At 42.4% G+C, this 72,089-nt stretch overlaps 1 long non-coding RNA gene across 1 annotated transcript; it reads right to left on the reverse strand.

Moving 5' to 3' along the window:
- Nucleotides 1-5,205: 5,205 nt before the first annotated feature.
- LOC123285936 (uncharacterized) lies at nucleotides 5,206-41,436 on the reverse strand. The gene is made up of 12 exons (XR_011503350.1): nucleotides 41,269-41,436; nucleotides 28,938-29,020; nucleotides 28,098-28,262; nucleotides 26,432-26,533; nucleotides 25,501-25,640; nucleotides 22,673-24,759; nucleotides 21,935-22,090; nucleotides 20,893-21,039; nucleotides 9,019-9,050; nucleotides 7,334-7,375; nucleotides 7,153-7,218; nucleotides 5,206-5,417 (listed from the first exon to the last, which is right to left on the reverse strand). It is a non-coding gene; the product is annotated as an uncharacterized lncRNA (long non-coding RNA).
- Nucleotides 41,437-72,089: the final 30,653 nt, after the last annotated feature.

The following is a 72,089-nucleotide window of genomic DNA, read 5'->3' on the forward strand; positions in this document are numbered from 1 at the left end:
TAGAACCATTGGGTAGGTGGTCTGCTCAGCTGCTGCCCCATGACTGCATTTCAAGTGAAGATGAAGCAGGCTTGTGGATTGAGTGAGTTTTAAGACCCTTAACAAACTCCAAATCACAAAATGTACTTTTAATTATTTTATGGCCAACAATTATGTTGTTCATTTGAAGAAACAATGCAGTGTTACACTACATAAAAAATTAGCCACAAATGAATTCCTTTGCTAGATAGTTTAGTAGCTAATCAGCTTCTGTGCCTGTCTCGTGGATTCACAGTCTGGTGAGCAAGATGGACATATCCGAAAAATAGCCCAAATGAATGTATAAATGATACCCTGAGAGGAGGGATGCAAAGGGAAAGAGCAGGGTTCCGTGAGAGCACATGGCCCAGGAAGTTGACGGGGGCGGGAGGGTCAGAAGAAGCTTCAGTTGAGACCGGAGGGTGAGAGGGCGTGTGGCCAAGGCGGGGGTCAGGAAGGGGACAGGGAACAGCAGGGGTGAAGTCTCTCCAGTGAGAGAGAACACAGTGCAATGAAGGACGCAGAGGAAGGCTCTGGGCCCCCAGGAGCAGGGGTGAGGGCAGGTGGAGGGAGGCAGGAGGAGAGCACCCCAAGCCTTGTAGGGCTGCCAGTGTTCCTGGAAGGCTTCACCCCTGAGTTTCAGTGGGAAAGATACATTACAAATAAAATTAATCTTGTAGAATTCAGATAAGGCTCCATTCCACTTTCACCATATTTCTTAGTTTATTTTTTAACACGAATAATGAAAGACTGAGCACTACGTTAGGTACTTTAATATATCATCTTGTTTTCTTCTCACAGCAACCAGTGAGGCAGGTATTTTTCCAATTTGGGTGTTGAAGGAACAGACTCCGTAACCCGCCTGAGGTTTACAAGTAACATGTGGCAAGGGGGCAATTCACACCTTGGGGGGCCTCACTCCACAGCCTTTTTGTTGATCTGTCTGCCCACGTTTGTTCCCTGCCCCTGAATACTGAAGTCGCCTCTGGAAGTATTTGGTCATTGTTCCAAGGAAACATTCAAGAGGATCCCTTCAGGTCACTGACGGGCTGTTAATGCTGCAGTTTTAATCTTAGGGTTTTCAGTAAGTGTAATTGAGGCGCTTAAAATATACCCCTGATTCTGGAGTTTTCTAGCTAAGCAGAGAAGAAAGGAGGCAACTTTCAATGTTTAGCATCTTCTATCACTGAAGAATTGGCTAGAGATATACGTACATCAAATCACCACGATGTACACTTTAAATACCTTACCGTTTTATTTGTCAATTATACCTCAATAAAGCTAAAAGAAGAAGAAGAAGAAGAATTGGCCAGAGAAAATAGATTGGAACAAAAATAGATTTGTAACAAAACACTGCAATTAGCAATAGTGCTAAACGTAGATTTGGGAAATCCAGCCGCAGCCAGCCCCGAGCCTCTCTACGGCTCAGATGACTTGGTCATCTTCATTCTTTGCAGACCACAGCCAATTGCAAGGCCTGTATGATAAAAGAAAACTAGACAACAATCTAAAATATGTTTTTTTGAAATAATAATTTTTGAAATGAAATATGTTTATTTCATTTAAAGATGCTTTTCTTTTAATAGTTCACCTTTTCCAGAGGTCTCTGGATTATTATAGTTATTATATACAGTCAAGGGTCAGTTTCTTTCCAGGGCAAAATGATCTGCTTCTACTTCTGAACTTTCTCTAAGATGAAAGAGCCATCCTTAGTCATGCCTGCAAATGAACTAAGCAAGCAGTGTGTTTGTGGTGTTGATGCCGAAGCAAAGTGGGTGAAAGTGGGGTGGGGATTTGTTAAAGTGTATTGACTGCTGTGACAGATAAAATCTGAAATCTCATTGTTTTGACCCAGTAGAAGTTAATTTCTTGCTCTCGACATCTCAACAGTGGCAGGGAGGGGGCTATGGTCCGTGCATCCTTCAGAGATGCAGGCCGACAGAGGCTCTGCCCTCTTCAACCTGCACTCCCCAAGGCTGTCCTGGGCGTAACCCCCAACTAACAGGTGGGGAAAGAGAAAGTGGAGGATCGTGTGGGAGGTGTCTATGGGCCAGGCCTGCAGCCACATTCCCATGACCGATTAGTCACACAGCCGCACCTCACTGCAAGGGAGGACGGGAGACGTGGTCTAGCTGTGTGCCATGGAGGAAGGCAAATCGTTTGGGAAACAAGCAGTGAGTCTCAGTCACAGGAAGGATTTAGGAGAATTTTTTGTTTTCTAAAATTTATATTTCATTCTGATAATTCAGGATATGAAGAAATATAATCCACACCTTGACATTAAAGCCAGTTTTACATCCTTACGAAGTCCTCTCTGCTCATCCAGCCCGCATCTCTGACGACCATTATGCAATTCTCCTTTCACAAGAAGCTTAACACATCCTCTTGGATGCAGACAGAAGCAAACATGATGATCTCCATTATTCTGCTTCCAGTTTCCTCCACTATAAAACGAGCATTGTATTTAATTTAACATTTATCGAGCATTTTTTATGTACCCTGATTCAGAGCTAAAGCAGCCACCGTATTGTAAGAAAGACAATGACAACAGTATTATGATAGAAGCAAACAAAACTGCATAATATAGTGTACATACCCACAGTAGGACTCAGCACGCATTATGACATCCAGTAATTCTTGGTAATTTCCCCACTTCCATCTCTCGGATCCTCGGCTCATTCACCAGCCCATCACTCTTCCAAAGGCACATATAGCTGTGCAGGAGGGTCCGTTGTTACCTTTAGAAAGACCTCTCAGGCTCCTATTCCTCCCCTGGAAGCAGGGCCAGCTGACCCCCTGCGGGGGCCCCAGCCTCTCCGCAGTTCTAGCCCAAGCTGGCTCCGGCGTGAGGCTCCCTCCCGGGTCTCTCCGGCTCTGGCTCTGCTAGCATGGGTCCTCTGGTCCCCGGTCAACAGGCCCCTGTCTCACACCTGCTTCTTCCTGCTCAGTTCCTGTCTGCATTATCAGCACTAGGACTCCCATAAGTTAGCTGTGGCCCCCTTGGGGACCCCAGGGTAATAGAGAGAAGACATAGACTAGTCTGGATCGTAGAATCCTAGGAAAATGCAGTGACCTCATCACGCCCACTGTCATTAGAGAAGGAATGAATTGCAATATCTAGAAGAAAGGTCAGCAAACCTTTTCTATAAAGGGCCACTTAGTCAACATTTTAGGCTTTGCACATCACTTAGTCTCTGTCTGGTAGTACCTGTTTTTTTGTTTTTCTCCAATAATTTAAAAACATAAAAGCCATTCTTAGCTCACAGGCCACACAAAACCAGGTGCGAGGCTGAATGTGGCCTGCAGGCCGTGGCTTGCTGACCCCAGGTCTCGAGCGGCATTGTCCAGTTTGGTGGTCTTCAGCCATGTGTGACTATTTAAACTTAAGATCAAGTGGTTTTAAATTGTGTAACATCCTACTAGTCATAATAGTCCAACGGTCATATTTCAAGGGCTCAAAACCCACACATAGCTGTTGGCTACCATGTTGGACAACAAACACAGACTTTCACCACAAGTTATTGTTTTTTAATGATCTGGGCTTTTAGTGGAAATTAGCCAATCAGCCCTTGAAACCTCCCTTCTAGGTCAGAGCCTGAACTTCATGCCACACACACTCTTCCCAACTTCTAGCATCCATCTGTAAGGCCAACACCACGATGCCCTGGGTTCCCCCAGCAAATAGAGGAAAAGTGAGGAACCCCAGCTCTGACTATCTACCTGCAGCCAATCACAAAAGAGAATGGAAACGGAAGACAGGACATTAGAGAAGACACTATCCCTACCAAAAGCAGCACCGAGAGGGCAAAGAGGGGAGGGAGGGCGGTTCCAGGGCAACTGGAGCCAGCTCCTGCCAGCTCCTGAGAGCCAGTTGTCAAATTTTCGGGAATTCTGTGAGCCTTTTGTTAAACACAGCCGTTGTTTAAAATAAATAATATAAACTGACAATGAAGTAAATTACATTAAAAACAAAGGTAATAAATGCATAACTCCACTCTTCCTAATTATTTTACTACATTTTACTATCATCTATGCACTTGAGGTTATTTATGCCTATTGCACGTTTGACGGAAATACCCCATGAAATTTGTGGCCGCACAGCTCTTCCCGAGCCCACGTCCCATGGCGTCGTGTTGCTAGTTTGAAACTGGCCTTGGTGGGAGTATTCATACCACAGACAAAGGCAAATACTGCAATCAGCGTTGTTTGGGTTTTTTTTCCTATCCCAGAGAGTCAGTTATTAAACATTTACCAGGACACCATGCTCCTGTGCAAGCTGAAAAAAAAGGAAGGAGAAGAACTGAGGGATGTTAGAGTTGTAAGGCACCATCAAGGAAGGACCGGGGAGAGGAATTCAGACCAAGGGGGTATGAAATTTCCACTAACTACAGACCTCTGCTCCTGAAGCTGAGTGCCAGTTAGAATTCCCCCAATTCTGAAGGAGCATCACCACAATGGAACTTCCTCTACACCTTGACACAGCCTGCCACAGTGCTTTTCAACCAGGACACCCGTCACCAGGCCTCCTTACTGCCAAACACCTGTCTTTCGGGGCCTCTGTCAATTGCTTGCCATTTTGCGTAGCCCTGGCTCCTCACCTCATCACCGCTCAGACCTCACAGATTATGGACCCCGTTCAGTCACAGCTGATGATGTTTGCTTCCCTCCAGTCTTTTCCCCTCTGGATCAATCTCATTCTCTCAGATTTTCTTTCTGATCATAAATTCTTGCTGTTCCTAGACTAAGAGACACCTCATCGTGCTGTACCCACTGGCCCAAGGCTGACCTGACAGCCCGGTCATCTGACCCTAACCTTCCTGGTCTGGACAGTCCTGTTGAGGCCTTTTTCAAATCTCTTTCCATCACATGGGTGCGGCTACCAAACCATAAACATGGCATCCGTGGAAGGTCAAGGAAGGCTGGCCTCAATAGAAGACTCATAACGACATCTTAGCGCAAGATTAACTTTTATGGCTACATTTAAGTTTGCAAAAAGTATTTTTATAAAAATAGAATGATGTTTTCAAGGGGCTTAGAAGAAATTAACTGTTGTAAGTTTAAAAAAAAACTAGTCTAAGTATAGTTATAAACAGCAGAAACAAATGTGTGTACTGTATGAGAGGTAATTCGCAGATGATTAAATTAAAGTGACGCATAATACAGAAGCCAACAGGCACAAACTCACTTAACTCTTGACACAAATTATTAAACATCATCCTTTTATTGTGACCTGGTCTGTACACTGTCATGGGTTGAGGGAGATTAGTCACGTTGCTGGAGGAACAGACGTTCTGTTCTGAGGGAAACCACGAGAGCAGAGCCCATCACTCATAGGTAACTATAATGATTGCAATGAGAAGTCCCGGGACTTCAGAAAGGAAGCCGTGTAACATAAGAAGCTGTAAACGAGATAATCCAAGCGTTAGCCAAGAGTGTTGAGAAAAGGGAAGGAAATTTGAGAGTACACCATGAAAAATTCAAGTACAGCAAATAATTCAAAAACAATTGCAGTAGCAGTTTTTGCTGATTAGAAGTAATATTGGACTAAAGTTTTATTATTTTTTCTCACTGGTGATGGAAAGAATTGACTTTTATCCCCCTTGTTATTTTCCTTACTTATAAATTATTTATAAAATAATAAATTAGCTAAATAAAAAGATATTTGAATGCCCTCTTTCAAATTCTTTGTATAGAACTAGGTCTTGGGACCTTTTTAAGGGGCCCTTTTTGTTTCTAAACACTTAATGCTGCCTCCTGTGTGACAGTGGCAATAATTTACTGTACATTATAGCTTGCATTAGCCGAGAAGCTAAAGAAATATTTAGCCTCAACCTTGACATAGTGGAAGTACAGCCATAAAAAGATAGAGAGGCAGTGCAGCAGCCTCAGGTATTTAGGTCTGAAACAGCGTTGGCTTCACATGTCTGTACCCACAGGTGCCACTGCTATCTTTAAAGATGGGTTTTAGCCATAACGTTGGAAGAGACCATTATCTGTAACTGGCTACAATTTTATTCATTGATGAGATTATTAAGTGAAAAGTCAACATTATTTTTATTCTTGTTGGGGTCCCTTTACTTTAACTAACTTGGAATGGCTTCCAATGAACAGATATTTGACGTTTTAGAACCTTTTTGTCCTTACTTTAAAATAATCCTTTGCATATACGCTATCTGTGCCTCTGTAAGAATGTGCTTATTCAAACAAAGTAACCTCATGGACAAGGCCTCCATCTGCCCTCAATCTGGTATATTCAGTAACACCCTTTTCCCTTCTTCCCTGGATGCTTATACAAATGCACGTGCATCCCTCCAAGCAGTATATATCCCCATGAATACGTGACACTAAGAAAACCATCAAGATATAAGTCACTGGCCTATAAAGATGGCATATAAGAAAATGCAGTGCCCATTGGAAATTAAAATTTATGTGAATCTAGCTACACTCTAACGGGAACTTTTTTTCTAACTTTTTTTCGTAGTCAATAATACTAATCAATTTTCAAAGATCGGCAATCAACTTAGTGTTATTTCTTGTTTATAACATTCTCTGTTTCAAATGGGATCTAGAACGCATACAAAGATGTGTATAAGGCAATAGTGCTATTAGAACAAAAGTAAAGCATGTTAACAAATAAGAAAAGGGGAAACAAGAGTAACAGAATGTAATACATGTGTCATAATTATTTTAGTACACCAGAGGTTAATAACCTGGAATGGACTTGCGATAGACTTAAGGAAGAAAGGGTAAGAGATGGGATGAGTGATGAGCCACCGAACGTTTGTAAAATGCGGTGGTTATGCTTGGTGCACATTTTTCTGCCCCTTTCCCCTTCATAAATCTTCTCTACAATGACAGATCCTTGAGGCTATATACATAGTCCTGAGGTATCTACGGAATGTCTATACTGCGTCCTGGGACCATGTCAGAATGCCTCAGTAAAGATATAACAACAGGATTTCACTTTCCATTCTGTTTCTGTTTTCTTTTGTACATTCTTTTCTCCTCTGGATGTTTTCCTTACTTAATCATTACTATGTGAACTAGATAATAGAAGGGGGAAAAAACCACTACCGTCACAGCACGTACACTACACCAGATGGGAAACAAAAATATGTTTGGTATAAATCTTACAGTGAGAACTGCAGAGACTCTGAAGAGATGGGTGCTCTCCGGGAGACACTGTCATTTCACATCATTCTAAAGAAATGAGAGTTTCTTTAAAATTAGGAAAGACATGTAGATCCCTACTCTCCTTAAAGTTCAAAAGCTTAATTAAAATAAATATATAAAGTATACATATACACATAGATACCTTTATTTTCCTTTCTCTTCTCTCCTTTCCCCATCAGGATTTCTGAAGTATAGAAATAAAGTACTAGTTCAAAAGAGGAATTCTTAATAGCAGCATATTCACTGCCTTTCTTAATGTCACCTCTGGTTTTTCCATTTCTTGAATTTTAATGGTGTCTCTGCTACAAAACAAGATATTTTTCAAAAGAGCAGAGAATAATGCCTTTCTTTCCAAGAATTGCCAGTGCCTTGGCCATTTTTCCTTCCTATCATCTTAGCAATGCATGAGAAGTCTTCCTACCCACAGGAATTTTCCTACCTGCTACCTGAAATAAGGTAATTAAGGGACGGGCTCTCCTAGGAGCACGTTGAAAAATTTTTTAACTCCCTGAAAATTGATTTCACACTCAGTTACCAAATTTAGTCCCTCTTCCATTTTGCCCCTTCGAGGCAGCTATCTTGAGTTCATCTCAGTGAGGTCCCCGAAATCCTGGGCCACTCTTAAAATGACATCTGGGGGAGTTGGTCAGTGTCCCACTTTCAGAAACTTTTACAGGAGAAAAATCTGTATTATCTTTACCAAGGAGAGATTTAAATGTAGGTGAAAGAGATGATTTTTCAATGAAATAATGGGGAAGGAAGGCCAGAAATATAAAATGTCTTTGCTGCATTGCCTGGATGTAAATACCTTGAACGTCCAGTTTAAGTTTCGTTTGTCTGTTTTTAATGTTGTGAGTGGCCGGATGCATGAACATCCTTTAGCATTGATGGAAGCAGAATGAAGAAACTCATGACGCTATCTTCGCAATTTTCTGGTGTTGGCTGAATAGATTCTCTAAGCTCAAACTAGAAAACCCAATTTGTTTGCCCCTTGTGCCTGAGAAAAGCTGTCCACAGACCTACCAGTGCCTCCAGCTCTGCCTGTGTCTGCAAACTGGTGTCATTGTCTTATCTCAATCTGCTTACTTTAAAAAAAAACAACTCAAAATCCTCTCTAAACTTTCCTGTTTGCTTTGCGCTGTTCACAGTTCGACGTAACATCACACAAGGGCAGCCACTCCTTACCTCTAACTACGGAGCTTCTTCAACATGTACTCTTAGATAAAAAACAATTTTAAGCAGGGAATTGGAAAGTGAAAAAAAACCCACACTGTCAAACTATTTCTGTAGACCTGAAATATTTTTAAAAACTGCAAATATGCAAATAACCATATACAGCAGTTTCCATCAAATTAAATAGCTGTGTGTCAAAGGTCAGTCAATACACCAAACTGTAACCATTTCCAAGAGGACAATTTTCACTCAAAAACTGCTCAAACCTTCTTGCTACAGGTTTTATTAAGACACCTATAATATGTTTCATTTTGTAGAAACTGCTATGCATTGTATCTTTTAATAAATTCTTTTTGTCCCTGCTTGTCCTTTTCTTCCTCCCCTTTCCATCCCCTTCCTCCCTCTTTCCCTGCATGCCTTCCACCTTCTCTCCCTTTTACAGCTCTTTGACTGTTCCAATGCATTTGCGGGATTCCATCCCATGCTTCTTCAGAGAGGGAAGAAGTCCAGGTTTTGTACAGTGCGCAGGCACGATGTTTTAAGAAAAAGAGCCCAATCATTGGTGATGACCTAAAAATGTACTTTCTCTCCTCGGACTTGGGAATTTTCACTATAAGAACAGCTATTATATAGTGCATTTTTCCAGCAAAGTACCTGAAAGGAGGCCAATGCATTCTAACCGTCACCTGTATAAATGAGAAAAATTTTGAGCTGAAAACTGGTGATAGGATAAAAATATTTCCAACGTATTTACAATATACTTAACCCTATATGGGTCCTTTGTCCCAAGGGGAAGCAGATTTTCTAAACGGCCTAGCTTATTTTCGGAACACACAGACAGCACTTCAGTAACTTAGCAAGACTCCCGTGGTGCCATCTTGGCCTCAGCTGTAGCTCCCGTCTGGAAGGGGAAAAAATGGCTCTCTTCATCTCTGGCAACATGACCCACAGAGGGTTGGAAAAGAATTTCACACTAACCTTTTCTTTTACTTACATATATGATGCAGGTGTAGATCCCTCAATGAAAAGAAAAGGGAAATATGGTCTGGATAAACATTTACATTTTAATTTTCTCTTAATTTCTTGAGGCCCGTTATGTGTTTATCAAAGCGTATAACAGCTCTAAGTTAACAATGCAACAACGCGTCGTTAAATGTACACCAGATGTTCCTTTTCTGGCACCTATTACTGAGAGCCCGCAACTTGCCTGTCAAGGAGAGGAAAAAAATGTGTATTCTCCTTTAATAACCAACACTAACCCATCAAACCTAGAAGCAATAACAGAAAGGCTCTGCCACATTGCTTTGATAAAATACTGCCTGGAAACTCATTAGTGTAACGGGCTGCAGATGGACCAGCATCCCCACTCCTCAGCCACATTCTGGAGGAGCTGAGTAATAAAGACGCTCGACGGAAGGTTAAACCCAAGGATTGAGCTGCTGATGCAGTTCCAAATGATGGGCACGTCAGCTGCCCTTGCGAATCACAAATACAGAGGATTTGCGAGTTAAAGGAAATTGACGGCAAAGAGTATCAGCAAGCCCATTCAGAAAACCGGTAATTTTTTTGGAGATCATAAACTAAAATGATACAAAGAATGTTGGAGCAGATGGCTACAGGGGCATAAACATTCTAAAATGTTTGAGTTTTTTTAAAGGAGCTTTTTATGGAAGATGTGCGTTGGATCTTGGAATGGATTAAAAGTAGGCAAGTTATAACTAGTTCTTCATTTTTCTCTTGTCTGATTAATTTACCTCCCAGAGAGAAGTTACTTAAATGGACTTTCACAGAGCCACTGCAGCAAATCCCGTGAAAAGATGACGCGTTTCTCCTGTGGCTGATAGATTTATGGATAGTTCTCCAGATCAAATCTCAGCCTGGAAAACTGGTGATGGGGGCAGGTGAAGAACAGAAGTGAGTGGGAATGAACGTACGAGGAAAACTGGTGCTGTTCCTCAATTGAACCAAATTAATTGATTCAAATCTGCTTTCCTGTTTTTTTAGATCTTTTTTGAAGATTGGCACCTGAGCTAACATCTGTTGCCAATCTTCTTTTTTTTTTTCCTTCTTCTTCTCCCCATAGCCCCCCAGTACATAGTTGTAATTCTAGTCGTGAGTGCCTCGTGAGTGCCTCGGGTTGTGCTGTGTGGGACGCCACCTCAGCATGGCCGGATGAGTGGTCCCATGTCCACACCCAGGATCCGAACCCACGGAACCCCGGGCACCAAAGCGGAGTGCAAACTTAACCACTTGGCCGTGGGGCCGGCCCCTCTGCTTCCCTGTTTTGTAGGCAATATTATGAATTTTAGATTGCGAATGTCTTCGACGTAAAGTGGAATCAAAACTCTTTAAATGTTGGAATGTTCCATGCAGTTGCCTTCTGTGAGGGGAAATGTTCTCTTTTACCCAAACTGATAAACTCACGGTTTATTCAGGGAAAAGAAATCAGAAATAATAAAGTTAAAAGGAGCTGTAAAATTGCTTTGAAATATGCAGAGCACACATTTTCAAGGCCAAACCTTTGCCCAGCCACAATTTATGGATGAAGTTCAGAGCGTGAAAGTGGCCTCCGAGAAGCTCGGGCCCTGGGGCGGGGTATTTGGGGTTTCATCTCTCTTCTCCTTTAATTCTCCTTTCCTCCTATTTTACCTTGTAAGTGAAAACAAAGTGCATTGAAGGTCTGTTAATGTAGTATTAGCGTATTGAAGCTCTGACTTCACCGATGAAATGCAGAAATCCTCTGTTGGGCAATTTCCAAAGGTCATTTATTCAGCCTTTCAAAGTGCTGTTTAGATGGCTCAGGTGACACTGGGCCTTCTGTTGAAAGGAATCTGGGAACGGAGCTGATAGCAGGATCTGTGACACCCACAGGTCCATTCAGCATGAGGCGGGATAGGATGCTTAATGATCCATTATATCCTCCCACAAAGGAATTTCTGGACCTGCCATTTGAGAGCTATGCCACTGAGCTATGATTCCTGTAATTGGAAAATGAAGTTCTGCCTCCCACTGCGTGATCTGTTGAGTCTTTCAGTACTGAGACGAAAATAAAGAAATTAGCATAAATAGCACAGATTACAGACATGGTTGTTTCTGAAACAAAATTAATAAAAGCAACTGACCCAGATGTTTTGGGACATTTCCAAATTCTGTTGGTTTGAATATATTTAAAGGATTATTATTCTGAGCACTAGGAACTAGGGTACTAAAAGAATGGTTTTGAATAAAAATGTGTTCGAAGCTTTATATATACATAATACATACAAAAAATATATAACACATATATAATGACATATATAATACATACAGAAAAAGCATGAATCACAAGTTAACAACTGGACACAACCGTGCACCACCAATTAGCCCTATAAACAGAACAGTATTGGGACTCAAGAAGCCCTACAGGGTCCCCTCCCAGTCATTGTGCCACCTTTCTCCTTGAAGATAATGATTAGTCTCACCTCTGTCACAATAGACTAGTTTTGTTTCTAAGCTTTATATCACTACCATCACACATTATATTTTGTATATTTATTTATATACATATCTGAAACCTTTCACTAGCTTTAAATAGCTTTATATAACTACCATCATGCATTATATTTTGTGTGTGTCTATATACATATATATGAACTCTGTCACTCCACGTTATGTTCATGAGATTCCTCCATGCAATAATTTTTCATTTTCACTGCTCTGTAGCTTCCATTGAATGAATATACTACAATTTATTTATTCTAATGGTTAAGGATATTTGTGCTGCTATCAGTTAGGTTATTATGAACAATGCTTCAAGGGCATTCTTACACATATTGGACAGATACCTGTCCAATTGGAAGATATTCAGCTTTGGTAGATAATGCCAGTTTTCCAGCATGGGTTGTACCATTTTCAGTTCCACCCTAAGTATGTGAATTCCTGCTTCTCAAATCATTGTGTGGTCAGTTTGCTTAAGTTTCAGCTATTGTGGTAGGTGTGTAGTGTATCTCATTGATTTATTTTCCCTGATGATTGATAGCTGAACGCTGTTTCACATATTTACTGGCAATTTGAATATCCTCTCTCTTATGTAGTCCCTATTTAACTTTCTTGTCAATTTTTTAAATTGCATTGTTTTTTTCTTACTGATGTGTGAGAGAATTCATTACGTATTCTATATATGTGTCCTTTGTTATCTTTATCACAAATACCTTCTTCCATTATGTAGATTGTCTTTCACTCTTTAAATGTGTCTTTGATGAAAAGAAGTTCTTAATTTTTTTTTTTTTGAAGAAAGTTAGCCCTGAGGTAACATCTGCTGCCAGTCCTCCTCTTTTTGTTGAGGAAGACTGGCCCTGAGCTAACATCCATGCCCATCTTCCTCTACTGTATATGTGGGACGCCTGCCACAGCATGGCTTGATGAGCTGTGTGTATGTCCGCACCCGGGATCGGAACCTGGGAACCCCAGGCCGCCCAAGCAGAACGTGTGCACTTAACCGCTGGACCACCGGGTCAGCCCCAGTTTCTTAATTTTAATTTAGTCAATGTTTCTTTCATATATCATTAGTGTCTTTTGTGTCCTTTTTAAGAAATCTTTGCCTCCCCAGCATCATAAAGATATTCCCCTGTGTTATGTCTAGAAGCTCTATCATTTTATTTTCACATTTAAACCTGTAATCCATCTGGAATTGATATTTGTGAATGATCAAGAGGCATTTTTTCCCCATATGGATATTCAATTTGCCCAATACTAGGTGTCAAAAAGATTGCCTTTTACAGACAGCTGGGCAGTGCCTCCTTTGTCACAGATGTGTAGATATATGTGTGTGTAGATGCTGTCGGGAAGAAAGACACTTTCCCTCCTCCCTTTCGAAGTTCTTCTGACTGGTCTAGGAATTAAATTGACATGAGACAGATTTAATTATGCACTCATGGAACCCCAAAGATATAAGGTTCCCAGACATTCAGGAAATTGAGGCTTACACGCAGTCCTGAGCTGAGGAGAAGGTGTGCAGGGGTCTGAGACTTCAAAGGGGAGGAAGACAATTTACAGGAAGATGGGAAAAGCAAATGTTTGGTAAACCAATGTTTGCGACGCCATGCAGAGACGAAAGGACGCAGAGAGGACTTTGACCAAACAGGCCTTCCTAAGTTTCCCCCACCTGGCTTATATGCTCTGCAGATGTCTCTGATGACAGCTCTTCTTCCTGGAAGGGGCCCTTAGTCTAAATTCTTGAAGGCAATTAAAGGGAAGGTAAAAAGCAAAACTTCCTGAGTCTTTTTGTTTCTTAAATATAATTTGAATAATCCTTAAAATAATCTTCATGCCAAAGAGACACATTTTGGGGTGGCAAATGTTGCTGCCCTGTAATCTGTTGGCACATTGGAGTTACTTTAGATCTATGTGTCAGTTTGGGAACGATTAGCATCTTTATAATATTGAAACATCCAATCAGTGAACTGAGGGAGTCCCTCCATTTCTGTAGGTCTTTTTTATTTTTCTCAAAAATATTTTTTGATTTTTTTGTGTAGAGGCCGTACACATTTTTATAAGATTTACTCATAGGTATTTTATGTTTGTGATGCAATTGTAAAAGATATTTTTGTTTGTTTCATCCTATGTTTGTTGCTTATATAGAAACATACAAGGCAACCTTGATAAAATAACTTTCTAATTCTAGTGGTTAATGAGTCCTTTGTGTTTTCTACATATACCACCATATTGTCCATGAATAACAATTTTCTTCCTTCCTTTCCATACCTTGTCCATTTCGTTTATTTTTCCTGCCTAATTCTACCTCCAGTAAAAGTTTGAGTAGAAGCGATAACGGTGGGCATACTTGTCTCGATCCGGCCCTGGGGGAGGGGAAGGGGACGAGATTTACAGTATTTTACTACTAAATATGATATTTTCTGTATGTTTTTGTAGGTGCCCTTTATTAAAGAAGTCGTTTGTATTTAGTTTGCTAAAAAAAATTTTAGCTTGAATGTATAGCAAATTTAACAAATGCTCTTCTGTCTATTGAGATAATCCTACGATTTTCTCAATTATTCTGTCAAAGGGATCAATTATGTTGATTGATTGAGTGTTAAACTAATCTTGTATTCTTTGAATAAACCCATGTTTGCCACAATGTATCATGATCCCTTTTATATATTCTATGTTATTTCCTAATATTTTGTTTGGGATTTTTCACAATTATGTTCATAAGTGAGACTGACCAGAATTGTTTTTTTGTAACATTCTTGTAAGGTGTTAATGTTAAAGTTATGCTGGGCTCAAAAAAACCAAACCAAAAAAACAAAACTAGGAAGTGTTCCCTCTTTCTCCATGCTCTAAAAGAGTTTGTGAAAAATTGGTTTTGTTTCTCCCTTAAATGTTTGAAAGAATGTTAGAGAAGCCATCTTCTCCTGAAGTTTTCTAAAGGTTTTTATTTACATATTTTATCATTTAATGTCTTTAGTAGTTAGAGTATTAAACATATTTGTAATTTCTTCTTGGCTTAGTTTTAGTAAGTTTTTTTAAAGAATTTACTTATTTCTTTTAAATTTTCAAAATTATTGTCATGCAGTTGCTTATACCATCTGCTCATTCTGTTTTTGAGGACAACAGAATCTATATTAACAACCCACTATTCATGCTTATATTGATTCTCTCTCTCTCTGCCCCACCAGAGATCAAATGTTTTTCCAGCCCATTCTCTCCCCTATCTCTTCCTGGCATATCTCCAATGATATACGTTAAACCTTCCGATATTCACTCACAGGTGTCAGAAGCTGTTTATGTTTTTTCCATTTCTTTCTAGCTTCTTCATTTCGGGTTATTTCTATTGATCTCTCTTTCAGTTCACCTCCACTTTCATCAGTCATCTCCTTTCTGCTAATTACATCCATTTTTAAAATTTTCGATGTTGTATATTTTTCAAGTTCTAGAATTCCATTTGATTATTTCTAGTGTCAATTTCTCTGCTGAGATGTCCTATCTTTTCGTTCATCATGAGCCTATTTCCTTTTCATCCTTGAGCGCAGATACAATGGCTGCTGTAAAATTAGATGGTGCTGATTCCCACACCTGGGAAGTGAGTGTGCCCACTTTCAGTCTCCACTGACTGTTCTTCTCTTGAGAATAGGTCACATTCTCCTGCTTCTTCATGTGTTGAGGAATCTTGAATTACATGCTGGACATTGTCGTTGTTATGTTGTGAGACTCTGGATTCTGTGTAGCCCCTCAGAGGAGCACTGATATTTTCATTTCAGTAGGCCTTTAGACTGGTGGGAGTGAGACTGCACACTCTATCTCCTGGGTGGCAGCTCAAAGCTCTGTCCCATTCTTTTCTCCTTGGCTGGAGTCTGCCCCACGCGTGCCTGGCTCAGGGCTCAGCGAGAGATTTGGGCAAAGATTATACATAGAATTTGAAGCTCCCCCCTCAGGTCTTCTCCAGGATTCTCCACTCAATTTCTAGTGACTGTGGTTGTCCTTAACTCCATTCCCCAAATCTTTAGGCGAAAAGATTACGGGTTTTCTATTACAGTTATAGCTGCCCCATTGGTATAAACTGAATGTTTGTGTTCCCCACCACCACCAAATTCAAATGTTGAAAGTCTAACCCCTAGTGTGTCTGGAGTTAGACATGGGGCCTCTGTGGAAGTAATTAAGGTTAAATGAGGTAATAAGAGTAGGGTCCTGATTCAACAGGATTAGTGTCCTTATAAAAAGACACGCCAGAGAGCTCTTTCTTTCTCCACACACATACAAAGAAGAGGTCATGTGAGATGGCGGCCATCAGCAACCCAACCAGACACCAACCCCACTGGCGCGTTGCTCCCAGAATTCCAGTCTCCAGACCTGTGTGAAAACAAACTTCTGTTTCAGTCCCCCAGTCTGTGGTATTTTGTTACGGCAGGCCAAGCAAACTAGTACATCTGTGGAATCCTGATTTCACCTCTTCTCAGGGTAAAAGCCATAAAACTAGGCAAATTCCCTTCTCCCAGAAGTTGACTTCCTTCCAGAATCTATCTATCTGCTTTTGTTCACTCTCCAATGACCTCAGTTGTTGGTTTTCATATTTTATCCAAAGTTTATACATGTTATCTGAAGAAGAGTCAGGTCTGCTATGAGGATAATATCTTAATTATCCTTCTTTTTGTGTTTGTTTGGGAGGCCTAATTTACTAAGTTCTTTTTTCCAATCTGCTGAAATGGACTTAGATCACTGGTTTTTTGTACACTTCTTGTTTAACATGGATAATGTGGTTAGTGTGCTCTTCTCATCTTTTGTATTGCTTATTAAACTTTTCAACTGCTTGTTCTATTATTTACTGAATGAGGCTATTAAAATCTCACACTAAGCTTATGGAAACAACTATTTCTTCTTTTAGTTCTGATTTTTTGCTTTATATATTTTCAGTGTATGTTATTAGATTTAATTTTTCTGGATTTTAATTATTCTATATTTTGGAGAATTATCCTTTTTAATAGTATAAAACATACTTTTTTATCTCTACTAATACTTCTTTCTTTAAAGACTATATGTCTGATATTGTCTGATATTCTTATAAATAACCCAACTTCGTTTTGCTTAGTGTTTGCGTGAAATTTTTCCATTCCATTTCCATATAGAAAGGAAAATCTTTCAGTTTTCTTATATTTAAGTCCTTTTAAAATGAGCAGCATAAGGTTAGATTCTGTATTTGTCTTTCACCTGGCTATCTGCACCTCATAAGTGGAATACTGAGGTATTTTGTCTATTTACATTTAATATTTTTACTGACATTTTTTGGTTTAAATCTATCATCTTACTATCTGCTTTCTATTTGCCCATCCATTCCATATTTTGTTTTTACCTCCTTTCTTACCTTTTATTGGGTTAATTAATCACATATTTTAAAATATCTATTCCATTCTGCCGGCTGGTTATTTATAACATTCTGTTTAATATTTCTAATAGTTTGACTTGAGGTTTGCACTTGCATTCTTGGCCAGTTGGAGCTAATAAAAGGTCGTTCATAGACCACTGCCCAGACAGTGCAGGGACCTTAAAACAATTGAAATCCTCCTCCCACCTCGTACCTCATGTCCTGTTGTTATTATGACTTTAATTCCACATATATTTAAAAGCTCACAACACACTATTATTATTATTTTATAGTGCCAAAATTCATTCGATTTACTCACATATTTACCCTTTCTGTTGCTCTTTAGTCCTTCTGTACTTCCCTGCTTCCATCTGGGGTCATTTTCCTTCTGCCTAAAGAAATCCCATTAGTGTTTCTTTTAGTGTAGATCTACTGGTAACAGATTCATCTAGTTTTGTTCTTTGTTTGTTTTATTATATTTTTGCCCCAAAAAATCTTTGTAATGTCTTTATTTTTGCAGGATATTTTTGCTTCATATAGAATTCTAGATGGGCATTTTTTTCTTCTGGTTTTTGAAGCTATTCCAATCACCTGGCTTCTATTCTTTCTTTGAAAACTTTGCTGCCATTGTGATTGCTGCTCCTTTGAAGTAATATGACTCATTTCTCTAGAGTCTTAGGATTTGTTCTCAACTTCTGTTTCAGCAATAGTCTGTGATGTGCTTAGATATGATTTTCTTTGTATTTCCCCCCTTACTTTTAGTAGCATCTTGAATCTAATGCTTGATCTTTTGTCAGTAGGGGGAAATTCTTAACCATTGTCTCTTGAAATAATACTTCTTCCCTGTTGGCACACCAATTACATGTATCTTGAACCATTTTACCACATCCTATATGTCACTTATGCTCTTTTCTGTATTTTCCATTCTTTCATATCTCTACAGCTTATTTTAGATATTTTTGTCTGACCTATCTTTTAGTTCATGCATCCTTTCTCTATCTGTGTCTTATCTGCTGCTAAATCCATCTAGGAATTCCTAATTTTGTTTTTATCTTTCAGTATTAGAGTTTCTATTTGATCTTTTTAAAAGATAATTTCCAATTCTCTACTAAAATTTTCCATCATGCCATTTAATTTCTAACTCCTTTTCTAATATCCACAATATAAGATCCCCTGAATCTATTTTTCTGGTGCCTATTTTTCCTCTTTCTTTTTATTTTTCAATTCTTATTTTTTATATGCCTGCTTGTGTTTGATTAATTACTAGATGTTGTACATAATCGAGGTCAGTCAAGGCTCTGGTGATGACGTTGTCCTTCAGTGAGGATTTGCTTTTGTTCCGGCGGGTATTTGAAGAGGAGTCACTCACTTCTCAATCGAGAACTGAACTTGTTTAAAGCTGAGCTCCAGCCTTTGTGAGGCCTGGTGCATTTCTACTTTGCCCTCCATCATGAGGCACAGCCCTTCGGGAGTGCAACCAAACATCTGGAGTAGTGAGCCCTGCGCTCCGCTATTCGTCCTTCAGTCCCATGGGACTGCCAAGATTCTGCCTGCCTTCTCAGCCTCTCGGCTTCACATTAAAACTCCCAAAGGCTTTGCCCGATGGCAGCCTCCTCTCTCTAGGTTCTCCTTCTCTCTGGGGTCTTAGCCCCTCAAAGTTTTCTTTCCAAATCAGTTTTTCGATTTATTTTTTCTTCCAGCTTTTCTCCTTTATCTCAGGGGTAGGGCTCAACTAATGACAATTAGTCCACCACAGCCAGAAGTCTCCAATATATTGTGATGAAGAAATGTTTTTAAACCTTAAGATTTTATCCAGCCTAACAGAACCACAAACTAAAAATTGTACTTTGACATATGTTAAAGAACCAAAGGTTAATCTCTCTCTGAATTTTGACCCAATTTGTTTAAATATACCAGTAACAAAGTTAAAGCAATTACTTTCACTTTATTTTTCAATAACTTTAGCAAATGTTAGTTTCTTCATATTATGGGATGAGCACTCTTAGGAATCACAGGTCCACAGCGCATGAGACAGACAGGGTCCCCACTCTCATACAGCTTACGACGTCCTACACTTACAGAGCTGTAAATCCAATATGGTTTTAGCAGCTACGTAGCTGTTACAAAGACGAACATATAGTGGAATCCTTCCTTCCTTGCATTGTGTGAGTCAGCTTCAGCTTGGGATCAGCTACCAAAAGACTAACTATAAAACCACCCTCCCATCTTTGCAGAACAGGCATCACATGGAGGTGCCCGAGTAGGTGACATACGGGCCCAAAGCAAAGAGGCAGACCCCATACCAAGCGAAAAGCAGCTACTTGATGAAAAAAAAATAAAGACAAAAAACAGAGCAAGCGTTTGTTTGAGCCTACTGTAAGGGAGAAAAATCAACTGAATCCAATTCTGTACTTAGGCTGAACTATACAACTCAGTCATGGAGGCAGACAGTTAACTATTGCAAGAAAAACTACGCTACAAGGAAATGGCGCCCTGACCGACATGAGCGTATAGCAGGACTAGCATGTGGTCCACAACAAAAATTAAGCCAAATCTTAGTAGTCAAAGAAGAGTAACCTGGCCCAGACCAGTAAATTGTTAGAGATTGATATCACTCCCACCATATGTGATATTTCTGCTTATTCCAGATGATACTAAGTGTTGGGAGTTAACTTTATATTCTTTTATTCCATAAATTATTTAGTTATTCTCAATGAGATCTTTCTACTGTGTTCGTAAAGTCTCAAATTAAAGGACCACCAAGTTATCCAATACCTCAGGGGTTGTTAACACGAAGACCTGCGTAGGAGCTATCAGTGAGTTGAAATTTTATACCAAATTTTGTGTGGATGTGTGACTAAGCATTTTTCTGGGGAGAGGGTTTAAAGCCTTCTTCTGTTTCTTGAAAGAGTCCATAACTCCAAAAAAGTTTCAGGACCACTGCTGTCCCATGAGGATCTGGAGTCAGGTGCCCAGAGTGAATGAAAGAGGGAAAGTAACCCCGCAGAGTCCTGTCTCCACAAGGTTTCCTTTCACAGAGTATGCCGGGCTTCACGATGGAAAGCGACAATCAGCACCGCTCTCCGGCTCCTCCGAGCTATTGTTTCAACCCAGCCACCTCAAATAGTCTGCTGTTATAGCAGTTTTTGTAAACTTGGGGTCTTTTTCTGCCTTATGTCACTAGCTTTAGTTTACTGGAAAAAAAATCAAGATTGGGAGACTGTTATTATGAAGGAAAACAGACTTCTTCCAGTAGAATCAATATCTATAAAAATTGTTCTCCCACTACTAATTTTTAAAATAGCAATGAACTATAGAATAGTTTCATTTTAAAGCCTATAGGTTGCTCCATACAAGTTTTTAAAGCTCATATTTTTTTCAAATATGGCATTTGTTAAATGTTACCACCATTGAAATTTTTATCAGTATACTGCTATTAAAATGTAGTTTGTAGTTTTCTAACTCAGAAAGATTTAACAAATTTGAATCAAACTTGCTAGAAAGTAATCATGAAGTCAAGTTGATCTGCAATATGCTGGTACGTGAAACCACACCAGGGCTGTCAGGGCTGCGGGAATTCAGATTGGAGTTATACCCACTTGACATCACTATAATACGGCATTGCATTATTTACAAAATAGCTTTTGGCTAGACATTTTGTGGTACTTACAAAAGGAGAAATGTGAAATTACCTAATTTGCGCTGGCTTCTGGTATAGTAATTTCACGTGAACCGATATTCCTTTAGGCTGCCACGTTGCATTTTAATTAGAATCCTTCATTTTTGGACAATGACTGGAGAATAACTCAGCCGACCTTGAGTTTCTTAATCGTCATTCCCTGGTAATGAATGAATCAACAAAGGGAGTAGTTTTAGTTTCCAAGTCTGAATCTAAATGTGACATTCCTCCACGTTTAATTGCAGTCCATTCAGTTTTAAAAGACCATTTTGCAGAATAGCTAGGGCTGAATGGAGGCAATTTCTAGAAACATTCCTTACATATAATCAACATGACCCTGAAAACAAATGCTAGGGCATAGGATTATGTGATTAGTATTTTTTAAAGCACTTAATCCATCCTTCTTGAATTTCAGTTATTTTTTTTAAAGGAAAATCACTTTCCTAAATATAAGCAAATGCAGGTCTAGAAATAGTTGAGACAAAATTATCAAATAGCATTAACGTTATACCTGTAATCAAACCCCAGCCCCATATGTAGCCTTACCATTGATTTGAAGAACTTCCTTTATTACCTGACAAGCTTGCTCATTCTGTCCATTCATTTCGATTTTGTTGGGCTTTCAGCCATGCCTGTAATGTTGCTGAGGAGTAACATATCTTTCATAACCAGAATCATAAATCTTTCTTATAACCATGAGACTATATCTTTATGGCCATAGATCATTTTAGTTACTGTCAAAAAGTGCCATCATATCACGTTACAAATTAGAAAACCGAAAGACAGTGCATGGTGGCAATACCTATTATGTGTGGGCAGGAAAATGATTTTCCTTTCTCATAAGCCAACATTTCTAATTACAAATACTTTTTAGACACATAGAAATGATGTGGATATGTGTTTGGCCAAATTGTGAAAGCACAACTAGGTTAATGTGAGGAAATAAAACTGATATTTATGAAAAAGTACTCTTTCAAATGGAGACGGTAAAAAACAGACAAGGAAAAGAAGGAAATTGACCCTTTCAATTAATACGGATGAGAGAAAAAGATTACCTTTCTGATCTCAATCTCCCACACAAAGGTTGGGCATAGATTCACTAAGAGACAACTCTTGAGTTTCTTCTTGGCCAGAACTGACGGTCGTCCAGACGTTCAACGGATGCCCCTTATCGATGTTCTGAATGTATGGTCATTATTAAGTTACTCATCCTACGAAAAGAAAATAGAAATTTTGATTAATAGATGTTAAACCTTTTTGTTGTTTTATTTAAACCCTCTTCTTGCTTTCAATCTAACGTAACAGTAGTTGCATATTTTTTTTCTCTGCTTTATCTCCCCAAACCCCCCCTGTACACAGTTGTATATCTTAGTTGCAGGTCCTTCTAGATGTGTGTAGTTATATTTTTAAAGCACTTTCTTTCCTTAGAATTCATAGTATCTGCTGTGTCCTGGACGTCACAAAACCATGGAAGAGAGTTGGCTGTGGCCCTCATGTCCCATGCCTGTCCCCTAACACAGCTGTGCATGGAAGGGCTTTTACGTGATGGGGCGTCGAGGGAGGGTGGTGGAAAGAGAAAGGGAACTCAGGCAAGCTTTTGTGCCCCTCTTGTCTCTTTGTCCTTAAATGCATTTCCCAGCTTCCCCTGTACCGCAGGGGTGCTGATCCTGGGAACTCAGGCTTACCAGGCTCCTTTGCCACCTGGCTGCCAGGCAGCTTTAGCAACGGGAAATACGAGAAGGAGACAGGAAGCAGAAGAAAGTGAGAAGCCAGGTTATTTCTCCTCCTCTCACCAGCTTTCATGGCTACTCCAGCAGCAGCAGCTCTGCTCCATGCCTCCAGCTTTCTCTGGGCATGTCCACTGCAGTTCCAGCTTCCCGGATGGCCCCTGCTCCAGGCTTTGATGCTCCACCCCTTTCCTCTGTCTCTTCAGCCCCACGAGAGGTGGTCATCCGGAGGCTGCTCATCTCTGGGCTGCCTTGCTGTTCCCTGCTTGCTCTTCTAGTGCTTCCAACCTTCGTAACCAGGGCAACTAGGGCATCCCAAGTTGCTGTTACAGATACGAGGTCCACTTCCCTCTATATGCCCCGACCTGTAGTTTCTTTATCGAATAAAAAGGAGTCTGCAATCCTCGGAGAGGGAGAGGAAATGCAGTGACCCAAGTTGACATGGATAAATAAAAGTTTTAAGGAAAAGGAGAATACAGGTAAAACTGACACTTGCCAGCACTACATACACACGTGCACACAGACACACAGACACAGACAAATGCTAATTGAAAAAATAGGCAGTTAACTTTCTCTGCATAACTGGTCCTTCCTGACCTCCGCTTTCTTTTAATCAAAAGCTCAGAGAGATGGATTCGGAATAGTACTGTATCACCATTTTTCCATGTAGGTCCCCAAGGTCCACGCGTAGAGTTAATTCCCCTCTCTGGCTACCAAAGATGCGAGGAAGAGCAGTGTTGATAGTGACTCTGGCCCTGGTTGTAGCAGGAGGTTAATGAAGCCAAAGACATGTGCTTGGAGAGCCTGAAACTCCCACTGAGAGTTAATTTTGTTTGCCCATTTCCTAATGGTCTATGTAGTCATTAGGCTTACTGCTGTTTAGCACTTGATTCATTTTCTTTTTACTTTTGCCTTTTGTTATCCAGGGGTCAGAGCTGAAAGCATCTAGTACTTAAAATTACTGAGTGGTTTTCTAATGGTCACAGTATGTGGGAACTGTACACTCTGCAAAGCTAAATGTCATTTGGCACAAATTATCCCAGGTAATTTATAACCAATCTAACTGCCTTTTCTTGATAAGCAAATTCAGTGTGTGTGTGTGTGTGTGTGTGTGTGTGTGTGTGCACACAGGAGTCAGAGTCAGCCTTTGTGTTTTAAATTAGACTTTCATTCCCTATTGAAAGGCATGAATTGACCTGAAATTTATAACCATCTTTATGATACAAAATAAGTGTAATTATTGTAATTCAAATTAGAAAACCAAGAACATGCTGCAATCTGGGCCACATGTTTCTATCCCCTGGTGACTGCGTTTCCCAAACCAAGATCCAGGACACGTGTTCTGGTAAAGAACTCCCTTTAAAAATGTTCTTAACTCTTACTTATATAATCATTCTTATAAGGGTATAAAAATTCAATCACATTTTATGCACACTTCCTAATTTTTAAAGAGAATAAAATTTTTGTAAATGAGGATTAGTCTAGAAGTTCCCAGCGTTGACGCCCGTGCCATCTCCTCTTCTTTCCTCTGAGGGAGGCTTCTATCCATTGGCCTTGTTTGATCTGTCGATGGTCACTGCTTCCTCCAGAAAACAATAAAATTCTTTGCTCTTAACACTGGAATGACAGGCATTTAAGAATCTAAATTCACATGCAATCAAACTGGAAGCTGGGGATTGGATAGCTTAAAATATCCCCTTCGTTCCGAACTACAGTAGTATGCTCCCGAGAGTAGGAGGAAAAATCACAGTACATAATCTTTCCCCCATGGAAAAGATACAAACTAGCCTGTCCCAAAACCAGATTAAAATCGGTCTAGTGAAAATAAGGAGAGTCCAAGCCACATCTTTTGTGCAGCAAGTTCTCTAAGTGAGTAAAGGTTTGAGGAGGCAGTTCCCGGGTGGGACCTGAGGCTGCTGAGAAGGGCATCACTGGCCAGGGGATCCCCGAGACATAAGCATCCAGTTGAGAACAATGTGAGCCTGAACGGGATGTGCCATGTGAGCTCCCTCTGCACCTTCATCTGGGATGCTCATGTAGGAAATAGCCTGCGAAACCAGCTAGCAAGGACCAGAAAGAGACAAACATCAACAACCATAGGGAGGTTTCAGGAACTCTCGAGAAACAAAATTCAAAGGCAGTTCTCCACGGTTCTAGAAAGAAAAACAGAAAATATGCATCTGAACTTTCACCTTGAGAAGTTGTGTGACTTCTTAAATTTTTGTAGCTTGTCCGTGTCTATTACTTATTAATCTGCTTTTCTGACAGTAAATAAGAGCAAATCCCTTAAAAAAAAAATCCTGCTTCTTCTTGTTTGTAGGACAATAGGAAAGAGAATTTGGGGAGACCACATCTAACTTGGTATCCCAGTTTGGGGGTGAAGAATTCTGAGGATAAGAGAGGAAAGGAGGAGAGTAAATCCTTACAGTTTGAGGAAAGGTGCTAAGGAGGGGACTTCCGGCTGACGACGTGGGAGGAGAAGGAGCCGGCAGTTTAAGACCTTTTCTCACACAGAGCTCTCCTCAGGAGCCCTCTGGAGCTCACTTTCCAAGCTCTCTGACTCCACAAATGCAACAGTGCCAACACGGCCTACATGAGAACAGGTTTGCTATGAGCGATTTGGTTATGAGGTCTTTCAATCGTATCTTCCAATCCACCTCCCTTGTCCCATTACAATCCCATTAAGAGCCAAGCCTGCCCCATTCCTTTCCTGCACAGCTCTGTATCGTCTCTGACTATGGCACCCACACCCTTTTCATAAATAGAGTAGCAGTACTTCTCATGCCGCCCTTCAGCTCAACGCCATTCCCAAAAGTAGTGGACAAAGGAATGGGCCCAAAGGACAAAGGAATGGAATGAGGGCAAGATGGGTTTGGAGAGCAAGTGTTTGGTACCTGTTTTCAAAAGGAACTTCTCTCTCAGAACTGAAAGTGACTTCTCAAGAGTTGGAGACCCAGCTCTGCTCAGACAGAGAGCTCCCGCTTGGGTCTCTAATTACACCCAAGGCCCGGGTCTCAGCTCCAAATCCTTTCACCTTAGAGGATGGAGTTGTCTTCAGTAGAGAGTCATTGTCAAGGATAGAAGATTTTTCTCTTTTTTTATCCCAATATTTTATTATGAAATTTTTCAAACATACAACAAACAGAAAAATTTTAGCGTGAACACCCGTATACTCACCACCTGGATTATACTGGTACTATATTACTGTACTGGCTTTGTTGCATTTCTAGCCATCAATAAACCCACTGTTTTATGCATTTCAAAGTACAGACATCAAAACACTTCTTCCTAAATACTTCGGCATGTATATCAGTAGCTAAAATGTAATAATTGTTTACAGATTTTAATGTAAAATTTATGTATGATAAAATTTACAAATCTTAAGTGTATATCTGCTGAGTATTCTTTAATCTGCTGTTTTCACAAACGTACACATCTGTGCGATGCTAACTGCTGTTAAGGTGTAGTATTCTGTATTAAGCTCTGTCCCGCATTGCCATTGTCCCAGAGGGTTCTTTCACGCCCTTCCCGGTCACTCTCAACCCTCCAAGCCCCCCTAGGGTCATCAGGTCTACTGATGTTTCTTCTTAGACAAGAGTATTTCTCATGCTTGCTAAAGAGTCATGCAAATAATGGTTTTAGTGATGAACCTTTGCCGTCAGTCAAACTTCAGGGACATTTGGCTTCAACACAAGAAAAATTTACCATTTATGAATGACTGATTATTGTAGATAAATGAGTAAAAGGAGGATCATTCTATTGCATAAGTCATCCTCACCTCCTGCCCATTGATAACAGATAGCCTGGCTAAGAAATAAAGTATACCTGGTCTCAGCTTGATAAATCAGCAGTTTCATTTGTCTCACGATGGAGGGTCAAATGAGAAGATCTTCAGTTTCTGAATATGGTCCCCATGTGATTTCTGGTCTGAGAATACAGGACAAAAGAGAACAGCTTTTGATATTACCAATGAGCTCTTTCGGTCCCAGTCACTCATACTCATTTATTAATAATATTACGGGGTCCTAGAAAAAATGTAAATACAAGAACTCATCTTGCCAAATGATTAACCACTCCTGGGCGGAAGTTAAGAACCACGAAAGGCACATTTCTTCTTCCAGGCTGGGTAGGAAGTTACTGTTGCCCTGTGCTCGGTAGTGGTACCCTAGTGGCTTATGAGAGCGAATTCTACTCCTGAAGTATCAACTGCGGATAGGAGGTAGCTCTCTGGCACGTTGTTTTTCACATTAAATGGAAAGTTTCTGACTCCTGTGCCATCTTTCCATCCACGGTGTGGTCTTTTCTCTGATGTTCGTTGGTTTTGTTTTCTGATAGCTGATATCATTCCTCCTCTTTATCCTATTGAGTCACTTTTCTTTTACTGTCTCTTTACCAAGTCCTTCCACAACCCCCCCTGCCCCATGCTTCCTTTCCCTCACATCATTGCGTGTTTTATTCCCATGGTGGAACTGGCTGCTGCTTCATATAAATTCCCACTCCTCCCATTCTCCCCGTCTCTCTCCAGTCACCCCCATTCACCTGTTATCCTTTTTGTTTCTCTTTCCTGCTGCTTAATGACTTCTCCTGCTGATGAGCTGTGCTCAACATCCTGAGCAGCCTGAAGCACCTGCGAGCCCCTCCCTGGGCGCACTGCTCGCCACGTGCTCCAGCGCAGACGGGGGCCGGGCTCCAGGTGTGCGCACTGCAGGGGGGCTCTGTCATGACGTGCACATCTCAAACGTTCCATCAGTTTTTTGGTTAATGAACCTCTGTGCTTCCCATTTTTATTTCGTTTCTTTTTTTAAGTGGAAGTTTGATACTTTGGAAAATATTTTTCTGTTGGAGACATTTTCAGTGCTTTTTGGAAGCAGAAGCAAACCCAGTGTTTGTTCACGTTACACACCAGAATCAAGTTTTTTTGTTACGACTAACAGTTGGGAGGGTGGAATAATACGAATCACTGATGTTTGTCTAGCACTGTCCTTGTCAATGCGTTCTCAGGCATCAATCGTCCCATTTGAGTCTAAGAGCAACCCTAGCCATTATTCTCATGTTTCTCACTTTAAGTCAAAAACATCTGCGGGCGTTACTGAGGGAGTGCCTCAGAACAACTGTATGTCAGCTAGATGGCAGCTGAGCCGGAGAACACCTCCATAACACGGCTAATGCGAAATTTCCCTTGCTCTTTCCCCACTGGGTTTTCCTCCCCTGGATCAGCAGTTAGAATACAAAGTTTCTAGGAGGCTGGTATCTTTCTTAAACACCCTGAGGTGTTCAGGAAGTTGTTCCTACAATAATTCATCAGACGCCCATACATTGTGTGCTGGGACATTTAGACACATCAATGCCGTCATGAATATACAGGCAATCCACTCTTGACCCTGAAGATGTGCACCTAGAAAAATTGTATGTAGATCAAATTACCGCACGTGAAACCACACTGTAAAACACACCAGGGTAATATGCTATTTAAAGAAATACTGAAGTTTACCTTTGTAAAGAATTCTTTCATGATGCAAATAATCCACATTTTATTTGTAAATTTAGGACTTTAGGCATGAGTTTGTGTGAAGTGAAGGACACATCAATTTTAATGGACTTAAGTAGATGGAGGTCCGAGACACACTTTTCTGAACCACCCAGGGGACGCCAGCAGCTGTTCAGTGAAACAAAGGGACAAATTAGTCCCTCTGGAACAATGGAACTCTGCCATTATTCTTAATATGAGTTGATGTGACTATAGGAGGTCTTTTCCCCTCTCCCATAGTGGTTTTCCCTTTCCCAGTAATTGTTTCCTCAGAGTAAACTTGAGCTTTATATTTGTGAAAAGTGCAAGGCATTCTTTTCTAACAAACCACACGAGCATCAGATACCCTTGAACTAAGTACACAAGCGTACACAAGTGCTCTCTTGCATTTCCTGAGATGAGGTTCAAAATGTTACCTCTAGTCTCTGAACGCTCCTTAAGCAGGCTTTGCAGTTCTTAACTTACGACCTTGGAATCAACTCTAAATTCCCTCAATTCTTTGCTCCCATTTTCAGTTCATGGACAAACAACCACAATGCCCTTGGATTATTTACGTACTCTCTGTTTTCATCCCCTATGCCACATTCCACTTTCAGTAAATAATTTTCTATCTAAATAATAAATAATCACCATCCTTGCTCAGAAAGGTATTTCTAAAACGCTCACTGCTGAGGAAAGTTACACAGGGTTGTCCCCTCTCCAGTGCAGGCGAATGTCCTTCCCAAGGAGCCAACCTCAAGAACTTTAGAGCTATGAGAACTTTAGAGCTACCGTCCTTGAGGAAGTGAGGAACCCACTCATTACCCATAGCTGTGCGCAGAAACGACTGCGGAGAGAGTAAATTTGTCACGGCTGCCAGGATCCTTTGGAGCGATGCTCTCTGATTCCTGTGGAAAATAGATCAAGACAGAGACCTTGAGTGCCCAGATATGAGGAGAGTTTGCTGACTTCATAGAGTTCTAGACCAAGCCTGGAGAGTTCAGTATTGCCTTCGTCCATGCCCGGGATGGACTTCCATGGGGATTTTATAAGTTCCCAACTTGGGGTAACTTCACAAGTTTGCCCCCAATGTCTCCCCTACAAAACGAAACCACGTGGAAGAAGATACGGAAATTATACTAAGAGAGACAAAATTAGTGAACTTGATGCTACAATTGTTGCAATTTATTTATTTATTTTTGAGGAAGATTAGCCCTGAACTAACATCTGCTGCCAATCCTCCTATTTTTGCTGAGGAAGACTGGCCCTGAGCTAACATCTTCCTCCATTTTATATGTGGGATGCCTGCCACAGTGTGGCTTGACAGTGATGCTTAGGTCCACGCCAGGGATCTGAACTGGCGAGCCCCGGGCCACTGAGGCGGAGTGTGGGAACTTAACTACTATGCCACAGGGCAGGCCCCCAATTCCTGCAATTTTTACCTTTTTTCCTAGGACATCTCTCCTCCTCTCTTATTCTGTGACCTCAACCCATCCTTTGGTATTGTAGTTAGACCATGGCCAAAATCCTTCACTCCCCATGCCACACTTCTAAAATCCTGAATTTTAGATTTGATCAAATGTATCGGAAAAGACAAATATTCTTCACCTTTCCCACGGACAGCTGTCTTTGGGAGGGGTGTTGTTTCTACTTGTGTTAGAGATCTTTAGACATGTTTGCTTTAACAGAAAGATTGTAACTCAGTTAGCTGGGAAAGAAAAGTAAAAAAGGATTGCAGCATGCAGATGCTGTTCTTAAGGTAGCGTCGGCCCCCGGCAGCGGGCTGGGGGCGGGGAGCACGCAAGGCTTGAAGGGCCGCTGACGCACCTGCGTTGATCGCTAAATTCCTTTACTGTTCAACTTCCATCTGATTAATATTAATGCTCAAATTATATCTCCACAATTTTCAATATAGAAACTTAGAGGCTACCACAATGTTACTTCAGGAGAACGAGTTATAAGCCATTTTTTTCTTTATTTTTCTCTATTTTTTAAATGTTCCACAAGTAGCATATGCTACCTATATAACTATATATATAATTATACTTATATTTATTTATATTTATATAAAATACTTATATTTATATAGAAATATAGGTAGCATATGCTACCTATATAATTATTTTTTAAAAATTAAAACCTGTGAGAGGAAAAGCAGTAGATCTATATTGCATATCAAAATCTAAATTTCCTCCTTGTCGCATCTCATCATATACACTTCTCTTTAAGTATCATTATTGGATTTCTGCCTCAACAAAGCATTTTCTGCCCCCTGCCTTCCACATCTTCCCCACTCCTTAATATATAACACGCTTATTCTGAACTCCTTTAAGCCACCTGCATTTCTCAGCTGAATCTCAAAATTCACCTTCTTCAAACAATCTTTCTTTATCAGCCCCATCTCAACTCAAAATTCACTTTGCCAAACTTCTGTACTCTGTGCTTACACGTATTTACCCATATGTTGCTTAATAAAATATGAAAATGTTATGAAAGTATAATGCACAAACCAACAAGTGCATGAATCCTAAGTGTACACTAAGAAGACTCTTTACGAAGTGAAATCCAGATCAGGGAACAGAACACCATTAGCAGCCCAGAAGCTCTCATCGTGCCCCATCCAGTTACTTCCACCTCACCTCCACCAAGAGGAGCCACCATCCTGAATTTTCACACCATAGATTATTTTCACTTGTACAGTGTATACTCTTTTATGTCTTGCTTCTTTCATCCAACATTATAATTTTAAGATTACTCCATGTTGTTCCATATAGCAATACTTTGTTCATTTTCATTGCTATATAGTATTTCATTGAACAATTATTCCTATCTGTTTGAATTTTGATGGACATTTGGTTTACTCCCAGTTTGGAGCTATTATGAATAGTGCTGATGGAAGTACTCTCATACATGCCTTTTGCAGAACATAAGAGCATTTTACTCAGGTATTTCTAGGAGTCAAATTGCTGGATTGTATATGTACATAGGCTCAGCTTTAATAGATAATTCCAAATAATTTTCCAAACATACTATGTTGCTTTCAAACTGTCTCAAGCTGGAGCTCCCCGCTGGTCAGTCCTGATTAGGCAGTCAGTGTTGACACCCAGCCTGGTGGATGGCCATGTCACGCCTGACTCCAGTGCTCAGCCTGTGGGTAGTAGCCACCCACTCCTGTCTCTGTGAGTGTGTGTGGGAGTTTCTTCAGGGTGCCTGACTCCCACATCTGAAGGGCTACAAAGCTTACTTCATCTCATCAACCCCGGCTAGTGAAAAGGCGAGTCGTTTTTGTCCTTGTGATGTACTCATAACCAGCCATAAACCCACTGAGAGCAAGAACTTTACACTATTGAAGTTTTCAGAAGTTCTCCTCAACTCATCCACGCCACTTTCCATCTCCCTTAAAGAATCCAGCTTCAGACAGTGATAATATGACAGTGACACCCAACTCAGGACTTCTGCCTCGGGCCTCGGGGCTTCCCTTCCCAGCAGCTCGTTTCCCTAGTTCCTGCCATAGTAGCAACATGGCGGCTCCCCCCTCTCTGCTTCTCCAGGAGAAGGAGAGACAACAAGTGTGGATACGGATACTGTATTTGTTAACCGTCTTACACTGAGGGGCTTCTCCATCTTTTTTGGATTCATAAGTTCTATTGACACTAATAGCCATCAGATGTTTTTATGGAGGACGCAAGTCTCTATATTTTGTAAGGAAAAGCTAATAAAATGCATTTTTTCTTTCCTTCATTTTAAGCTTTAAACAAAGTGGACTAGAAAGTTCCGTTTGATGAAATGACAGCATATAATGTGGTTACAGTAGATGCACGTAACGTACGTTTACCCTCCTCGCACCCTTCATCTGCCTCATGTAATGAGCATCTTACTGTTGAACTGCTCACCAGTGACCTTCACAGCAGGGGAGCCACTTCTCTCATCCGCATCAGGGCCAGCATGGCTCAGAGCTTGCACATCCTATTCTGGTGAAGGAATTCTTATTTACGAAACAAATAGGAAATTTCTCTCCAAAGTCGTACATTTCCGAAAGATTACACGGTATTTAAAGAATAAACCAATTTGCTGTCCTAATACTTTCCTGACTAGCACACGCTGGAATGTGGAATTCATTCAGGTGGGAGGTAGGGCAGCCTTATGGAATTGACACTCTGCTGGACACTGGTCTTGTGACTTCGGACAAGCGCCTTAGCCCCTCGGCATCTCAGTTTCCTCTCAGCGCACAAATGGAATGCTATTTGCCCTACTCTACTTCACACAATGTTAGAAGAAATACAAACAGTTCTGTAATAAACATTTCATGCACATCTGTTTGTATAATAACTATTTATTGAGCCCTAATATGGAGCAGATATTGTTCTAGGTACTAGGGACACTGCAGTAAACAAAACAAACCCAAGTCCTACCTTTACGAACTTCCACTCCACAGATACGCAAATACATACAATGTGCACTACTGAGAAACACCAGGGTGAAAAAAATTAAGTGGAGGAAGGGGATAGAGACTAGAAGAGCTAGGAAGACCTCAGTGAGAAGTTGACATTCAAGTGAAAACTGGAAGGAAATAAAGAAGGAACCGTGGCGACACCTTGAGGAAGAGCATTCCAGGCAGCCTTCCAGTGTAAAGGCCCTGAGGTGCAATGTGCCTGGTGTGTTCCAGGAAAAAGGAGCCCAGCGTGGCTGAAGCAGACTGAGTGAGAGGAAGAACGGTAGCCAATAGCTTCAGAGAGGCAAGCAGGAGCGAGCCCAGAGGGCCGTGTCTCCACGAGCGCAGTGCGAGAGCGTCTTCAGGGCTCAGTGCGAGAGCGTCTTCAGGGCCTGCGCCTCAGGAGTTGTATCGCTGGGTTGTAAGACGTGAGCATCACAATCCTGCTAGTTATTGCCAAGTTGCTCCTAAGTGTACACTTTTACACTTTCATGAGCTTTTATTTGAATTCCTGTTGTTCTACAGCCTTCCAATTCTTGGTATTTTCAGCCTTAGATTTTGGCCATCTGTCAGACATGAAATGCTAGGTATCATAGTCTCAGTGGGTATTTCCTTAACTACTGGTGGGTTTGAAGCTCTTTTGCTCAGTGTATTGGTCACTCCAGTTCTCCCCTTTTATAATCTGTTCATATTCTGATTGTTTACTAAGCCGTTGTTGGTTTCCTGTGGTCATGGGCTGCGTCACACGTTATGACGCTGAGCCCCTGTCAGTTGCACACGCCGCTGCTGTGTCCCCGTGCCTGTGGCTTCTCTACTCTGCTGGGCTCAGTGGTGCTCACTGAGGCCTAGAGGCTCTAAATTTTAATATGTTCAAATTGTTAATCTTTTCCTGTGTGGTTTATGCTTTTTGTCTTGTTAAGAAATTATTTCCTATACACAAGATATTTCCTACCTCTACGGTTTCTTTTAATGATCTAAGATTTTAGGTCTTATGTTTAGGAATTGTATTTCCCTGGAATGGAGTAAGGTAAAGAATTTTTTTTGCTACACGTGACTAACCAACTGTCCCAGTTCCACTTTCTTGGGTTTTTTTTTTTTTTTTTTTTGGTAAGGAAGATTGGCCCTGAGCTAACATCTGTGCCAATCTTGCTCTACTTTGTATGTGGGATGGTGCCACAGTATGCCTTGATGAGTGGTGTGTAGGTCCATGCCAGGGATCCGAACCCACAAACCCCGGCTCTCAAAGCAATGCATGTAAACTTAACCACTCAGCTAGAGGCTGGCCCCTCCTACTTTCTCTTTAGAAATGGCAGTTTTCTAGTTTATTGACTTTCCATATATGTAGGTACCTCTCTGGCTTCTTTAACCCCTCCCATTGGTCAAGCTTTCCTTCCCCACAACAGTACCACATTATCTTAGTTGCTACAGCTTTACAATAAACCTTGAGATATTTATTTGGGGAAATGGCCAACTGCTCTCACCTTATTCTTCTTCAAAATGGTCTTGGCTATTCTTGACCTTTTGCTCTTCCATACAAGCCTTTAAATCATCTTGCCAAGTTCCACGGGAGAGCCTCTCGGAGATGTCATTAGGTTGCATTGCATTCAGAGTATTCACATATTTATGAGACTGAGTTACTTATTACAAGCGCAGCATACCTTTTTGTTTTCTTAGGGTTTTTTTTTTTAATGTCATTCATTAAGGTTCATAACTTTTGCCGTATACTTTGCACACATCTTTTGTTAGATTTATTCTTCAGAGCCATTTTTGCTGTTGATTATAAATGGTGCTTCTTTTTGTATTTTTGTATTTTGTCACTGTTCCTGGTGAATAAGAAATGCAACTTTTTTACATTGGTCTAATATCCAGTAAGCCTGCTAAACTCTCTTATTAATTCTAATAATTTTACTAAGATGCTGTTGGGTTTTCTATGTAGAAAATTGTATCACTTGAGAATAAGAACACCTTTATTTCTTCCTTTGTGGTTCATGTACATTCTGTTTCTTCGTCTCATTCTAATCCATTGACTGGGCCCTCAGAACAATCTTGAAGTGGAGATAGAGGATCTTTTGTTTCCTTGTTAATTTTTTTCCTTTTTTTTTTTTTCTGAGGAAGATTAGCCCTGAGCTAACTGCTGCCAATCCTCCTCCTTTTGCTGAGGAAGACTGGCCCTGAGCTAATATCTGTGCCCATCTTCCTCTACTTTATACGCGGGATGCCTACCACAGCATGGCGTGCCAAGGGGTGCCATGTCCCCACCCGGGATCCAAACTGGTGAGCCCCAGGCCACCAAAACGGAACATGTGAACTTAACCACTGAGCCAGTGGGCTGGCCCCAGTATTTGCTTATATTTAACCTCATGTTTTCCAATTCCTCTGTTCATTAGTCCTCCCTATGCCTCTGTTTGTTCTTCTAGAATCAATGTAATTTTTCAGAGAGTACATTCTTCGTGAGTTCATTCAGTGATTGCCTCACAGACTTTTTCACCACAAAGCGACTATCACATTGTCTCTCTTGAATGACAGGTTGACAGGTGCTTTCTCAGCACTCAGCTCCCGTGTCTGCTGTGGAGGGTTCTGCTGTTAATCTAACTGCTGTCCTTTGAAACAACCCGTCTTTGCTCCCGCTGTTCCTGTGATCTTTCCGTTTGTCTTTTACGTTCTGCAGACGCACAGTAATGTGTCCACACGTGGACTCGGTGCTATTTATCTGCTTGGGGTTTGTAGTGGTTCCTGATTCTGATTGTCCAGTTTGTCTGTCAGTTCTGCAAAATATCAGTCAGTATCTCTTTGAGTTTTCATTCTCCTCCCTTCTGTTTTCTCCACCTGACATTCCAGTTAGAGACTTTGTTACCTCCTTTTGCCTGGAGACAGGGTTTTTTAGTCTACTCTTTTGCTGAAGTGTGATCCTTCTGTAATCCTGGCTGTGTGAAAGGGCCTCAGTGTCAACTCCTCATTTCAGGTGGGCCCCAGGCTGTGCCTCCGTCTCCCTGCCTACCCCTCTCTGCGTCCACCTGTCGGAGCACACGCGCTCACTGACTGGCAGCGGCGCCTCCTCTGGGAGCAGCTGCAGCCCCCACCACTTCCCGCTCTATCTCTGGCTGTGCCCGGGGCTCCCCTCACATTCCCGAGACCTCGGGAGCACGTCTGAGAAGAGATCTCTTGCATTTTATCCATCTTGTCTAGGTGTTTTGTAGTTGAAACATACACGTGCAAAATCTAGATTACTGCATCACCAAAAACAAAACTCTAGCTTGTTTTTTGCTTTTCGTGTTTTTTTTTGTGGGGAAGGTTCTCCCTGAGCTAACATCTTCTTCTGTTAGTATGTGGGATGCTGCCACAGCGTGGCTTGATGAGCAGAGTGTAGGCCCAGGCCCAGGATCTGAACCTGCAAACCCCAGGCCACCCAAGCACAGCACACAGTCTTAACCACTATGTCACCGGGCTGGCCCCTAATTTTTTCATTATAATTTTAAAATTCCTCAGCCCTTTCAATTGCCTTGGTCACATGATTAAATAACAAAACTGTCATGATTCCAAAGCACTTCTCAGGCATTACAAAATGTTACAGAACTTGTTCGCCCTACTGTCAGCTAAGGATTTATTTCCCAAGTCCTTCTCCCATCAACCAAGGGAGAAAAAACAGATGCATTAGCAGGCATAGGGTGAAGTGTGAGCCCTGTCGGTTTACACTCTGCTCCTTCTCTTACCCAGTTGCTGACATTTCCCTGAAGGTTTAAATGATGTTCATTTTGTCAAATAATTTCACTAACATTTCTGAGCGCCCAAGTTCACTGTGCTCAGTTTGCCGGGGAAGCACCCATCTCAAAGTGTGAAAGGCATCAAATTCCTGAGAAAAGACACTGGTTGCTCTAAGGAGCTTGGAAAGAGTACAACTCCCTGAGCCTTCACCGTGTTGACACTTCCCTTTCTCGTGTGTGAATGGGCAGTCTGGCTGGCACGAGGAGCCTCTCCCTCAGGCTCTTGGGAGCACCCACCGCCGCATCCTGGGAGACCGCGGGATGCGCCCTGCTGCGTTCTCACCCGCGGCTGCAGGTGTCCTCAGGGTGTCAAACCACTTTCCGAACAGACTCACTCACTCTTCCACCTCGAAGGCAGCTGGCGGGGAGGCCAGACCTCCCCCTGTGCAGGTGATCACCCTGATAGCGGGGCTTCACTGTGAAGGACGGAGGGTCAGCAGAATCGCCACAGAAAACCCTCGGTTTGCCCAACAACAGTTAAAATTTTGCAAAAAAATCACCAGAACATACTGATCATTTGAGAAAGAGGTGATTAAAACAAAATATTTAAGCAACTTTTCACATGGATAATTCCAAAAAAAAAAGTTTTAGCCAATGTCTAGAGCAGCGCTTCTCAAAATTTACTGAGCACAGAAATCACCCAGGGTTCTTGTTCAAAATGAACATTCTGCCTCCGTAGATGGGTTGGGGGAGGGGCAGCTGAGATTTTATCTACAGACTCGTGAGCGAGCCGCACTTTGAGAGACAAGGCCCTAAAGGACTGAGGCCAATGGCACTGTCCACTAGCCACCAGCCGCAGGTACTGACTGAGCGCTTGAAATGCGGCTAATCCAAATCCAGATGCGGTATAACTATACACACACGCTGAATTCTGATGGCTTAGTAAGCAAAAAGTATACAAAGTGTCAGTAATTTTTTATTTTGATTACATATTGAAATAATATTTTGGACCTATTGAGTGAACTAAAATATATTATTAAAACTAATCTCACCTTTTCTTTTTTACTTTATTTAATATGACTACTAGAAAATTCTGAATGTCACATGTGGCTCACGTTTGTGGCTCACACCATTTCTGTATTCGTTTCCTGTTGCTGCTTTAACAAATTATCACAAATTTAGCATCTTAAAACAGAACGGCGGCGCCAGCGGGCAGTTCTGGAGGCCGCGGTCCTGGGCGCGGAGCAGCCTAGGCCCGAGGAAGGGTTCACGTCCTCGCCTTTTCCAGCTTCGAAGGCCACATGCACTCTTGGCTGATGGCCCCTTCTTCAGAGCCAGCGGCACGGCACCTTCAAATATCTTTCTCCGTGTCCCTCCCTTCTCCCCGCCACCCCACACACAGCTTCTGCTTCTGTGGTCGCATCGCTTCTCATTTCTGGTTCCCCTACCTCCTGGGTGTAAGGACCCTCGTGATGACATTGGGCCCACCTAGATAATCCAGGATAATCTCCCATCAAGAGATCCTTAACTTTATCGTCTCTGCAAAGTTCCTTTTGCCACATAAAATGACCCATTGACACGTTCCAGGGATAAGGACGCACAGCATCTTGTGGGTGGCGGGGGTGGGGAGACATCATTTAGTCTACCACATTTCCATGGACAGCACTGACTCACACAATTCATCAGTTTTACATTAAATGATAGCCAATTATGTGCCTTTATCACTAGACAAATGGAGTCAGGAATATAAAATAAAGCATTTTATTATTTCGGTATCACAATGCTAAACATTAGTTTAACACACCTAAATTTGCTTTTAAGTAGAGTACTTCTGATTTCAGCATAAATTCAGTGTCATCTAAGCAGGTATTGTGGTTGTAAATATTGGCAAAAAATCCAGATTCCTGGATTCTCCTTGTAATTCAAGCTATTTTCTTGGCCCTCAGTTAATTCCCTGTTAACTGACACTTAAGGAGTAATGAATATAAAGAATTAATGAATGTAAAGGATAAAGTCTGGGTCGATGAGTTAAAATCCAGTTATAGCATAATATGTCTGAAAGACTTAGAGTACCTTTGGGGCCTGATTCACCTGGTAAATTATTCATAACTGTATCAGCAAGCATGGGGGCCGGGGCACTGCGACATGCAGAGCATCACGGGAAGACTCTGATGTGTGTGGACCCTAGGAGCTCCCATCATGCAGGGAAATGGACAAGAGCGCCAATGGCAGACATTCCGAAGAGGAAACGAAACACGTCAGCTGCATAGTGGTGATCACAAGGATGGCAGAGGAAGGAAGAGGCGCGGCCTGGTGAGGTCCTCTCAGCTCAACACGATCAGGGAAAGCTCCCTGGAAGAAGGAGAACATGACCCGGCTCTTTGAGAATAGACACAAATCCGGATCCCTTAAGTGTTGGTTCCAAACAATTATTACTCTTCTATTTTGTTTGAGGCACATTTTTAAATACTAGGATTGATCACTTTGAGTTTTTCCCTGTTTTTCCCCCCTCATTTCTTAAACATTAATCTTGGAGGTTAGATCAATGGAGGAAATGAAGGACACAGAAAATGAGGGCAAGAGAAAAAAAGAAGAAATGGAAATTATTGCAGTTTTTCTCCCACACACAACACAATTAACACGTGCTTAGATTTGAGGAATACAATCATAAACTAGCTTCTCAAAATCACAGAAACTGGCTGATGTTCAGTATATTGAAGGCACATAGTCTAACTTGTCATACATTTCAAAACATTTAAGATTCTGCTGTTGTCTAAAAACACACCACTCTTGCAACAAATTCCCATATTCATAAATTTTGCATAGATCCAAATTACCCTCCTATCTATGTGCTCATCCATCCATCTATAAATAGCAGCTTTATCCCAAGGGCTGTATCAGGATTCCCATCTGAGGACCTGGGCCTCCAAGGGCCCATTTTGTCACGCTTACCCTTTCCTCTAATTGCAACTGGAAATCCTGGACATTGTAGATGCGAACATCAGAGGACACAAAAAGTGGAGTAAAGAAGGCAGAATGCTGGGGACCTCGGGACCCACTCAACAACAGTGCTGAGTTTCTTGGGGTTTCTTTTTGCTTCATATGTCCCAGTCTGGGAGCTGAAGAAGCCAGCAACCCGGAAACACCAACAGGTGAGGCAAATAAGAAAGCCCTCACCAAAGGCTTGCTCTCTCAGCCAAAGGGACAGCAAGAGAAGCCTAGTGAGGCAGGAAGCTTTCGGATGACAGCTCTACTCCAGCTGGACACTACTGAAAACACTGTGACCCCAGGCCCACCCTCCCAGCACAGACTGAGGGCGGAGCCCGGACGGCACCCTCTCAAGGCTGTACCAGGAGCCCTGTACACTGAGCCCAGTGCAGAAGAGGAGGCCCAGGCAGGTGCTGGGCTTCTGTCCCTGCTCGCGAGCTACGGTGATGAAGACTGTGGAACTGGCAGAGGGACAGACACATAACTCAGTGAATATGAATCGACAATTCCCGCAAAACGAAAGGTTTAACTTTAACAAAATTATCGTGCTACGACCAACTTACTCAGATAGTGTTTATTTATTCTTTCCTTCTTATGAAAAACATTACTGAGGAGCTGAGGCGTTTTCTCCCTATATACAATCTTCACACGTTGAGAAATCATTGTTTTATATATGTAAATTAAAACTGAATTGTGGGTCATATTTATGTAACACTTAGCCTTATGTTTTCAAATATTTTGAGTATGATTTGTGAAGTCGAAATCCAGACGCAAAGCCAAAATTCAGTCAACGGTCTAGATAGTTTTAATTAGACTAGATTATCTAGATAATTTTGCAATACGACCAAATAAGAACAATTTGTAAGTTCAGAAATAAGGGTTTTATTTATTTGTAGTTGTTTTCCGAAAAGTAATCACAGACTAGCTTAAGTGAGACCCTGAGTCTGAATTATCTGTGTCAACAAATAATAAGATTGAGATGGTCAGGGCTACATTTGAAAGTGTACGTATAAGATATATGGCACACTCTTTTATTTTCTTTTAAGAAAAAAAGCATACTCTCAAAACTCAGCCATTATTCTTAACTCTTGGGAACTTTAATCCAAGACAGCTCCCTAAATGCAAATTAGCATTAATTGCTGGTAATCGTTCTTCTCTGATACAGGGGCCTATATTCAGTTTTAATCAGTAAGCACGCCATCCAACTGGTTAACTTAGTTTTTACTTTTAACACAATATTTCATGGATATGTAAATAGTTAATTCATTTAAAAGTTGTGCATCCTTCAGCAACATTTCTACAACCGTGTAACTTTTGACCTTCATTTATAGATATTACTAATACCAGACAAGTGTGCAGTCGGATTAAAAACACACTTACAGGAGCCAGCACTTACCCTCCAGCAACCCCTTAACTGAATCGCTGTGCAGGTTTTCCGGGAGTGTGGTGACTTTCTCAAGGTCACCGGGCAATGAAACTCAGCCAGACTCTAACCCACATATCGCAGCCCCCAGCCAAGCAAATTTTCCGTCACCAAACTGACATCTTGCAGGTGAATATTTCAAACCCATAAAGTAGATCCATTGATTGAATAACGCTTTCATTAGGAATTGATACTCCTCTGGCAATACCTTCTCAAAAGATGAATTTTTTTTTTTTTGAGGAAGACTGGCCCTGAGCTCACATCTGTGCCCATCTTCCTCTACTTTATATGTGGGACGCCTGTCACAGCATGGCTTGCCAAGCAGTGCATAGGTCCATGGCTGGGATCTGAACTGGTGAACCCCAGGCTGCCAAAGTGGAGCATGTACACCTAACTGCTATGCCACCAGGCCAGCCCCAAAAGATGAATGTTCTTAAAAGCACTGCTCCAGTATTGAGGAGCACAACATTAGGGGAACATTACGGACGTTCATCTGAGAGGCGGGCTTCGCTGAATGAATGGTATACAGTTGCTTTGACTTCGCCTGGAAAAGGAGAGCTATCTCCGAACCCAAAGCTCAAGAGACCAGGGAAGATGCAGAGGAATGCATACCTGGAAATGGCCTGGTAACTCTCCAGACTGTGGGACGCTGCTGTGTAATGCAGTGTGATCTCCCAAAGGCCTGGTGCTCCTCGTCAGCCGCACTCAGAAATCAGCGTCTCCAAGGTGACCACCGCTTCCAGCTGCAGAGGCTTCTCCAGGGCAGGAACACAAGCGTCTGCCAGAAGGAGATTATGACGTTCGTTTTGTGCGTGTTTTAATCATTCCCCAGTTGTCCTCTCGCCCATTGGAGCACAGCTACGTCCTCATTACTTGCATTCTCAACGTGCCAATTACCTCTTTACTCCCCTGCTGAGTACCTCTTCTCTAAGGCGTCCCAATAATGCATAATCGCCCAGGTCCAGCCTGCAGATCAAACTCCAGTGTAATCTGCAAACCCAAGTAAATACAAAGCAGCTTGCACAGAATTCAGACCTCACCTGGTGACTAAGTTATCTGGTTCTAGCTTTCCCATTTTCCCATTTTCCCATTTTCCACCTAATGTTCTCCCCACTGTCTCTTCACAACAAATATTTGCCAAGTCATTTTGTTTTTTCAAGTGCTACTTCAGCTTCTCTTTAAAAACAGTCACAAAAATCTTTTATTATTTAGAAATCTAGGGGATGTGTCGCCTCCTTGTCCTTAACTTCTGAGTACCATGCTGGCGAGCAGACACCATGGCACTCTAGGTCTTAACTCTGCCCCTCCCGAGACACAAGCAGCCAGGTGCCGTTCCAGAAGGCAATGAGTCGAGCCAATTCTGTACCCTATGGAAAGGCTTTTAGTACTTCTTAACATTATCTTTGTAAGAGGCTCAAATTTATGTTTGTAACAAAGTATTCCACAAATTCTTATTCAGTGACTAGAATAAAATGTGAGTATAGCAAGGCTAAAGAGCCACCACGTGTCTGAGAAGCTAAATCAGAAACATTACCAGAAGTTTTTCTAGCCTAACCCAAGTCGGAGGCCAGATGTCACGCCCTGCACCTGGCTGGAAAGGCAGGGTGACTGCAGGGCCCATAGGCGGGTCGGCCGGTGGGCCATCCAGGCCAGGCTTCCGGAGGGCCAGGCCTCCTCAAACGTGATCCCCTACAGACTTTAGGAGCCCAGGAACACCATTAAACATGTGGAAAATAGGGGAACTATGTTCTAGGGGAGAAGTTCTCCAAGTGTGGGCCCCGGACCAGCAGCATCAGCGTCACCTGGGAATTGGTTAGAATGTTGGAAACCCTGCAGGTGGGCCCCCACCACCTGTCCTCAAGAGCCTTGGATGTGCTCTGAAGTTTGGGAACCGCCACTCCAGAGAAGCTCTCCTCAGCTGGTCTGACCTCGTCTCCTGCCACTCCCTGCCCGGCTCCAGCCACACTGACCTCCTTGCCACGCCCCAGCCGTGCTCTGCCTTGGGACTTTGCACTAGCTGTTCCCTCTGCTTCAAACACTGTTCCCTCGTAGAGCTGTGCAGCCAGCTCCCTGAGCTTCTGCACAGCCTTGCTCAAGTTCTGCCTTCTCCCTGAGGGCTGCTCCGATCGATGCCCCTAGGTTAAGTTGTCTTGTCCCTTCCCCGGCCCCGCCAGCACTCGTAACCCCGCCTCCTGCTCTGAATCACCGCTTACACAGTGATAACTCACGTGCCCATCGTGCTTCTTGCTTACTGTCTCCCCTACCCAGAATACAAGCCCCGCTATGGCAGCAGTCTTTGCTCATCCCCATTAGTCTGAGTGCGCGGGATAATGTGCAGCACATAGCAGGTACTCACCGAGCGATTATTAAATCAATGAACTCAAAGGAACCCAGGATCCTTAGAAGGGAGGAAAACACTGTTCCAGAGGCAATTTGGTAGTCTCTTCACAGAGGAATCCTTTCTCATAAGCTGTGTACTTGCCACCAGCTCCATGCTGTCACGCGCATCTGGGTGGGTGCTGTGTGGGAAGGTTGGTGGCAGAAGACGTAGAAGAGGTCCAAGAATGAGGCTGGGCAGGAGTTAGGAATATCTGTGCAAACTCCCTCTTTGAGTATATTTTTGCCTTTCAGTTTATGATATCTGAGTTTTTGAAATAAATATATGTTAACTCATTTAATCCTCCTAAGAGGATTATAAGGTAGATGCCTCACTTATCCTCCTTGCATAGATGAGAAACTGGGCCACTCTTTCGCCCAGGAAATGTCACTCTTTTGCCCAGGCTCACACAGAGGTACATGGAAGAGCTGGGATCGGACCCAGCAGCCTGGCTCTCCGCGCGGCTCCTTCAGCCGTCCTGTATCAACGTAACTAACAATGTTCATGGCTACACCCTGTGTTAGCATGTAACTGTTTTGTCTGCATTTTTTATAGTTCTATCCTCCCTGATAGGCTGAAAAATCTGAAAAGGGGCAGCATCTCTTATTCATCATCTCTACTTACCCAGTGCTCAGCATAATCTTATTGGATGATGGACGGATGGATGGACAGATGGACGAATAGACAGGATTTAAGTTTCAGGCCAGTTACTGCATTCAGCTCTAAGATACACTTCAAAACCTGAAACTCCAGAAATTAATTAATCAGCTTTGGTTTTTCCTCAATTTAAATTTGTCAAATAAGCCTGAGGTTTTGTAATTGAAAAAATGTGTAGGTGATCAGATAAGAGAAACTGAATGACAAGGACAGTTGTCTCCAGGGACTTTTGGCCTCAGGAACGTCTATCCCCCAACCATCCTGCTTCCTCCTCCAGAAGATAATAGGCAGCATCAGCGAGAGCACAGGGGCTGGGCTGGGCTCTGCCTGTCCGCGTGAGCTCGGAAGGATGAGCCGGCTCAGCCTCAGTGACTGCACCCTAATTTCCGCAGGTAATCAGGACCCAATGATGGAAGCAAATTTAAAAGAACTAAGCCCAGAATTGATAGCATGCAGAAGGAATGCAAATGGCATGTGGCTGCCTGACCGTCCCAGGGAGTCCTTTACCCCGATTCTTCCTTCCTGCCTCTGTCTCAATGTATTCAATGCTATTTTCAGAAGACATTTATTAACCTTTCAACCTGAGTTCCTAGAGATGGATGGCATCTCAGCAGTGGCCCTGAGGATGCTGTAAGGCCCAGTCTTCTTCTCACCCAGGATGGCTCCATCTGGCTGGCCTCATCTCCAGCCTCTGCTCTTGAGTTGGCCGGAACGAGGACTGCTCCCATCACCACACAGGGCCCGCGGCTGGTCCTTCTTCTGCACCCTCTATGGCTGCTGCCCTCAACTGCGATGATGAGACTGGAAGCTCCTCCATCACAGATTCCAAATATCCTTTCTAACAGATGTCAGTAACTTATCCCGAAATAAGCAGAGTGGCACGACGAAAGGTGCCAGCGTTTAGGAAGTGTACTGGGCAGCCGCTGACTTTAGGAAGGTGGTTATCGATCCTCATTAGACTTACTGCCTGCGTGTCAGCAGAGAAAGCATCTCTCCACACCTGGGGAATCTGAGCCTGCCCCTGCTGATCCTAAGTTGCCGGCTCCCGAATGCAGTCCAAGGGCAAATGCCACTCACCGCCCCCAGAACCACTTAGGAAGCTTTTCAAAAATACCGATTCCTGGGCCTGGCTCTGGAGATCCTGCTTCATCAGGTTGGAGGTGAAACTCAGGAAGTTCTCTGCATTTTTTAAGAGCTTCCCCGGGGATCCTGACGAACAACCAAGTTTAGGAACTACTAGCAAGACTTTGAAGCCTGTGTCATCTTCAACTGTAATAGACTTTTTAAATGAAACTATCTTTATTTTTATTATGAAATGTTACATTCTCATGTTAACACTTAAAAATCTAGAAAAACATAAATAAGAAACTAAATATCACCTCAACATTTTATACCCAGAGGTAATCACTGTTAAGATTTTGGACAACATCTTTCCAAACAGCTCAACATGCAAATATATATTTTAAATGCGTGAGTTTTCTTAGATAAGCTTTACGCATGTATAATAATCGTTCTATTAACCAAAAGTATGTATTCTAGTGACAGGATTTGGCAAAACTTTCACAGCAGAATTAGAAATAATGTCGGAGGAGCTCAGACAGAAGAGAGCAGCCTGTGACAAACTGCTCGATGAGTGATGTTCCCCCTTGTTCCGTGTTAGGACTTTGCAAGTCAGCGCTGCCGGAAGTATCAGCAATGAGCCACAAGGCTTCAAACAAGTGTTCAGGAGTCGGAGGCAGAGGGAAGAGACACTAGTGTCAGGGAAAAGGGAGGGCAGGTGAAGGAGGCATAGCTGCCAGACAAAACACAGGAGTTCACTTTTGAGTTCCAGATAAAGAAATAATTGAATTCCAGATACACAAATGATTTTTTAGTGTAAGTCTGTTCCAATTTGTTTATCTGAAACTCAAGTTTAATCGTGTGCCTTTGTTTGCTAAATCGGGCAGCCCTAGGAGGAGGGGCCCCACGCTTTGCTGGCCCAGGGTACAGGCAGAGGGCAGGCAGATGTGCAGCGAGACTCCAGGCCCAAGATCAAGGTCATGGCAAAGGCCCACGGGCTCCGGCGTGTCTCAGAGTCTGGCATAGCTCCGCCACATCGAGAAGTCAGACCCCAACCCACCACCAGCCTCACGCCCCAGCTCAGTGCGGGAAGGACCCACCGCTCAGCTAAAGCAGCCAGCTTCTACCTGCACCCACTCCATCTCTTTTCACTGTGTGAGTTCTCCCTCTCCCCGGGCACCCTCTAAGCCTAAATAACTGTTTACCTCAGAAAAGTTTCCCTTAATGATGACTTTGATTATTCCTTTAGTTAAAACTAAACTTTCCCAGGAAAATATAAATTTTAAGTGGGCGCTCCATTTATTGTCCTCCACACTTATCATTGTCTCTCTCACCATGTTTATCTCTGTTTTCCTTCCCTCTGCATCCTTGGGGAGCTTCCCGATTTGCGGAGGACTTGATTTTATCACTTCAGTTCTGACTGTACCGTCTCCAGGACGGAGCCCCTCCTGCCGCTGTGTTCTCGGCACCCCTGCGATCGTGACTGCGGTACCCGAGCCCTTCTCATCTCGTCCTGTTCGCTTTTTACCTCTCCTTATGTTTTCTGCTCTTGTTTCTTAGAGGCTATGTCTTTTTGCACTCTACTAAAGACACAAAATGGTATTCTAAAACTTTCCTCTGGTTCCTAAAGCCTGATCAAATATTTGCTATTATAAATTGAGTGTAGACTAGCCTTGGCCCAGCTCTCTGTCTGCTGGGGGCTGGTCAGATCCCTTTCTCACATCTCCAGCAAAAGCAGGTCCGTGTGCCTAGCTGCTGTCCCCTTATCCACCACAGCGAAGCTTTCCCTTCGTACGGGTCCTGCTGGGCTGAAGTGGGACCGTCTCATCTCTCTACTTCCTGCTTCTCTGACTTGTCACAGAGAAGCGATTCCTGAAAGCATACAGTCTCCAGCATGCGCTGCCACCCCGCCCCTTCCTTCCCCGCCTCCCTTGGGGAGAGCATCTCCCAACTTACACCCACCACCCCCTCCTCCTCACCCCTATTCTCTGTCCTATGTGCCACCCATGGGTGTTCTAATTCGGTAGGTCGAAGTACAGCTACCCAGCTATTGGTACAGAGATTGGTATAGACCCTTTGTATCTAAAACGGAAGACCCTGAATACAAATGGGTTGAAGGGACTTCCTGCCAGCTTTCAGCTGAGCAAGTTATGAGTGAGACCCCAGGTGAATTCCTCAGTCTCGTTCTCCGGGCCTAATGGTTAGATTCTGGTTGTCTAACTAATCCTGGCTTTTGATAATGGGGTGAGTTTCCATCTTTTGATGAGTTTTCTGTCTTCGTGGGCATTTTAGATCAGAGGAGGCTACCCACATTCCATTTGAAAGCAGAACTCTGAGAATATTTTTAGCTTGTTTCATTTTAATGCAGCCAACTTCATATGAAGAAATTTTGCTGGTTGGAGTCAGGTTAATTTGCCTGTCTCCAGGAACCACAAAAGTGTCCCGAGGCCTGACAGGCGGATATCAGTTAGAGAGATAATGGAGACAAAGGTGCTGGTCTGCGTCCGGCAGATAGCGTAAAACCTGTAGATTAGCCCTACCCTAGGCGTACCATAAAACCCAGGCTACAATAGAAAAAGATAACTGGGGAACCGCAAGGTACAGAAGGCAGTTATCAACGTCAAAATATCTTGGTTTCAGTGGTTTTGTGCTAGATGCAAATGCCCTCAAGTTACAAGGTTTTTAAAAATTCCTCAAATAATTAGTAATTCTATCGTGCACTATAAATTATAGCTTAGATAAGCCTTCCAAGCTTCTTAATACAGTTTCAGGCCCTTTCACAACTGGATTTTTCCCTTTCTCTCACACCTTGTTCTCCAATCCCTGCCACACACCCCCTGCCCGGCGGTAACACGAAACCTCTCCTTCCTGTGGCCGCGGCAGGCCATTCCTTCCACCGTGTCCTGGCACATGCTGTTCCTCTCTGTGCATGCCCTACGCCGTCCTGCACCTGGAGGACCCCTGCACATCCTTCAGGACTCGAGTTCAAAGTCTTTCTCTCTGTGCAATCTCTCGTGCTCCCCGGGCGGTTTGTGGCTCCCTCACGTTGTCTACCTCACACTTTGTACAAGCCCTCCCTCACAGCACCCGCGTGGGGTCGGACGCACGCTGGGCTGAATGAACAGGGGACATAATAGGAGGCGCATGCCGTGCTCACCTGAGCAGGAGAAACAGTCTGCGCGGCCCCTGCTCTTCCTGATCTTGCCTTACCTTGTTTAACAAAACGGGAGGAAACCAACTAACACTTGTTGAGTGTCAGCTCTGCCGGAAGGCTGCCCTGGAGGGGACGGAGGGCCAGGCTCTGCCACCGCTCAGCCGTCGCCCTGAGCGAGGTTCCCACCTTTGCGAGCACCGCTCCTCCTTCTATGGAGTGAAGGTAATAACAGAGTTCTCCTTAGAGGAGGGCTGTAAAGAGTGAAGGAGACGGAGTTTTAGAGCGCTCAGAAGAGCTCCCGGCACATAGTCAATATTCAGTGAGAATTAGCCAGTCATATTGATCAGTTGGAGGAGAGAGATAAGCTGACTATAGCAGGGTGGTGCCTGAGTGGAACCACAGAGAGACACTTAGTCCAACTCTGGAGTTGAGGGACGACAGGTCAGAGGAGCTGACCCTTGAAGAATGCCTCTGCGAGGAAGCGTCCCTCCTGGACAAGCAGGCTGGCCTCTGTATGAGGCACCTCCCCCAGCCCAGCACTCCTGGAGGACTGATGTGATTTAAGACCCCACTCCCCAGGAGTCTACCGCTCCAGCCCAGAATATCACAGTCCCTGGGCAAGAGTAGGGATCCTGGAGGAAGCCACCACTGTCACCAACCAGCTGTGTGAGCCTGGGAAAGCAGCTCAACCTCTCTGGGCCTCCAGGGCCTCATCTGTGATGCTCCCTTCAGTAAGAGATAGTGGAGTGATGAGAAGTCCCCGAGGAGCCACCCTCAGCAGATCAGATGACCCAATGCAAAGCAAACATAAATGAGGTTTGTCTTGGACAGATGGACACTCACTCTCCCCCACCTCTCTCTCTGGATGAAGAGATCTGAAGAAGAATGGGCCTGTTTGGAAATGCTGTGCCCTTCTCACCAGGAGTCACAATGAAAAGGCGGGGGTTGTACTGTGGGAGAATCTGCATAGATCATGTTTCTGGGTACCCCGTTTATCTGTTTCCAGGATGTTTGCCTCTGAAGTCACGGAGGGCAGAAGCCATAGGGGGGTTGCATCCAGAGCTGCCGGCTCAACCTGGAGATGGACTCTCTCCTGATGGCCTCTGCGGCCAGCTCCCCCACGAGCTGCAGCCCTCGCCTGCACAGCATGGAAAACGCCAAGATGACTCACAAACCCACTCTGGAAGTGCTCAAGGAATGTGCTCCACTGATCCCTGGCTGCTCCCTCTGTGGGGAAAGGAGCCCTGACACATTTCTAGAAAGCGACAGAAGCCCAGGATGCGGCTGTCTCTGCATCTTTGTCAAAGTATGGGTTAGATTAATTCATTGGCTTCCTGTGTTTATAGGGCTGAAGAAATGATAACTTTGTAGAAAAGGAAAGCGGTCAAACAAAAGAAGCTGGTGGCAGGCTCTGATGGCCAAGAGATAAATCAGGAAGAGAAAATCACCAAGTAATTTTTCCAAGGGGGTGTTTACTTTGTCTTTGAACATTTTTTTCTCGTGTTGTGTCCATGGGTTAATTGCCTTCTGACACTGAGTGACAATAAGACACGTCTGCCTGCTAAGACAAAGCAAAGTTAATTGAACAAGTTAGTAATGGAAATATTGGACTCAGTCCATTCCAGGTAAAATATGACACTTAAAATTTAGCCAAAGTGACTGTACACTCCTACATAGTGTTTCTAAGAGCTTGGCTTCCAAGAAATCAGCCGTCAGTCACCCAGAGTTCTGTATCCATCACAAACGAGGGACAAGGGAATCTGTAAACCCTGAGTCCTGAGCATCACTGGAGTACAGAAGGTTATGGCGCTCATCTCTAGAAAATTCACTATCAATCTCAAGCATAGAGGGAAGCTAATTGTTTCTATATCTAACCACAATTTTATTTCTGAATATAAACTCAGATGGCTGAGAGCATTCATTTCTGAAATATGTTTACCCCAAACACACAAATTGTTCAGTCTGCTCAGTCCTTCAGTAATGGAAACAGTGCCTGGTAAAGCAGGAAGCCTGGTTGTCCACTTAATCGGCTGTTATGATGTTGGATCTGCAGAGATGAAAAATGGGGAGAATGTCAGGTGTCCAACCCTATGGGTACTAAGGAGCCCCAGAGCATAACTCTCTTAAAATGCCAAAAATTTCCTGATTCTGAAGGGCTCTTTGGCTAGTATCTGTCATAAATTAAAGGCAAAGTACTACAATCACCCAGTCGTGCCAAAGCGAATGAGATTCAATTAGTCACTGGCTAGGGCATCATCTGCTGGTGGTGAGAATTGCGTGCATGCAAGAGCATCTATAAACGCTGGTCCAGGGAGAGCAGTCCTACACTGCTGACCCAGTGTGGCTCTGCTGGCACAGATGGAGCAATTCTCCAGCCTACTGACCTTCTCCTCCAACTGTCCTCAAAATGGAGGGACAGGTGTCCATGGCTCTTTCATCAAGGAATTCGGTGTGGGGGAGGGTCTGTATTGACTGTCTAGGGCTGTTCTTTCATTACTTGGTGAGTTTTATTGATGGCAAAGCCGACTACAGACTAAGCAGACAACCCCACATGAGTGACATCGGGGCATTCTTTAAGGGTCTTCAACTTCAAAGGGATCCGCCAACCTACTCCAATAAACCTGAAATTTACATGAGACGAAAGCCTTCGTTCCATAATCAGAGACAAGACTTAAAAGAGTGAAAGATTCAAAGGTGGGTAGGCTAGCAAGGGAAATGGCATCTATGGAATATATACTAAGCATTCTGTGATCTGTCTTACAAATATATTCTCATGTGATTGTCACAGTTGTACTTCCTAGTAGGAAAGAGAACACGCATTTAAACTAGTAATGAAGAGACTAATAAAGATATTATTTACAAATATGTATAGCAAAACTTAGGAAAACTGAAAATTGCAGTATCCTGAGGCTAGCAAAAGTGAGGAGAGTCCTGAGTCATAGGCCTACAGGGGCAGGAGTTCAGCCAGAATCCAAAGAGAGTACATGTACCAAAAGGGATCCCTGGCAGCAGATACAGCCTGGTGTGGAGTTGGGCAGTCAACCAGGAGTGACCCAGAGTGGGAGCGAGAGGAATAAACACTGCGTCCCCCTCCTCCCATCCTCCAGACTCCTGCTGGTGCTCTCCACTGGCCAAACCAAACCAGAATCCAGAGGAGAGGGAGATACTGATGTGCCTCCTACAAGCAGACTTGGCAAGGCGAGAAGCAGATCTGAAGGAGCACATGGATGACACCCAGCACTGCAGATATAGAATTACCCTTGTTTCACAGAGGAAGACCTGAGGCTCAGAGAGGGTAAGGTCCAGTCAAACGACCAGGATTCAGACTCACAGCTCCAAGACTCCAAAGATCTCTCTGCCACCCTGAGTGTAATGGATGCATTCTGAGTGGAATGCAGGACAGACACAAATTCACACTGGAGCTTTAAATGCCTGATGGTGGCCAGGGGGCAGGGGAAGATAAGCAGGTTCTCAGAAATGCCAGGATGGAGGGAGTGCGAGCCACAGAAGGTGAGGAAGGATATAAAAGGGGAGATCAGCGACACAGGGAGGCAGACTGCCAATGCCTGGCCCTGAAGTGGTCTCCCTCCCTTAAAGAGTCATGCAAGGCTGGTCCCCAGGCACTGGACCACAGTCAGAGCTCAGCATCAGACACACCGTCAGCAGATCCCTTAAGATGAAATTTTAGGCTTTTAAGCCTAGATTTTATTTCCCCAAAGCACCACTACTTGAAGAAAGAATACAGAAGTCTGATGTGAAAAGATATACTGCTTTGGTCCTAACCTAAAAGGAACACTAATGAGTAACTTTATAGTAAGGTCAGTATCTGCCATGAAAATGCCTGGCACTCAGTTGTCCTTAGGACAAACTAAACACAACACAACACGGAAGCCAGAAACCCAGTCAGGCTTCAGGGCGGAGTGGAAAGAGCCCTAGGTTCATTTGAATTCATCTTGAATTCAAGAACCTGTGTTGAAATCTCCATAAGTAACTTCCTAACTTACCTTGACTTCTGCCCACCGTCAGCTGTTTCCTGCTCTGCAAAATGAGGGAAACATCACCAGCTCGGTGCACCCCATATGCATTCATCGTGGAAATCCAGTGGCACAAGATACAGTTGTAAACTATAAAATACGTAAAATGTAAACTATCTTTATATTATGCAGACCTTATTTAAAATTTCAAAAAAAAAGCTTCAGTCCCAAAGCAAAAACCAGAGATTGGGTTAGGAGAAGTCTCCACTGTTTTAAGAAATTACTGATTACTAAACTATTTCCAGCCCCACTCAATACCTATAGCCCCCCAACCTAACCCAGGCTTGAAAGAGAAAAATTCACCTAAAATGTAAGTGTAGCTATGACTCAGTTTTTGGCCGTTTTCCTGATATATCTATGTGAAACGCAAAAATAAGCTAACATCTGTCTGTCTTTCCTCCGCCTTGTGCCTTTCCCTGTCCCCACGTTCTTAATGAAGTGCTAGACAGCATGTGAATTTCTAGTGGCGATTGTAGCATCTTCTTTTGAGTAAATGTAGTCTGGGGACCCAAGAAAATCATTTAGATAAGCTGGGCTCACATCTCCCTCTCCCCACCATTCCCTCATGTCAAGACTTAGTCATAAATGGAGGACAGCATGATGTAAGTGGCAACAGCGAGATGCCATTTAACCAGCATCGCTGAGTGCCTCCCCCATGCCACACTGCCCCAGGGGCTAGGAATGCCAGGTAAGTGAAGGCAGATGACAGTGCCGGGCTCAGGAAGCTCACTCACAGCCTGGGGTTGGTCAAGTGAAGCAGCGGCTGAGGTCCACTGTGATCTTTCCACGACAGCAGTGAAAACAGGCATATGACTTAGATCCACATTTGACGGTGTTTCAGCACCTAAACGTAACTTAAAGGTAAAAATTTCAAACTCTGTCAGCATGTTTTGCCTACGTGTTATTGACAACCCAGATGTTTCTCGTCATCAGAGTATTCGACGTGACACGGATTCAGATCCAGATCATCAGTTCTTACATCAAAATGTTCCAGGAAGTGATTTGAACATAATATCGACACAACCCAAGGGAGTGAAGTTCTCGTAGATGATGGACAGTAACCTCAAACAGTTAGATGATCAGATTGTGAAAGTACAAGCTACGACTGGACACGAGAAATTTCCAGGGATATTTGGTGACAGAGTCACTGATTCAATTTAAAAATTTTTGTTTCCTCTACCAGAGAAAAACCATCAACAGACACAGGGTGAACGAAACACGCACCCAACAGGGCTGCTCCAAAATGGCAAGCAGGGTGGCCCAGGCTGGGGGAGCCGAGATTTAGGTGAGGCTGAAACCTTTAGTTCCACAGTCGGAGACAAGACCTGCCCTGAGGCCTGAGAAGGAGGGTGCGCTGGGGAACAATGAGCATAAGCCTTCGGGACACGCCATCCGTTTTGACAAGGATTTAATCAGATACGTTACTAATCTGCCAAATTAAATTTCACAGTGACACATACGCAGGCATTAAAATGCTGGCAAAAATGAATTAAAATCCCAGTGATTAATTCAAGGTTTTGAACTGGTTTTGAACTCCTGCATGAACTCAGAGCTGGGAGTAATTGAGGCTTTTAGAATAGGAAGAAAATTCAGAGGTCTTTCTGATCAACGTCATCCTCCTCTAAGATGGGAAAACTGAGAATCTGAGGGGCTAATGGACTTGGTCCAGCTCACCGGAGAGTTAATGGCAGCGGCAGGCCTAGAAACAGTCTACACTGGAGGGTTAGTACAAAAGCTTGATAAGTCGGGACATGAAATGACAGCCAACTCAATAATGTGAAAAAAAACCAATAACATAGAAAAGGAACAGCTATGTTAAAGTTTGAGGAAGCAGAGTCATCAAACTGAAGAATTATAGTTAAGGCTTGTTGTAATAATTAATAAGAATTCTTTAATTGAAGACGACTGTCATTGTCCACTCTGCTCACATAATTATCTTCATGCGAGTGGGTAGGTGCAGGATCCTGGAGGGGACACCTGGGGCAGCCTCCTTCCTGAGACCTTGGAGACTCACTCTCCAGAAAAATAACAAGGCCCATGTCCCTACCCCAGGTTTGTGGGACACTCGTCTGCAAGCCCCACCATTCAGGGCTCTTCTCTGGGAATCCCAAATCTCAGCTCTTGGCGAAGAAACCACTGAGCTGCAAGGCGGCCCCCTGTCCAGGGCAGAGCTTGCCCTGTGCTGCCTGGCAGCGCCCTCTCCCAGAGCTTCCCCAGGCGGTTCCATCCACGATGTACTGCAGGGTCGGCAGTCAGGGAATGTCTTTCTGGGGGGTCTGACTCTCAAACACTGCAGATGGCATAGAGTCCGGGGATCCCTCGATTTCTGGATTCTACAGACAAGTACATCTTCAAATGAATTCAAGGCACTCACTGAGAACATTCTACTTTGCCAAGTAAGGACATTTTTAAAACATACATTCATATCATACAATAAGGATGATTTTAACTCCCGGAAAGTATAAAGGAGATGTATAATGAAAAAAATATAGTACTCTAAGTGGAACAGGTTCAACTTTATGAAAATCTATATTGCCCTTCTTTTTAAAATTTCACACTGGACTAGTGAAGACTTTGTCATGGTTATACCCAACCAGTCCATTTGGAAACCATCAGCTTATTCTGTTAGAAAACAGCCTTACCACCACATATATTTATTCAGAATATCTACTGGCTGCTTTAAGAAGAAACAGATTCCAAATAAGATGTGTTGAGAGACTTTACCGAAGACACTACTTAGGGAGATGTGGGCAGGCTTAAGGAAACAAGGGACTATGACAAGCATTAGCAGGAAGCTGTTACCGCCCAGAGGCCTGAGAACCACGGTCGTGTTCCTGGGACCCAGGACAGCCAGAGCCATAAAGGAGGGGCCAGGCAGATTTGGAATCCTGCAGTAGTAACACAGCCACTTCCAGAAAATCCTGCAAAGCTGGGGAAGGAGTGGCAAAGCTTGTTGACCTCTTCGTCCTCTTATCCTCCAGACTCTTGCCGGGCCTTTCATTGGCCAAACCCATCCGGAAGCCAGGAGGCAAGAGAGCCCAAATGATGTGATCTCCAGGGGTCAGCCTCTTGGGCCTAAAGCAGAGAAACAAGAATGAAGAATGGATCTGGTGCCAGGGGAAAAGGGGGAAATAGAAAATAGCCCACACAAAATAAATAATTCCAGAATTGCAATGTGACCATTCTACTTTTGAGCTCCTTCAGTTGTGAGAAACCTAAAATGCGTTTTTTTTTTTTTTTGAGGAAGATTGGTCCTGAGATAACATCTGTGCCCATTTCCTCTATTTTGTATGTGGGACACCACCACACCATGGCTTAAGGAGTGGTGTATAGGTCCACACCCAGGATCCGAACCTGTGAACCCTGAGCTGCTGAAGCAGAGTGTGTGAATGTAACCACTGTGCAACCGGGCTGGCCCCTTAAAACTCTTTTTATGGGCTAAAAAGCAGAAGAACAGGTGCGAGAGTGTTCTCGTGTTTCCCTTTCTTAGACCACTGTTTTCTTTCTAGTGCCATTTTCCTGCTGAAAATTTAAGTGCTGATGCGTGAATCAAATTCTAGACACAAATAAACTTTGTTCTGTAAAACTTTTTGTCCCAAATATGTTTGGGATTTATAATCAATAGTCATTCAGATCTGAGTGAAAGAGGGTCTCAGCAGCATGGCAGAGAGCTGGAGCCCTTGTAGAAGAGCAGCCACCCATGGGAGGAGGGAGGGAGAAGGGCTCTGAAGAGCAGGGATGAGTGCTCCCCAATTCTAAGAGGGTTTGTACTCCATACTGTAATGCTTCCTCCATTGACTCAGACTTCAGTAAAGTCTGACATACATGTTGATGTCTTCTAAGGATGGTCTGAGGGAAAACTGAAAATCACTGAGTTCTACTTGTGGCTTAGAGTGAAGCAAAGGAAGACAGCGGTTGTAGGAGGAGAGACCCTAGCATGACTGAGAACCCAGAGCAGCAGACACTAGGAGCTGTGAGGGACCAAGAGAAGAGGAGCCTCAGGAGTTCATAGAATGATCATGCAGGACAACTGAGGGAAACACTAAATTCAAGAAAGCCGAGAAGATGGATCTGCTACTGGTCAATGAGACCCGAGTGAGTCTGTTACTGAACCTAAAGTGAGTTCGCTCACCCGTTGTGCAGCAAGCCAATCTCTGACACCGGGTGTGGTGGAAGAAAGTAGGAATTTTATTTTTGCACAGCGTCGAGCAAGGAGAGAGGGCAGCTAACGCTGAAATCCCAAACTCCCCAAAAAGCTAAAAGGAAGGGATTTTATTTGGGGTTTTAGGTAGGGGAGGGGGCGCATATGGCCTTGCTGGTTGGAGCTTTCTCACCAGCCTGTCTTTGGCCTTGAGACTACTTGCAGAGAGGCAGAAGCCCATGAACTTGCTGGTCAGCAGCTTTCCCACCAGCCTGGATCTCTTTGTGGGGAGGAGATAATCCAGGTGCTTGTCCTTGGCAGTGTCTGTCTCCATGGAGGATAGTGGATTCTGGAGCCAGGAAGCCAGAGAGTAAGCAGGGAAGGAGTGTTTTGGTTTTAATCCCATATATGCTGGGTTTAATGTGGGGAAACTGATATTAGGATCAGTATCAACTCCCCCCTATTTTATGTCCATCTCTCAATCTTGAGGGATTTGGGGCAGCAATCAATCTAGCTACTTCCTGCTGAAATGGGGCGTAGGTTTTTCATCTCATTGAACCAGTATTTTAATAAGGTGGTGATGCAGGTGGGCTCCCAAAGTTCAGCCTGTATCATGTAAGTAAGTAACCAGGTATTTAATAAGAAGTTTTTCTAGAGAAAAACAGGGTTAATTGTTGGAGCAAATTATAAACCAGTTTCTGAGCCCAGGAGGCAGCCAATCAAGATTCCTAGAAGTCAGGGTCGAAGCATCTTTTGCAGTTTGAAATGTCTCTGATGGTGTCATTGGGCACTCAGGTAGCTTTTTGAGTGGCTTACACAGCAGTAGACATGAATCTCTCTTAAGTTTATATTGGGTCTTCCAGCTTCAGTTTGTAAGGCTTTAGGGAAAAGGGCAGATTTAGTTTTTAATGACTGCAAATGAAAATAATGGGAAAAAACCCTGAAAATGTTAGTTTGGAGGATTTTAGCCAGATATTTGAGGAGACAAAGAATTCAAGATCCAGTCCAATTAACAGAAGTAAAACAAAAATTTCAAAGGCAAATGAAAAAACTAAAATACAATATTCATAAACATGTATTAGAGTTTCTATTGAAACATAATCTTCCTCCCTAAAATCACCCTCTATTTCACTAGGCATAGCCAAATTAAGACTAACTGGTTTGCAAAATAAGTCTAGTTTTAATAAATTTGGCATAATTATTTACATAAGTACAGCAAGAATAGTAATTGATTATACAGGCTCTTTTAAATCTGCTTTTCTGGACCCTTATAAGGAATCTCAGGTTGAACTTTAAAGGCCTCTCAAGGAAAGCCAAGCAAAGGACCTGTTATCAGATTCTGCTTGCAGTACCTGCAGATTTGGGTGAATCCCTCTCTTCGTGAGGTTCCCCAAAATATTGAGGTTCCTTGTACCTGCCAGAGGGAGCGACATTCTTTGCTCAACCTTACCAGGTTACAGAACCCATAAGCACAGTACCAGGCCAATATTTCCAAGTGGCTTTATTCCAGAATGTCAACCTCCGTTCCTCAAAAGCTGTTTTATTATATCCAAGCCCATATCTTTTTTTAAATATGATGTTCCAGTCAAAGTCTTGGTAATATAACCAGTGTTTCCAATTGTGTCCTGTTAAAAGAAGAACAGATTCTTATTGGAGTTATGCAAACAACTATATTGCCATAAGAATAAGACTACTTACTCATCAGGGGTTTTTTACGTTTTGGAGTGCTCAGATAGGGAGGAAAAGACAAATGCTTCAATTTTGTTTACAGATTGCTATGTCATAGTTCTTTAAGAGAATAGAGAAAAAGGTTTTCTTAAATCTGAAAAAAGCAAAACATCAAAAATCAGCAATATCTCAATCAAAAAGTCATAAAAGTTATAATCATCCCTATTGGTTTATTCTGTCCTGTGTAATTGGTTCTTGATCTTAATCTTCTGTCAGCTGTTTGTGAGGTCATCAGTTTCTCTGTTGGAGTTCTGTAATTTTTACCTAGTTTAGTTTTATAGTCTGAATATTTATTGGAAACCTGTATTCTAGAGTGTCAGAGTCCTTTCCATGAATTTCTCTGAAGATGAAACATATTTGCAGAAACACCAAAGTAGAACAGCCACTGTTTATAAATAACAAAACATTCAAAAATGGTGATTGACAAAGGCATTTGACCATGTCTGTGATATGCAACATTTCAAGATAATAACCAGGATTATAGCTGACAATCAGAATAGATCAGATAATTTTTAAAATATTTATATCAATAACACTCATTTACATAACACCATTTAAGAAAGTTTATCATTATTTATTTGACAACGCTTCTTATGTAATTTAACATAAAAAAAATAAGCCTTATTAGTTTAGCATTTTTTTCTTATAGGAAGAGAGCAAATCTCTCCGAGAAGTCCCAGGGGCCCTCTGAAAATCCCCAGAGAAAACTTCCCTCCTCTTCCAGGTCAAAAGAAAGCTTTTATTCAAGACTTGAATATTTGTGTGTGGGGGGGAAGCTTGTCAAAAATATTAAAAGCTTTAAAACATTTGTTCAGATAGGAAACAAAGTTCACTTTGAAACCATGTTCAGGTATCTATTCAAAGTGACAACAGAAACAGTCAAGGGGAAACAGAGTTAAAATAGTCCCAAAAAGCCTTTTTATAATCTTTTTATCAAGAGCAGATTAAAAATTTAGGAAAATTAAACTTTTAAGAAAGAGGAAATCAAGTTTTAATTTTGTACCACTTTACTTTTTTTTTTTTTCAAAGATTTTATTTTTTCCTTTTTCTCCCCAAAGCCCCCCGGTACACAGTTGTATATTCTTCATTGTGGGTCCTTCTAGTTGTGGCATGTGGGACGCTGCCTCAGCGTGGTCTGATGAGCAGTGCCATGTCCGCGCCCAGGATTCGAACCAACGAAACACTGGGCCACCTGCAGCAGAGCGCACGAACTTAACCGCTCGGCCACGGGGCCAGCCCCTATACCACTTTACTTTTGACATATAAGTTTATTTACTTAATTGGATTTACTTTAATCCTGGCCAATTTGACCATACATAAATCTCTTCAGGGCTTTACTTTTACAACCCTTTGATTACTTTTTTATATTCAGAATTTGTCCCAGCACTTTAGGACAAATTTATCTTTCTCAACTCAAGAAACAAAAATATTTCCATTCTTTATATCTTTTTACTGAAAACATATATGTTACTTTCCATGTATATAGACCTTTTAGAAATATATGTTTTCTCACAGAAAGTTTCTCAGCATATATAAAACATGTTTATTAATAAACCTAAGCACTTTTCAGTCTCTTTGATATAAGAAACCAAAGGCAGACAAATATATGCTTAGTAGTTAACCTTTAATATTTTATCTTATGTGGAAATGACCTAGATACCCAATAAACTGTTATTATTTAATCTGACATAGTAAAGCTATAAAATTTAAGTTTCCAAAGAGATTTTGGAAGCTTTTTTTTAAGTGTGAAGACTATAAAACATAATTATTGTACTTAAAACTTTTACCCAGTTTTAATAATTACTCTTAAAAACTTCAAGTGACATTACAGCAGTTAACTATCATCCTCAGTTGTTTTAAGTACATATATTATAATATAATTATTATACATATAATTATACATATAATCATTGTTAAAAAGTTTTTCCAAAAACTTTTATTTTTTTACATCTATTTAGTTTACCTGTTCTTAACAATTATATTTAGATCGTCTACAAAAACTCCATGAGACATTAAACAAAATTAGCTATTTTTCTGAGTTATGAGTTTTGCTGATATATTTGTAAGAGAGATGACATGAGCTCATTTGACCAGTAAACCCAGGCTGTATGTCTGCATCATATCCAATGCTGATAACTTTGAGGACATGTTCATTTTAAATGAAACCAGCAAACTTAAACAGGCTTTCATTCATCAAAGATCATTTTATATCGTGTTAAATAACTTTGTCTCAGAAGTTTTTGCATATTCATTAAAGACTGCATTCCATTATGAGAGATTTTGAATCCTCTTCTGAAAGAGGTTTCTAGAATGGCCATTACAATTCCAAATTATCTCAGAAGTTGACTTATTTTTACTTGTTCAATTTTAGATCAGGAATTTTGGGGGAGTTGAAGAGAAGCTCAGCTTGCTGGGAAGCTCAGCAAGACAGTAGACAAAAGCAGCAGATTTGGCTTCAGCTGCTGGCATGGTTAATTATTTAATTATTTTCTCTTAAAGAGGCAGTGAAGTATTTCTAATTTTATTTAGAAGCCTCAAAAGATTAAAACAGGCTCCCCATTGTTGCAGCTGGCTTTTCCAATTGCATACATCAGTTTGGGTGAACTGAAATTGGCCAAAGTATATAAATTTTTACAAAACTTTATCTTAGTTTTACTAACCCTTATATTTTTAATTATAACTTACATTAGAATTCTATTAACAAGTTTTGGTATTACAAATATTGTTTAGCAGAAGCATTCCCAGTTAGACATAACATTTATTCCCAAAGAAAACACCCAGGCAAAGTTGACATAACCTCTTCATATAATATTAGCTTAAATACTTTAATCTTTATAGTCTTATTAATCTTAGTAGCCTAACTGTTGCCCCAAACAATTGTTGGTCAGGTTTTTCACTCTGATTTTTGCCTCCTGACCTTTTAAATTTTTCAAACTCGGGTAAATAGAACAGGTTTGTCTGATGTCCTTTAATGTTGGGGAGCCAATACGGGGGTCCCTTTAGCCCATCCAACCTTAGGTAGTGCTTTATTAAAACCTTTGTTTTAACTTAATTTGTATCTGTTCCATTTATCCCATTGGGACAAGTCCTGTGACTCTTCCCTTTCTGATTTCTCTTTGTTAACTTAACATTTTCATTAGCATCTGTAAGACTACAAGAAGCTGAGACCCCAGGTTTGAATAAGTTCTTAAGACTAGTCATTATAGTTTCCTCTGAATTTGGTCTTTTCATAGGTACCAATAAAACAGTTGTTGATCATAAGAGCTCTCTAAAAACTTTCCGAACTTGGGGATCCATCGTTTGGCCATTTTTTTCTCTCCAGAGTCTAAAGAATATTGTGGCCACGTGGTGTTACAAAAGAAAATCATCCCTCTTTAGACATTGCCTTATAGCTATAGATGGACCATCAGCCAAAGTTTTTCCCAAGGGGCTCTCAGGTGGAATAAATGCAGCACCTCCCATGTTAACACTTTTAAAAGGACAGACAAACAGACAAACAACAACAAATACCAAACAAGTGTGCATTCCCAAAAACCCTCGGCCACAAATGGAAGCCAAAACAAAGACCAAAACCAAAAACCAAAGTGCTTCCAGTCCCAGCTTAGTCCATGTCCTACACTCGGTGGGCGCCCAACAAATGAAGATCCACCATGCAGATCTTCCCAAATGAGCAAGGACAAGGGACCTCGGTTATGCACACCTGGGGGACTTACCAAAATTTGGCCGGGGCATCTCGACTTCAAAACAAATGGAGCCCACAGGGCTGCAAAGGTACCCATTATTTCCAGCCGGTCCTGTTGGAAAAGGTTAACACAAAGACAAAGACAAAAACTACCAGCTACTTACAAGAGACGTCTTCCTAAGTCCTAAACCTAGTTTCTTCCATCACCAAAGCAAGAGTGCCGTGGGCCAACGACGTCTGGCTAGCAGCCAGTCACTTGGGGCTGTCCCTGAGACAAGGGGCTCAGGCAGCTTCAGGACAGCTTCTAAGAGAGGCCTTTAGCCAGAGGCCGGTGTGCCACGGGCGAGATGTCCACCTGGGACATTGTCCCATCTGGGTCGCCAAATTGTTACCGAACCTGAAGTGAGTTTGCTCACCCGTTGCTCAGCAAGCCAATCTCTGACACCGGGTGTGGTGGAAGAAAGTAGGAATTTTATTTTTGCACAGCTCTGAGCAAGGAGAGAGGGCAGCTAACGCTGAAATCCTGAACTCCCCAAAAAACTAAAAGGAAGGGTTTTTATTTGGGGTTTTAGGTAGGGGAGGGGGAGCATATGGCCTTGCTGGTCAGAGCTTTCCCACCAGCCTGGATCTCTTTGTGGGGAGGAGGTGGTCCAGGGGCTTGTCCTTGGCGGTGTCTGTCTCCATGGAGGATAGAGGATTCTGGAGCCAGGAAGCCAGAGCTTAAGCAGGGAAGGAGTGTTTTGGTTTTAACCCCCTATATGCTGGGTTTAATGTGGGGAAACTGATATCAGAGTCAGTATCAATTCAACTTGCTATCTTTAAGGACCTGAAGTAAAATCTAAATTTGTGGATTAAAAGTTTTACGCCGCTTCCAGTGCTAATACTCTGTATTTTATAAGTTCCTCTTTTAAAATTTACACTTGTCAGAAATTAGCCCTCAAAATATATAAATGGAAACAGTCATAAGTAAAAAGAAATAGTGGCAGATATTTCACCTTTTACTAGGCCACAAAACTAGTACAGCGTTTGGACTAAGGCCGCTGCTGCTTCACTGAACGCAGCACACTGTTCATTTGCTTTCACTCTCTGTTTCAACAGTAATGTGTCGGATTACGGTTGAGTTTTAGATTCTTACTAACTTACTTGAGATTTTCAAAAGGCTTTAAAATAGACCCATCTATTCTCACTATCAGCCTGTTACATATTTTGGCATTTGTAATCACATATAAAATTCTCTTAGAGCAATGGGATATGACAGTCTAGCTCTGTTTTGAACACCCGGATGACCATGGATAAATTTCTTACCTTTCTGGACCTCAACTTCTCCAACAACAAATGAACAGACTGACTATCTAAGGCTCTGTGAACAAAAGATAGCTAGTGTTCTAAATAAGTCCGTGAATGACTCCAATTTTCTTTCTCTTCTTCCACATACTTGCTCTGTCAATTTAATAGCAATGATGGGAGAATCCAATGGTCAGCCATCTTAAACTTTGCAGCAGTTAATATGGAATCACTGACTTGACTGTTCTACTTTTATTTAAATGTCATCTATCCATTATATCCAGACTAAATATGAGCCAGGCAAATACTAGGTTTTAGGGATTCAAAATTAGAATAAAATAAACCCTTGCTCTTGAGGAGCTTCCAGCCTAGAAAGAAGATGGAGCCATAAATAAAGTTCTGTTCTCAAGTTAGAGATAAAGCCCAAAGGAAGTTAAGTGTAGTGATTAAATTTTCCAGTGGAGTGAGGGCATCACAAAAGGCTCCACAAAAGAAGGGCTGTTTCAAGTGGTCCTTCTTTGGTATCATTCTCCCTGACATCAAAATATGCTGCAAGGCCATAGTAATCCAAACAGCACGGTACTGGCACAAAACAGACACACAGATCAATGGAACAGAATTAAGAACCCAGAAACAAAACCATACATCTATGGACAGCTAATTTTTGACAAGGAAGCCAAGAATGTACAATGGAGAAAGGAAAGTCTCTTCAATAAATGGTGTCAGGAAAACTGGACAGATGCACACAAAAGAATATACTAGATCACTATCTTACACCATATACAAAAGTCAACTCAGAATAGATTAAAGACTTAAACGTAAGACCTGAAACCATAAAACTCCTGAAAGAAAACATAGGTAGTAAGCTCTTTGACATCAATCTTAGCAATATTTTTCTTTGGGTATGTCTCCTCACACATGGGCAACAAAAGCAAAAATAAACAAATGGGACTACGTCAAACTGAAGAAGCTTTTGCACAGTGAAGGAAACCATCAACAAAATAAAAAGGCAACCCACTGAATGGGAGAATAAATTTGCAAATGATCTGTCCAATAAGGGGTTAATATCCAAAATATATAAAGAACTTCTACAACTTAATATCAAAAAAACCCAAATAATCTGATTAAAAAGTGGGCAGAATAAACATTATTCCAAAGAAGACATACATATGGCCAACAGGTACGTGCAAATGTGCTCAACATCATTAATCATCAGAGAAACGCAATCAAAATCTCAGTGAGGGGGCCGACCCTGTGGCCGAATGGTTAAGTTCACACATTCCACTTCAGGGGCCCGGGGTTCACAGGTTCAGATCCTGGGTGCAGACCTACGCACCACTCATCAAGCCATGCTGTGGCAGGCGTCCCATATTTAGGAACCAGAATGATGTACAAGTAGGAAATACAATTATGTACTGGGGCTTTGGGGAGAGAAAAAAAAAAAACGCAATGAGATATCACCTCACACCCATCAGAATGGCTATCATTAAAACGAGAACAAACAACAAGTGTTGACAAGGATGTGGAGAAAAAGGGAACCCTTATGCACTGTTGATGGGAATATAAACTGGTGCAGCCACCATGGAAAACAGTATGGAGACTCCTCCAAAAATTAAAAATAGAACTACCATATGATCCAGCTATTCCACTTCTGGGTATTTATCAGAAGAAAATGAAAACATTAATTCTAAAAGATGTATGCATCCTTATGTTCATCATAGCGTTATTCGCAACAGCCAAGATATGGAAGCTTCAGTGTCCATGGACAGAGGAGCAGATAAAGAAGATGTGGTGTATATATACACAATGGAATATTACTCAGCCACAAAAAAGAATGAAATCCTCCCATTTGTGACAACATGGATGGACCTAGAGGACGTAAGTGAGATAAGCCAGACAGAGAAAGAAGAATACCACATGATTTTACTTATATGTGAAATCTAAAAACAAACAAACAAATGAACAAACAAAATTAAAACAGAAACAGACTCACAGCTACAGAGAACAAACTGTTGGTTACAAGGCAGAAGGAGGGTGTGAGGAAGGGTATAACAGGTGAAGGGGAGAAGAGGTACAAATGTCCGGCTGTAGAATAACTAAGTCGTGGGGGTGTAACGTACAGCATGGGGAATGTAGTCAACAATATTGTAACAACTTTGTATGATTGCAGATGGTTACTAGTCTTATCAGGTTGATCATTTTTAAATGTAAATAAATGTTGAATCACTATGTCATACCCCCTGAAACTAATACAATATTGTATGTCAACTATACTTTAATAAAAATTTTTAAAAAATAAAAGGTCTTTCTACAATGAGCAAGAGTGTGCAGGCAGGTGGCATGTTTGGAGAATAGTAAGCAGTCCACAGTTAACAGACCATGAGGTGTGTAGAAGGGAAAGAAAGTGAAGATAAAGTTGCAATGGTAGATAGAAGGATGGTCTTTATGTCATTGTGCCAAAGGCTATTACCTGTTCATAAATATCCATTACCTTAACAAGAGAACTCCCATAGTTTAGCTGAACACGTGGCCATCCAGCTAAAGACTTCATTTCAGTTGGGCTTTCTGGCAACTTGAAGTGACCATGTGACTAAGTTTTAGCCAATGAGATTATAAGTCATAAGTGCCACCTCCAGAATGTTCCACTAAAAAGCCTGGATATGAGTTCCCCTGTCTCTTTGCCCTTCCCACTAGAAGATGGAAGCAACAGGAGCAACCATGTAAAACCCAGAGATGCCAGGGCTAGCCCTGCTGGCCTAGTGGTTAAGTTCGGCACACTCCACTTTAGCAGCCTGGGCCTAGCTCCTGGGAGCAGACCTACACCACTCATCTGTCAGTAGCCATGCTGTGGTGGTGGCTCACATAGAAAAAGAGGAAAATTGACAGTGGCTGTTAGCTGAGGGTGACTCTTCCTCAGCAAAAAAACAAAGACCCTAGAGATGGCAGACTTGCTCTACTAGCCCTGGCCCATTTACCTCTGAACCTTACATGCGAGAGCAACATCTACCCTATTTAAGCTACCGTACTTTTGTCTTTTTGTTACAGCAGCTTACCCTGTATCCTAACTAATACAGCCACATCCTGGAATTTAGAATTTGTCCAATAAATGGTGGAAAAACCATAGAAGGCAGGGAGGGGAATGACCTGATGAAGCATGTGTGTGTAAAGGAAGAATTGAAGTAGAGAGAGACTGGAAACAGAAAGACAAGGGATGGAGAGATCCATACTACGAGAGGCTGCTCTATGCCAGACATTGTGCTGGACACTTTCTTAAAGATTGTCTAATGTAATCTTCACAGTAACTTTCAGAGATATCATTATTTCCATTTTACAGATGAGGAATCCCAAGCTTACACAGGTTAGGCATAGCCAGAGTCTCCAGCTGGTAAACAACAAAGTTGGAACAGACATGCAGGTTTGTCTGTCTCCAGAGCTGGTGGGCTTCCTCAGTACCAGCTGGCTCCTAGCTAAGAGACGCCGTGCAAGTGGGCACGGGGTGGAGTTGTCGCGACTGGGATGGTGGAGTGCAGGGGTTAAGGTGAAATGTGTTCAGAGATAGAACTGATATGCGTTGATCACTGACTTGGAGGCTCAGGCAAGAAGAATTATCCACTCACTTGTTCATTATCCAGGAATGAATCCAAGTTTTTGTGGATTTGATGACCTGTTTTTGTTTTTTTCTAAGTTGGATTCAACTTTTGTTGTTGTTCCTTTCAAAACTCGCCCAGTTTATTTCTGTTTCTCTCTCTGGGAGTCTCGTTTCTTGTTGTTCAGAGATGCTGGTAGTGGGCGCCTCCACAGGCTTGTCACCTCCATTCCCGTCAAGGGTCTCTGTCTCCTTTTCCACATCAAACACGTACTGTGTGGAGCTTGAAACCAACTCTCTCGGCAGCCTTTTGGAAAGCTGGAGGACGGGTGATTTTACTCCAGGGCATCATTAGCGAGGCATTTCACGCTTTGCTTGGACCAGTGGTCTGATTTGGAAAGGCATTTCAAAATCTCTGTTGCTGTTCCTTGCTTGCACGGAAGGTGGTTTAATTGAAATTGGTGCTCTAAATAATACAGTAACACTGAGATATAAAATTATGGTCATTGTTCAGCAAAAAGCATGGGGAAGGGTTTGGAAACCAGCTTGACCTTTCATGGTGGGTGTATTTGTGTTTTTTGAATGTTAACCTCCATAAATGATGTATCTAGCACTTCACAGGCTTGAAAACAACTCCATATTTCTTATGATACCTCACCCTCCTAAGAAGTAAGATGGTAAGAATTATTATTTCCAGTTACAGAAGAAGTCAGCTCAAGTGGTCAGGTGATTTGCCTGAGCTCTCTTGGCTAACAAAGTCTTAGAACTCAGAGAGAGTCGCTCACCTCCTTGGTCCTTACATAGCAACCTGCCATAAACGTGGAGCAACGTGTGGTAACGTTAAGAAAGCAAAACATAAGATCTTAGATTTCATGATAGTCTCTGCCCTCATACATTTGCCTCTTTCAAACAGCCCAGCGCCTTCTGTAAACAAATGCCATTATTTCCAGAGAGCGGAAAGCACCTATAACATTGCAGAAATGCTCTCATGAGAACTAAAAGCACTTTTCAGATAAGAAGAAAGGTTGTCGAGTGTTTCCAGGGCTGGAATTTCTCCTCCCAGAAGCTGGTTTCTAGGGAAGAACCTTCAAGGACTGGCCGTGGGCTGCATGGTAGAAAGCTCACATAGGCAGGGCAGAAATGTAACTCAAAACCAAAATGCTTCTTCTCATTTCAACCCCTGGGTAGACCATTTCACAAACTTCTAGAAAAATCTCTCAACTCCTTCAGCACGGTCAAGATCTTGGAGCCAGGCTGACAGTTCCTGTCCTCACCTGTGTCAGAGGTGAGGCCACTGAGAAGCTGTGCGACACATTCAGTTCACAGCTCTGCAGGCTGTCTCTCCACAGTGCAGCCACTGCCTGTCTCACCTTTGGATTTCCAGTGCCTAGGACACCAGGGCTCCGTAAATGTGCGGGGATTATAAGTAGCCCAGATGACGAATACGAGCCTCTACCAATATTTGGCCAAAGTGGCCTAAGTGAGCCCGTTCTAATTTTTGCATGTGAATATTTTGACCCGACAGTGCATTGGAGAGGATGCCATCAAAATACAGGGAGAGCCCGTGCTTCTGCCTCCACTCGCACCCCCGGCCGCCGCTCTGTCGTTCTCTCTGCTCCTCTCTGCCTTTCTCTTCGGTTCTCTGTGTATTTCTAAGTCATTCTCTCTCTTAATAAAATTCCTTACAACTCTTCTCATGGATTAGCTAAGAAATAAACACAAATTACATATTAGTCATTTATAAAATTTATTATGAATTAATCCTGGTAGGAATGATTAATATTATATTAGAATCAAAACTTTACAAGTACTAAAACTGTATTCAATAAACTTTATTAACTAAAAATTAGTGAAAAGATAAAATATTCCTGATAAAATTTAGTTATGAAAAAACTGATCGTAGAAAATTGCACTGTGTAGAAATAATGGCCATAAGAGAAAAACTCATTATGGACAAACCTATAATCATTTAAAAAATAATTGATCAATGACAAAAATGACCACTTGACATAAAATTTAAATGAAAAGAATTGATTCTGGCAAAAACAATTTTAGTAAAATGAAAGTGGAAAAATATGAAAAACCATTCAATGTACTCTATAGAAAATTAATCAGGGAATGAAATTGTCTGAAGGGTTTTCACTCCAGAAAATGCTTTCTTGAACCAAAGTATTCAATGTTGATATAATTCTGACTGAAATGTTGATATTAAAAATGTCGTTGGGGTCAAAATATTGGTGAAAATAACAACCACTAAAAAATCCTCTGCCAGTGACATGAGATCCCAGAAGCCTACAACTCTTCCCCCCGCCGGGACGATTTCTGCTTTGGCCTTGAGTTTTCATCTCTTTCAGATGAAGATGAAGACGAAAAATAGATCATTTTTCCCTTATTCCTAAAGTGCTGTCATTCTATCATTACCCAGATCATTATTAAAGTCTTTAAATTTTTTTAACTAAATTCCAAGTCAGTATAAATAAAGAGTTCATGAAAGTAAGTCAGAAATAAACCTGGGCAAAATTCCTTTTTCGATAAATAATATGAAGACTTACATAATTAATCATACAAATGACAGTTAAAATGATGAAAATACTTTGTCACTTTGACAAATAACAAAAATTCAATTTTCCTTAAAAACTAAGAAAAAAATCTCCATTTTTCATACCCAAAATTCTGCAGGATAGAAGATAACAGACACCGTTGGATCTATATGAAGAGTAGATTTTGAGGTGAAGTCCTCAAAATCTGACTTTTTCATATTTTATAACTGCTGGCCAGAGAGAGTATTTAAGTTACACTTAACATTGAACTAGACGCTCATCCAGGGCAGTCATAAGATAATGAAGCACACTCAGGCAATTTACAAATAATATTACTAATGGGACCATCAGTGTAAAATTGAGTTAATGAAACAATTAATAGGTTTGTGAATTTATTTTGTGCAAAATTTTTTCTCTAGTTCTGCCTATGTATCGATTTCACTTAAAACATTTAACATTGTTAAAGATATTCCTCTTTAAAAGCATTTTCATTACTTTCCATTTTCTGTTAAAGTGGTTGAGAGGACCACAGCTTGCCCTGCAGGGGCATCTTGACAACTCTTGGCAGAGCCTTAGGGCAGCGTCCAAACATCGCTGGCCAGGACTGCACGGTCTGGTTGGGGCAGCCACGACTCTGGGGTGAAGGGTCACCGTCCTGGTTCAGATGACTATGGCCAATCCTGCCGTTCACAGGTTAGATGGAGCTGTCAGTCATCGAAAAGAAGCTAAAAAGCAAACGTGGCCATTTTTACTCATTTCTCTGTATATGTAATATATTTGATTACACAAAACTCAACACTCAAAAAATGTGGATTTCATACAGAATCATTTACAAAAGAAAAAAGGTTGAGAGACTCTTGGAGCTGTGTTCTTTTGCTGATTTTTAATTATTTTGACCTATTATTATAAAGATAATAACAGTAACATCAGCTGACACTTACTGAGGCACTCACCATTCTAAGCTTATACGTATTTAATCTTTACTGAAACCCCACGGGGTAAGTGCTGTTATTATACTCATTTTACAGACATGGAAACTGGGGCTCAGAGAGGTCACATAACTTGCCTGAGGACGTACAGCTAGGACATGTGAGACCCAGGATTTGAACACAAACTGTGTGGCTTCAAAGCCTCTGCAGTGCAGCCTCCCCAGCGCGCGGCGGTCTGGGGAGAAGGGCGATCGCACACGAAGACTTAAGCCCCTTTTCTATGGCAATTGCTTGAGAACTTTAGGTTTAATGTGGAAGGCAACTCGCTTGCAACGGTCAATCTGAAGACCCTGATTTCCTGGGTCAAATTATAATGTGTCCTTTTCGTCATGGGGTTTTATTTTCTCATCTTAAAGTTTCCCTTTCCTGTTTGACTACAATTTAATTACTGTTAGGGGCTCAGGGCCCTTAAGAATTCTAGGTGAATGTCCTCGTCTTGTGTTCGTCCCACGCTAGGTGGTGGCTGCCTCACCTCTTTGACCCTGAGCACAGGGTGCTGGTACCCATTTGCATGTGGGGGGCTCGGGGAGAGGAGTGAAGGAACCAGACCAGCTCCACCCTTTTAATTCTCACAAGCCTGTGAAAGTGACGAAGTTCAGAAAAGCAACTCTGTAGTTTAGGCAACTGTGTTTAAATGAAAAGGTGAAGTGGAAGCTTAAAATTCAAATAAGTTCAATTCCTGGTAAGTTTCACTGGAAAACTATGCATTCGACCCCTAATAGTAACATAGGAACAACCTTTTATTCATGTGTTCACTTGCTTAACAGATGTTTAAGGCGAGCCTGCTACCTGCCGGGTTGCACTCAGCACAGGGACCACAGACAGACGGACTCTGCCCTCAGGAGCTTGGACAGACAGCCCTGAGAGGTACACGGTGCAGGCGTAGGGAGGAGAGTAGGTTCAGGGAGGGTGTGACAGAGGCAGGGTCGGTTCCCTTGGCTGATGGTCAGGAAAGTGTCATCAAAGGTGTGACGCTTTGGCTGAGTGTCCAAAGAAGGGTTCCTGAGGCAGCTGCGGAATCGGGTGGAGTGGAGGGCATTCCAGGCAGCAGGTCCGGAGGCACAAAGATCTCGGGCTGAAAACCACACGCATCTCTACAGGAGTTCTACAAGGAGTTGGGCTAGCGTTCGGTGGGGCAGGGAGGAGTGTGGGGGAAGGGGTGAGGCTGGAGGGGTAACCCGGCCCCCATCACAACCAGCCTCCCAGGCCACAGTAACAGTGCGTATCTTCTGAGGGCGGCGGAAAGCCGCCTAGAGTTTTAAGCAAGAGAGTGACGATATCCAATTTGCGTTTGTGACTGGTCACTCTGGCCACAGCGTGGACAGGAGGAGACAGAGACGAGGACCAGGGAGTGGATCAGGAGGCAGTTTCCTTAGTCAGACTCAGAGATGGGGAGGGTGAACTCAGGCAACTGAGAGAGCTACAGTTGGTCTACCTGGCACGTGCACAGGCTCTAGAAGAACGTGCCCCCTCTGTGCCGTGACGCTGCACTGGCCGGGACACAGACGACCCTCACCAGCCTCGGCCAGGCCCTCTGTGCAGTGCGCCAGCTGCCCGGCACACGCAGTGGCCTCAGCAACGGTGTGAGGATGAAGAGGACGGAGCTGAGCGGGACAGAACTGGGGGAAAGCGGAAGAGGAGGAAAAGATGAGCCCGGGACGACTCAGATTTCTAATTGGGGGGAACAAGTGAATGATGGCGGCCTCCACTAAGAGAGGAAGTTTCATAATAAAAAGAGATTTGAAAGAACAGAAAACCATGTCAAAATTAACGCTTTCAGTGCACACGTGCTGGAGAGTCAAAACATAATCGTCTGTCTCGAGGGGCCTCTCCATGGTCAGCAGGGCCTAAGTGTACCAGGAGAGAGCTTCCCCCGTACCCCCAGCTGCCCCGCAGCTCCGGAGTCTGTCTGACGTCTGTGTCCCGTCCCCCGCCATCAAACCTCGCCTTGCTGCTCTTTTTCCTGGGAAGCTTTGGGAACATGGAAAAGCAGAGGACAAGACCTCTCATAGTGCCCACCACACACTGCCCCTTCCTGAGAGCTGACCTAGAATACTATGACCAGAGTCTGGGGATCCCAAGCCCTGGGACAAGGTAGCATTTCTGGCACTTTCTCTTCTATCCAACTGGGGTACAGCAGGAGACCTATTCGCCTTCTGACAGCGTAACAACCACAGCAGAAACTACCAAGGTGATGAAGCC

The sequence above is a fragment of the Equus asinus genome, chromosome 5, assembly GCF_041296235.1.
Source record: "Equus asinus isolate D_3611 breed Donkey chromosome 5, EquAss-T2T_v2, whole genome shotgun sequence".
Classification (NCBI taxonomy): domain Eukaryota; kingdom Metazoa; phylum Chordata; class Mammalia; order Perissodactyla; family Equidae; genus Equus; species Equus asinus.